Source organism: Malus sylvestris, chromosome 2 (assembly GCF_916048215.2).
Source record: "Malus sylvestris chromosome 2, drMalSylv7.2, whole genome shotgun sequence".
NCBI lineage: Eukaryota > Viridiplantae > Streptophyta > Magnoliopsida > Rosales > Rosaceae > Malus > Malus sylvestris.
The window spans coordinates 28,843,458-28,915,185 of record NC_062261.1 but is presented as its reverse complement, the minus strand read 5'-3'; the positions used below and the strand labels follow the sequence as shown (position 1 = coordinate 28,915,185).

The 71,728-nt window shown below is 38.9% G+C and overlaps 4 protein-coding genes, 1 long non-coding RNA gene and 2 pseudogenes across 8 annotated transcripts in view; 2 read left to right on the top strand and 5 right to left on the bottom strand.

The window, feature by feature from the left end:
• Window positions 1–21,214: 21,214 nt before the first annotated feature.
• Window positions 21,215–22,852, bottom strand: LOC126602801 (uncharacterized). The gene is made up of 2 exons (XM_050269663.1): window positions 22,543–22,852; window positions 21,215–22,380 (listed from the first exon to the last, which is right to left on the bottom strand). The coding sequence occupies exons 1-2, from the start codon at window positions 22,850–22,852 to the stop codon at window positions 21,215–21,217; spliced, it is 1,476 nt and encodes a 491-aa protein (XP_050125620.1).
• Window positions 22,853–36,207: 13,355 nt separating this feature from the next.
• On the top strand, window positions 36,208–41,415 carry LOC126584572 (BTB/POZ domain-containing protein At5g17580-like). Of its 2 annotated transcripts, XM_050248906.1 has the most exons (3): window positions 39,191–39,341; window positions 39,442–39,508; window positions 39,643–41,415. In XM_050248906.1, exons 1-3 carry the CDS (start codon window positions 39,307–39,309, stop codon window positions 41,245–41,247), a joined length of 1,707 nt encoding a protein of 568 aa, XP_050104863.1. In that variant the 5' UTR covers window positions 39,191–39,306; the 3' UTR covers window positions 41,248–41,415. The 2 variants fall into 2 exon arrangements, with proteins under 2 accessions (XP_050104866.1, XP_050104863.1); XM_050248909.1 differs by lacking the exons at window positions 39,191–39,341; window positions 39,442–39,508 and adding an exon at window positions 36,208–36,280.
• LOC126584583 (BTB/POZ domain-containing protein At5g17580-like) lies at window positions 36,426–38,039 on the top strand (annotated as a pseudogene).
• Window positions 37,761–45,139, bottom strand: LOC126584593 (uncharacterized). 3 transcript variants are annotated; one of them, XM_050248927.1, is made up of 2 exons: window positions 44,044–45,139; window positions 37,761–37,825 (listed from the first exon to the last, which is right to left on the bottom strand). In XM_050248927.1, exon 1 carries the CDS (start codon window positions 44,868–44,870, stop codon window positions 44,343–44,345), a length of 528 nt encoding a protein of 175 aa, XP_050104884.1. In that variant the 5' UTR covers window positions 44,871–45,139; the 3' UTR covers window positions 37,761–37,825; window positions 44,044–44,342. The 3 variants fall into 3 exon arrangements, with proteins under 3 accessions (XP_050104884.1, XP_050104890.1, XP_050104877.1); XM_050248933.1 differs by lacking the exon at window positions 37,761–37,825 and adding an exon at window positions 41,128–41,192; XM_050248920.1 differs by lacking the exon at window positions 37,761–37,825 and adding an exon at window positions 43,351–43,526.
• A 488-nt stretch (window positions 45,140–45,627) lies between these two features.
• LOC126602778 (5-oxoprolinase 1-like) lies at window positions 45,628–47,353 on the bottom strand (annotated as a pseudogene).
• A 10,530-nt stretch (window positions 47,354–57,883) lies between these two features.
• Window positions 57,884–60,168, bottom strand: LOC126584609 (uncharacterized). Its single transcript, XR_007610035.1, has 2 exons — window positions 59,730–60,168; window positions 57,884–58,155 (listed from the first exon to the last, which is right to left on the bottom strand). It is a non-coding gene; the product is annotated as an uncharacterized LOC126584609 (long non-coding RNA).
• Window positions 60,169–70,452: 10,284 nt separating this feature from the next.
• The window catches only part of LOC126602768 (fatty acyl-CoA reductase 1-like), a 9,295-nt gene continuing 8,019 nt past the window's right edge, over window positions 70,453–71,728 (bottom strand). The window contains 2 exon segments of the mRNA XM_050269645.1: window positions 70,453–70,491; window positions 71,004–71,086. Of these exon segments, the coding sequence (XP_050125602.1) occupies window positions 70,453–70,491; window positions 71,004–71,086 (122 nt within the window).

Sequence of the window (71,728 nt, the reverse complement as noted above, 5' to 3'; positions counted from 1 at the left end):
AGATCAATTTGTCCAGACGTGTCGTCACTTGTCACACGTAAATTGCTTTGCGAAATTCTCGGGCAGTTTGTCGAAGCACCAATTCAGAAATCGAAGCGGGAAATTCAACAGTCAAAGACACGCTAGCTTTCTCAAAAGCTGGGCTTCAACCCACGGGCAAATCTTCCTTTCCAGATTTATCCGCACGTGTCACATGCTACCTCTACAATCGACGTTGCTCAGAGCTCGAAGCGCCGATTCCAGATATCAATGAGGAATCTGCTTTGCGGAAATTACGGGCAGCTTTGTCAGAAAGCGCGTAATTTGTACTATTCATCCATCCACCGGCTACCGACACTAAGTGAGATAACAGTTCCGGTTGTGAAGAAAAGTCCTATAAGTATTTACCTTCGCCTTCCACAGCAAAGGCACACCCTCTCAACACTTCTTCATCTCCGAGAATGCATTCCCAAAGAACCCTCTCGAGTCACTCTGTATTCCTCATTCCCTGGGATACCCCTGCAAACAACTCATCCAGAGCAAAAGTATTTCATATCATAAAGGTTGAAAGCAAGAGTATCTCATATCATGCTTTCTCCATGTCCTTCTCCTTGTCTTTGTTTTCCGACAAGGAGAAAGAGAGCAATCAGCCAGCATTTGGTATCAATCTTCCGATCTGGAGCCAACTGCCTGGAACCCCTTCTTGATTGCTTACCTAGCCTTGCTCTCGAGTACTCATCTTCATCATTTTATGCTTTCTCTTCGTCTACCACATCTGCCTGGGGGACAGTAAGGGAAGTGAAAATGATACCTCGAAGCATGTGGAGACAATTCAGCTAGGGACAAGGAGAAAGAAAGCAAGAGGTGGGCACTTGGAAAGATTGAAGAAAGAAATAAGGACCAACACCTTTCCCTCGTGCCTGCCCGTTGTGCAGAAGAAACAAGCAGAGAAGAATGCAGCTTGCACAATCATCCCAGCGGAAGGAGTCCGAACTGAGGAACTAGAGAAGCTGCCACATCTGCTTGGAGAACAAATAAGGAACTGCAACATAACCAAAGAGCAAAGCTTCGCCGTACAATATCATAAAATCATCACTTGCAAGTGAAAAGCTAAGTGTCACCCTGTTCAAGAGGAAAGCTGTGGAAAGTCAACAAGCACGACCAATGATTACTTATTAGTTTTATTCATTATCTTTTATCGTAATTTTCAATTTTTCGTTTGCAATTTTTTTTTAATTAATTTTCTTGCGTACTTAACTGAATTATTTCTTTTCTTTGCAGGAACTTTTGGTTATTTCCACCCTTGAAGTTGATTGCAGAATTTTAGCTTGGGGGTCATCGCTTGATTTTACTGCAAATTAGGGAAGTTTTCAGTCCAATTGCGTTATTTTGTTTCTTATTATTTATTTATTTAATTTTATTTTTTTATTTGCATTATAGTGTTTTCTGACATTGGGGACAATGTCAAGTTTAAGTGTGGGGGTAGAAATCTCTAGAATTTCATTTGTTTCTGTGTTGTTAGTTTTTGTTTTCTTAAAAAAAAAAAAAAAAAAAATAATAATAATAATAATAAAAATAAAAATAAAAAAAAAATCGGAAAATTTAAAAATCCAAAAATATTGTCTTGTTTCCCTTTTTGTTCTGAATCAGATTTTTTTTGTTAGTTTCCCGACCCAATGATATAATTAGATCAAATTTGAATCATGATTATCAAGAACTTAGTTAACATGTGTTTTGTGAAATTCCTAATTCTTTTGTTAGTTTTGTACATGTTTGATCATCTTTGAAAAACCAAATGCACATAGCCTTGTTGATGTGAAACTAAAGCATAACTTAAAGCTTCATATGTGAATTTAGTGACCATCCTATGTGAGTTTTTGAGCCGATTGAAAGTGTGTGCATTTTTCATACACTCCTATTCTTTCATGTGTGATGAACTTATGTGAGATACATCTCTAGAACTTGCGTAACGATCTTTCGAAATGTTTGTCATTGATTGCATGAACTTGGAAATGATAGAGGCATTAGGTTTACCACTATGGCCCAAATAACCATGTTTCCCAAAGAAAAATGATATCATTAGTTTGCCAATTTGAGCCGTGTATGTTGAACCTTTTATTTCTTATCACCAGATATGTCTACCCTTATACCTGAAACATTTTTCATTACCCTTTCCAAGCGAGCAATGCGAGATTGTCTTATGAGAAACGTTTGTGAAGTACTTTGAAGGTGTTTGGCAAAAGAATAAGTGTGGGGGTATTTCATGTTTGTATTTAAAAAAAAAAAAAAAAAAAAAGGAAAAAAGAGAAGAAAAGAAAAAGAAAAAGAAAAATTGTACACAAAGAAAATAAAAAATTGTTCAAGTTTCAGTTTAAGGGTATGGTTGGAGGTGCTAGAAGAATTGTTGGAGAGCTTGAGTTCTTATAAATCTAAAGAGAAAAATTGCTTGCAATGTAGCTTGGAATTTGTGTTTCCTATTCTTTTGTTTCAATAACCCTATCCCTAAACCTCATTACATCCAATAAAAGTCCTCTTGATTTAAGTTTTGCAATTATGACTGTGGAGAAGTGATCTTTATGCAAGCTTATGGTAGAAATTTCACATTTGATTCTTTGAGCGAAACACATTAAAACTAAACACATATGTGATTGAGTGTATATCCCGTGAGAAGGTTACTAGTTTGCATATGATGATTTTAAAAATAAAAACTTGAAATTGCATTAGCATGGCTATCTCACACACTACACTTCAAGGATGATTTAAAGATTACTGCTAATATTTGAATTAGGAATTTGAACTTGGATTAACTTGTTTGGTGCTAGCTATGGTTCTTGATGATTTGTTTTCTCGAATGAAACTCTATGAGGGTCACATAGGGGGAAACTAATGTTTTTCATGTTAGTTCTTGTTCTTGTTTTCTTTGTTTTGCTCGAGGACTAGCAAAAGTTAAGTGTGGGGGTATTTGATCGGATCATATTTATATATATTTTTACTTTAAATTCACTCGTCTTTTCTTAGTTAGTTCCTTACATTTTTGAGCTATTTACGTTATTTTTGTGTTTATAGGATTTGTTATGCAAAGAAAATAAAAATAGCACAAATGAGTTTTAAATAATAAATTCGTCAAAAATTGCTCTAGTCGTTCTCATTCTGTCATGGATTATTGGTAGAATTATGTCACGGCATAAACAAAAGAAATGGAGAGAGTCGGTCAATGAGGGAGCAAGAGAGCATCATGATTTATATTTTTTTTACCTCGTTGACTCCCATATTCTTCACTTCTGAAAACAACAGGAAGTTGCTTTGCAGCTGGAAAGAAAGGAATCCAAGGTGGAAACGTGAGGAGTGGAAGGCAGGAGTATGCGGGAAAAGATGGAATAGAAAAACAGAAAACAAAAAGGCAGATGCTGCTTTGGCAGCAGCGGGGGCGCATAAAATAAGGAGTGAGGACGTGCAGCACAGGGCCAGCGAAGGAAAGAGAGCTGCTTTGCAGCTGGGGGAATAATTTTAGAAAGAAGAAAGAAAAAGGTTGCCTTGGCAGCTGGAAAGAAGAAGAATAAAAACAGCTGCCCTTGGCAGCTGGGAGGTGGAGACAGAGAAGACTGAAGGCGCAGAAATAAGAAGAAAAGTAGAGGGGGGAGCTGCCCTTTGGGCAGCTCGCAGAGACGCAAGAAAGGAGAGCTGCCTTTGGGCAGCGTGAAAGAGGGCGAGAGGAGAGAGGTCATCACGGGACAGGGAAGAGGACCGAAAAGAAGAAGGAAGCTGCTTGGGGCAGCGTGAGAGAAAGAAGCAGAGGGCTGCCTTTGCAGCAGAGAGCAGGAGACGGGCAGCGTGGAAAAGAAGGAGGGCACAGGGCAGTGTGCGGAAAAATAAAAAAAGGCAGAACAGAAGAAGGACAGGAGGTCAGCATGAAAATGCAGTTCAGAGTCCAAGCAGCAGATCCTTTCTTTCGGTTTTATCTCTCTAAACTTTTATTTTATTTCTGTTTTAATAATGTGTAATTAAATTTATGTTGGTTAGAGGTTAATTCGAAACCATGAATATATTTGTAATATGAATTGATTACCTTCGGTTGTGATTTCATAAGTTGTGATTTCAATTTACTTATCCGTTCGTATAAAAACTGATTTGTGTATGTTGGTTGAGAGTGCACGCTTAATTTACATGCATGAATTTGATGCTAGAATATAAGTGAATTTCACCTAATCGTTATGAACTTATTTTCACAAGTAGTAAAGGTTGCTAGTCACAATCACGTTAAGTAAATTCTTGGCAAGAGTATCATGCTTTTCATAGTTACGAATGCCTCGTCAATGCTTATAGTTTTCACAAAGTTTAATGATCTTTGATTGTATCTCTATTGTGCTTTTCACGTAGGGGACTTTTGAAGAATGTTTTGAATTGTTGTATGCGTTTTCCCGTCCAATTCAATAACTTAAGGAAAACTTGAAGATTAATTAGTGCAATTCACGGTTAATTTGGGGCGTTGAGATTTACAATTTATTAAATGAACAACTGGAAATCATTTTGTATGCAAGTATAACATGTGTGGAGAAGAACCCTCTAGCTAGTCCGTCATTTATCATTTTACCTTAATTTTATGTTTTTATCAATTCTGTAATTTAATTAAGTTTAATTTACTTTTCATCAAAACCAAACACCCATCCATTATTAAATTATATTATTTAGTTAGTTTGCTTTATTGTTAGTCTTTTAATTTAATTTCCGTCCATTTCAGTTCCTAGTGTTTAATTTAATTGTTTTCATTGTTTTGAGTCATTTTAAGTGTGTTTCGAGTTATTAGAGTTTTTAGCCTAATTTTGTGTCCTTGAGTCTTATTTAATATTTTTAAATTAATTTAGAATAGATTAGCAATCCCTCCTAATCCCCGGCCTAGAACGATACCCTACTTACATCTATACTACAATTGTCAAAAAGAGGGTTTAATTTGTGTGTCAAGAAATTCTCGCATCACACTTACCTTAGATCCAAGGTGAGCGTAAAGTGCGAGAGGTGAACATCATGTGAAGGACTGTGCCCTGGCCACGGGCGGGAGCACTAACACCGGGGTGCAGGTTTATAAGCTCTAACTACATCTATTATAACATGTACGACTCATGGGCAACCTATATGACAGTGTCAGAGTTGCCTATCATTGCAACCTTTACGACAAGGTAAGAGTTGCTTAAAGCATAAATATAGTCATACCATAACTCGATCATTTGAAGTAACACCATAAACTCATCTGAACTTACCTGTGCGTTATGCGTTCCTCTTCGCACTTCAAAGCATTCACAATAATTACTTACAGGTAGTATACATATGGATATGCCATGATGCAATCTAATACTCAACCATGTCATAGCATTTACCAATATATACATACATATATATAACATGGCGAAATATGCATAATCTGTAACGTCCCACTCCCGAACTATTTTTTTCGGGAATAAGTCCAACTAAATATTAGTTTAATTAACTATCATTAGTTACGATTCTTTATTTCAATCTTCCAATTCCTTACACATTGATTTATGACCAATATTGAACCACCAAAATCATAAGGTTAAATCTCACATTTTCACTAAATTCCTTCACATTGCTCAATTCCTCAAACAAGGCTTTTGTCTCGATTATTTAATCTCATTTATCGTATGGCTGCATCTAACGTATCGTTAGACGGCCTACGTACCCTAAACAGGGATCAAGCCAATCGTAGTTCCCATCAATTATTTGTAGGTAACATGCATATGGATATACCATGACATCATCTAAACTCAACCATGTCGTAGAACTTTAGAACATATAAATATATATAACATGACACAAATTGCTTAATTCAATTTAAGAATATTTTTGAAATTGTCAATCATGTGTGTATGTGTGTATATATATATATATATATACGATAAAAAGGAAAAGATCCACTCACCTGGAGTTCGCCTTACCATTTTCCTAGCATGTATATCGAGGCGTCCTAGACGAACGGCGCCTAGGACAATTTTCAAACTATATCTCAGAATCCTTATCAATAGATCATGTAGCTTACGTAAAAGACATCCCTAAAGACGTTTTAGAATGATTTGATACCAATTGATCAAAAGTTAACCGTCGGTCAAGGATCAACGGTAGGGTCCATAACTCTATGTAACTCGATTCGAAAGATCCGCTCTTTAGATTTTTGATCAGAAACTTCCAAAGATCCACATTATGTTTCTAAAACATTATCCTAAAATTTCACTATGATCCAATGATTGGATCTCTGTCAATTGCCAAAACAAGGTGGCGGTTAACATTTATTTTATGAATTTGCAAATCCGATTCGCGAAGATCCACAAGTTGGATTCCCGATCCGTTAACTCCTATAATCTTCAAATATTATGTGTTATCACATATTAAAGTTTAGTAACGATCCAACGGTCGGATCGTCGATTCATATAATAATCAAGTGATATACCTTAATCAAACTAGGTTCAGAATAATCCATTCATATCATATGGGTATCAACTATGAACTCAGACATCTAAAATGACTTAGAACGACATCTTCAATCCGCTGGCCACGTGCCACTGCACGCTCCGCCGCGAGTGGAGGTCGGCCGTCCCGACTCGCCAGAAAAATTCAATTATTTCTAAAAATTCTCAAACTTCATAGAAATGAAGATCTCAGTGAGTAGAGCAACTTTCATATCTGCGACCAAGTCCAATTTGGCCTGGAAAAGCCCCAATTTGGCTAAAACCCGTCGGAAGCCCTAGATTTGGGTGACTTCGATCCGTCACCTCCGGTGCTGCGTCGCCTTCAAGGTTGTTTGGGATTTGTTCTATACCTCAAGGGGAGTCTATTGGTGGTGTCAATTGGAGGGAATCGTTTCAGGTTTGGTGGATTTCGGTTTAGAGTCCTTATGGCACCCATGGTTCCCGTTGAGATTTTCCCCCCAAAATACAATCAATTTCATTTTAATTTTAGGTGGAAAAAGAAGAGGGAAGGTTGTGGAGTAATTTACAGGTATTGGACGGGTGAATTTTGCCTGAAAAATGACATAATTTGGCCGGAAATAGGACCGGGTCGAAAGGTTTAGCATAGATCGAGGGGGATCCGGCCGATCCTCTTCCTCTTTTCCTCCCTCCTTTCCTTTGTTTCCCTACTGTCTGATTGGTTCTTTCTTTCTCTCTTCTCTCCTCATTCCTCCATTTGTCTCCCGGTCCCTTCTACGCTCTCTTCTTCCCTTCTTTCTTTTTTCTCTCATTCTCTTAATTTTTCTAACCACCTTCAACAATAAAAATAACAATAACTATAAGAAATGAATAGAATAATAAATAACAACCCTTACCAACGTACTTTCGAATTTATAATTCTGTAAAACCTCTGTCGTAGTTTCGAATTCAATTTTTGCATGCATCTACGCACTCGCATCGCCAAGTACTTTTAAAATACGATAAGGTAATAGTTCATACGCGTCATGAACTAGCAATCAATGAAAACCAATACCCTCGCCTCTAGGGCATTCTCGTGAATTCACATTTTAAGATTTATAAAATCGTAAAATTAGGGATAAGTTGTCACATAGCCCACATCAACTCATATGTCCATGTTCTATGGAGTGGAATAAAAATAATATATGGGATAAAAATAAATTAGAAATTATCTTTCAGAGAGATGGCCGAGTGATTGATAGCCCCGGTCTTGAAAACCGGCATAGTTCAAAACAAAGAACTATCGAGGGTTTGAATCCCTCTCTCTCCTTTATACTCGGTGAATAGATTTGTTGCTTTTCTTTATGTTATTGGTTTTGCCCGGCTCAGTAGTATAGCATAAAAGGAAATGGCTCCTACCCCTACTGTGGGAAATTTTTAAGAATAGCCAATTTTAGAAGCATAAATTGAATTTTAGCCAAACTTCTTATATTTCTAATAAAAAAAATCCACATAAAGAGTCTTAATTACCTTTTGTAATACTAATCTTCACTATCTTCCTTTCCCCTCTCCCTTAGTTTGCAGCCAGCGATGGTCCTAGGCCGGCATAGCCCTTTTCTCATCTTTTATAGAACCATTTTTTTCCTACTTTCTTTTCATTTTTTCTTTATTTTCTTCTGGGGGCTTCATGGGTCGACGAATCCTGGGCTCCGTGGGCGCGTTTCATGGCTTTAACGGTGTGGCAGATTCTTAGGCTTCGCGAGTAGTAATGTGGATGCAGGTTGTGGTCGTGGTGCGGGTATGGCAGGGCAGCAACGGCGGTGCAGATTGGGCGCAAGCATCCTCTCAAACTAGTCTTTGTCTACTAGCGCAAAGAACGAAGGAAATCAGGGTGGCGATGGCACTGCAGAATGGTCTTAAAAAGTGAAATGTGGATTTTAACATCACCAAGTGAAAGGACGACCGACAATCATAAAGATATATGATAATCCATCTACCCATAAGCAAGTGCAAGTCATTTTATACATCATCAGCTTCAATCCGTTTTAGCAAACCATCCTCACAAAGCAAAGCACTTTTACTTTTCTTCACTCACTAACTAATGGAAAAGCTTTCGCCATCCTTCTCTTTTGGAGGTTACAGGGACAAAGACCAGGACGATCGATACGGTGGCGAGAGAAAATTTGTGGCCGAGGATCACCACGTGTCTGGAGGTTACGGGGACAAATACTAGGAAAATCAATACGGGTGGCGAGTGAAAATTTGCAACCGCAGATCACTACGAGAAGCTGGGATATGCGGCACCGAGGATGAGCGAGTTGATGTTGAGTGCAAAGAATCAAATATTGTGAATACCATATACAAGTCTAATTGTTCGTGGCTAGAATTTTTGTTAGGGATGGTTTCCTAGCCGACGAGCACACAGCTCCCCGAGAGGTTGGCGCCGGTTGATGCTTTCTGTCGGGCTTCTGCTTATTGGTGGGCTTGTTGTGCAAAACCTGTCGGGCAAGGCTGAAAGAGAAGGACAGAGTTAACTTTGAAAGGTGCTTTTGTGGGGCCTTAGGTGTAGGCCTTGAGGCTCACAATCAAGATTAACTTTTAGGTGCTCAGGCGTGCCACTGCCATCTTTAGCATGGCAGATGTAAAACAGATGTTGAGTTTTAGTTGTATATATACCCGAGATGCGGTGTTAGTTATGACAGGTGCCTTTGTGGGGCCTTAGGTGTAGGCCTTGAGGCTCTCAGTCAATAACTAACCCAGTACTCGAACATATAATGTTTGTTTCATTGATTGCAGAAGTGTTATAACCATTATACTTCTAATTACCCGAGCCCGAAGAGCAGAATGAATCCAAATAGGTGCCTTTGTAGGGCCTTAGATATAGGCCTTGAGGCTTCCCATCATAACTCATTCTATACTCAAACGTTCTATGATAATCATAATATAACAGAAATAAACATGAGTCATGGAGGCAAGGTTCTCCTTCGAAGTCTTCGATTTCTCCTTCTGCCCTGGAGGCAATTCCATCTTCTCAATTCAATCCATCCACATGAGTCATGTTGCACTTTGTGGATAAGGACAGTAATTCGGTGAGCAACTGTCCTTACATTAACTTTCTGTGCATTATTTCCATATTAACTTTTATTCATATTTCTTGCAGCCTTCTCCAATATATGAACCACCCCAACCGTCAGTGGTAACATGTGATGAACCCGTAGTCCCTGAGATTCCTGTGACCTCAAGGGCTGCAATTTTACAGGTGTTTGCTTGCTCGACAGTTACCATCGATGAACCTTCTTCTTCTTGGGGTCAAACTCAGGTATGGAGGTATTTTCTTCCTATTTTCCTCTTACAATCTTACTAACAATTGATGCTATACCTGGATACTTCTAGGGCATTGGTGAAGGTTCAGGCGCAGCTTTTTCTTCCCCTATCAGTGGTAGAGAGTCTTCCCCTCAACCATGAGTTGTTACTCTTCCTTGTGAAGCCCCAGGGTTTAGTCAGGTATATTTCTTCTTCTCAAAGCTTCCCTTTACTTCAAACTGTATTCTTGTCTTAATCTGGTCTTCTTTGGTCTTTGCAGCAAGTTCTGAAAGAAACTTCTCCTCCTTGCTTGGTTCATAAGACAAAGCTCCCCCGACCTCATTTAACTTTTGGAAGTACATGGATTCCCTATCCTGGAATTGAGAAGACCGGGAAGACAGAAATTGCCCCATCAGTGGTTACCACTTCATTAGAAGAAACTGGAGTGGGAACTCCTCCGGCTTCATCTTTATTTTCAACGACTGCCAACTTACCCAAACTTTTTGAAGAATTCGGGCAACTTGAGACGAGGTTGAAATCTTCAAAGCATTCTTCAGCACCTTCCGACTTTCCAGAGCAACAACGAGTTTTCCAAGAATGGGCAAGGAAGGACTTCTCAGCTTCGTTAAGCCTCAAGGCTCTTTGTGACCTAGAAAAGGTTACGATTGAGCTTTTCAAAGCCGGTCAGCTGTCAAAAACCCAGCATGATTCCTTTTTCTCTTTTCTTTGAGAATTTGAGGGCTCTTAGGGAGCAACATCAGAGAGCTGCTAGACAAGCCAATCGGGTAAGATGCTTTAAGGAGCAAGAATCAAGCACCTCTACTCAGGTTGAACGGTTGATGGATAAGGGCTTATTGACAAAAGAAAGGATCAGAGTGGTTACTTCTGAAATCCAAAAGCTGGAGGAACAATTGATTGCTCTTAAAGCTGAGCAAGCAACTTTCCTTGGCACCCTCAAAAACCAAATCGAAGAAGTGAAGAAGTCAAACTCGGAGTTAGAGCATACTAGGTCTCAACTTGTAAATAGCTATACTGTTTTGGCCGAACCTAGTAGGATTTTTGCAATCATGCGGACATATCATTCTCGAATAATCACCCTGAGTGAAGATGTAAAATTATTAAACTAGGATTACTTGTAACCCTTTTCTTATCAGAATGAACATGTGTTTTGCCTCTTGCTTGCTCTGCTCTTGGTACTGTCTGAATTTACTTCAAGCAACTCCCTGCCCCCTCTTTACTTTCTTTTTTCCTTCCCCTATTAATACAGATTTCAGGACCTGATCATGATCACTTTCTGGTACCACTATTATTGACATAGGGGTATTGGGTCAACAAGGAACCTGTCTCCCTTTTTTCTTGCAACAAATGATGACCTCGGCTTCCCTACCCAAATTAGATTAATCGTATTGATAGGGGCCTCCGGGAAAGGATTTGTATCAACCATCATACTAGCTTGGGGTTTGTCAAGCAACAGCTTTACCTTCACTATAAGGTCTTGTATCCAATCTCTGAACTGGACACAATTGGTTATGGAATGGTTGAAGGTATAGTGTAACTTACAATACTTCTTCCCCCTTAACTCTTCTGGCTTGGGCATCTTTTTAGTACTGTCGGGCAAAATTACTCTTGCCCGCACCAGTTCTTCATAGATCTCAAGTGCTTTGGCCAAATCGAACGAATAACTCTAGTACTTGGGAAGTTTCATAAGGGTGAATCCTCCGTCGTTCATCATAATTTTCTGATCTTTGATGGGTTGAACTAACCTTTTCACCGTTAATGGTTTGAAAGGCGTGGTCATTTCAATGGCACATACATCAACGTCCTCTCTATCATGGCCATCTTCATGCTCTGGCCCTGTTTCTTCTACCTCCACACGATGAATTACAGCTTTGTTTTTGTAAAAATGAAGAGCTTTGGAAGTGTGCTTCACTTGTTGCTCTTCTAGCAGCAGCCTTTCATACTTCGTTGCGGCGATTACCAATTCTTGCAACTCATTGAATTGCGTATCATAGAACCTCTTCCTCATAGGTAACCTCAGAGCCCTTTGGGTGATTGATATGAGTTGTGCTTGGTTGATGGGGAATTGGCATCTAATCCTTGTTTTCCTGAACCTCATCATGAAATCCTCTGTGGACTCATGTTCGTATTGTTTGACTTCAACCAGATCATTAATAGTCATTTCTGGTTCTATTCTGTAAAACTGTTCATGGAAGGCCATCTCCATCTGCCCCCAGTTGGCAATAGAGTTAGGGGGTAATAGAGAATACCACTGAGATGCAAGTACTGCCAATGAACTCCCAAACAACCTTAACTTGTAGTTGGGGTTGTCTTCATATGCCACACAATGATTGGAGAATTTGAAAAGGTGGTATCTGGAGGACACACTACCATCTTCACCAGTAAATGTTGGGAATGTAGGCATTTTGAAGTTGAGAGGAAACGGGTTTTGCTCATCAATGTACTAATGATAAGGCTTTTGATAAGTAACCCTGAATACTGGACGAGCTCGTGGTTGAGCATTATAAGCCCGTCCTCCTTAATTCAGACAACTCATCCCTCAGTTGTTGAGTAGCTGTATTATTATTCTGGAAGAGAATGGCAGACTCGTTCTTCGGGCTTCTGTCATTGCCCACGACTGCTTCTTTTTTTTACTCAGGCTTCCTCCAGTTGGATCCTCCTCCCTTATTAGCCAACGAGGGTGGCCTATAAGGAGGAGGTTTATCTGAAGTTACGAAGCTTTCCTTTCCGCTGGACTCTTCTGTTGTTATGGGCATCCCATACTTCGTTCTCTCTTGCTCGCTCTGCTTCTTATTATTAAATGATAATAATGGGAAGCTAGGAAATTCTTTCTCCAAAACTGGTTCTATCACGGGTTGACTTCTTTCAAGAACTACCTTCTTTTTTCCCCTATCATTTTCTTCTTCTAATAGTGGAAATAAGGGAATAACTGGTTCACTTCTGATGGTAACATGGCTCATCCTACTTCCCTGAGCACATTTTGGAGTGGAAAACTCCAGATCTAATCTTCTATGTAGATTCCCTGTTAAGGTACACAGTCTACTTACTTCCCCCTTAGTTTCCAAAGAGATTTTTTTCCATACTCCTTAATACTTGTATCATAGTAGCTTGTAATTCTTCATTAGTTCCTTTTCCTTCAGACTTTCCGGATAAAGTTGGGCTTTCCAGGACCACCTGTCCTAATGGGGAAGAAGGATTTCCTGATTAATCTGTCATTTGTAGCAACGGTTGAAAGGAATCGTCATTTGTATTCTTTTTGCAAGTTTTATGGCTTTTCTTCTTTGACATGTGAGATCAAAACAAATGATATCCCACTGGGGGTGCCAAAACTATGTTCGTGGCTAGAATTTCCGTTGGGGATGTTTCCTAGCCAACGAGTACACAGCTCCGTGAGAGGTTAGCACCAGTTGATGCTTTCTGTCAGGCTTCTGCTTACTGGCAGGCTTGTTGAACAAAACCTGTTGGGCAAGGCTTGTCGGGTAAGGCTGAAAGAGAAGAACATAGTTAACTTTGAAAGGTGCCTTTGTGGGGCCTTAGGTGTAGGCCTTGAGGCTCACAATCAAGATTAACTTTTAGGTGCTCAGGCATGCCACTGCCATCTTTAGCATGGCAGATGTAAAACAGATGTTGAGTTTTAGTTGTATATATACCCGAGAGGCGGTGTTAGTTATGACAGGTGCCTTTGTGGGGCCTTAGGTGTAGGCCTTGAGGCTCTCAGTCAATAACTAACCCAGTACTCGAACATATAATGTTTGTTTCATTGATTGCAGAAGTGTTAGAACCATTATACTTCTAATTACCCGAGCCCGAAGAGCAGAATGAATCCAAATAGGTGCCTTTGTAGGGCCTTAGATATAGGCCTTGAGGCTTCCCATCAGAACTCCTTCTATACTCAAACGTTCTATGATAATCATAATATAACAGAAATAAAACTAAGGGATAGGTCGATTACTTGCGCCCTAAGTAACTTCGGACTTCTTGTTTATCAAGGACTGTCGTGGATGGGTTAAGTCCACATAAGGTTCTTTTTTATGCCTTGAGACCAAGGACTTTTGAATGATCAATCTTACATGCCCAAGGACTTAGAACTTAGATCTGATTTAAATTGTGAAGACACATTTCAATCGGATTTAAGGACTGAGGAGTCTTTTTAATCACCAACTTGCTAGAAATAACTTGGATACAACTGAAAGTATACAACATATTGCTAGACTAATGAATGAAAAGACAAAAACAAAGAGGGTCGGGCAAGGCTGATCGTCTTGCAACTTCTTATCTTTGTGATTTATCAAGGGGTTTGAAAGCTTAGAATAAGGGATAGGGATATGAGTTTACAGAAGGAAATCGATACTACAGCAGGATTTAGACAAGGTAGTAGAGCTATTACAAAGGCTTTTGGTGAGGGTTGATCCCGAAAGGGATGAAGGCTTGGGCTGACTACAGCTTCGTTGAAGGCAAATCTGGTTTGAGCAGAGTTTGTGCTTGTATTTGTTTGTTTGTTTGAGTGTCCTTATCTCTGATTTCTCTTTCTTCTTTTATAGACACTTCGGCTTAGCCTTCTGTAGCATTAATCTTGCCCGAATGCAGTTTGAAGGGTAGTGACTCATCAGCTATTTACTTGAACTGCCATTGTAAAGTACTTTTGGGCTGATTAGCTAGCTGGTCTACACCACTTGGTCTCTAGACAGGTGAGCAAGTGGTTCAAATAGCCTGCACCTAGTCAGAAAATGGCCTCTCTTGCCTTCTGGGCTTTGGCTGGGCTTCATGCTTTTCCCCTTCTAGACCTCCTTTTGGGCCAACTCCTTCTTGAGCCCAAAGTTCAAGTTTTAACCCAAACACTAATTCAACCCTTGGTTTCTTTTTTATTTTATTTTAATAGTTAGAGTTATTTGCATGAATAAACCGTTGTGAGTTAATTGCAGAATGATCCCAGAAAAAAAAATTGAAAAGGGCTGCTATCGGGCTATGATCAGTATTTGCTGCTCGACTATAGTAACAATTCTAGCGACCCAAACTTGTAACAAAGGAGAGGGGAAGAGAAGATTAGTATTACTAAACGGCAAATAGGACTTTTTACATTGGTTTTTGGTTAGAATTATAAGAAATTAAAAAGTTCGGCTAAAATTCAATTCATGGTTTTAAAATTGGTTATTTTTCAAAATTTCACCTAGTGTAAAGAATATCCTCTGTTAAAAAAAAAAAAAAAAAGCCATGTATGTGGTTAGTAAGTTCACTATTTTTCAAAATTTATTTAATAAAAAAAAAATCTAAAATAAGTAAAATTAAAACAGTAAAAAAGAGTCAATTGTCACACGCGTAGATGTATGGTGATAAGATTTTTACCACTTGCAAAACTAGGGATAAAAACACTTAAAAATACTTGTAATAGAACAAGGTAGTTGTAATATAAATACTCATGTAAGGTCATTCTCCACATGGATTATTAAAACAATATTTAAAACCAATTCTTAATAATCATTTAAAACAAAAAGTTAGGAAAAGATTGATTTTGTAAGTTAAAATAATAAAAACGAATTTTATAAAAACAATTAAACAAATCGTCAAGAAAAAATAAGGAAATCTGTTAAGAGTCCAACTTCACGTCTTCACAATTGTACTGTAATTTGCATTACTAAAGGAACATTACATCTTCATCAACAACTCTCCTTATTACAGCTGCTACTATTTATAGTGATTCCTTAGCTTACTCCTTGAGCTAACCCTTTAACAACCTCAACCAACCACCCTTATCTAACAATTTCATTATCACCACCTTACATTTGTCACAATGATAAACTGCCATTTGGCATCCTAACAATACCCCCCTTGAAAACCTACTAAGATAGACAACAGAACAAGTACAAATGAATCAAAACATATCAAAAATTGACAACTTCTGGAAATTTGGTCTTCAGCTCCGTATAAGGCTCCCAAGTAGCATCCTTTTTGGAATGATTTTGCTACTGCACCAACACTTTAGTAACAGCACCGTGATCCTTTTTAACCATTCACCTTTCTAAAATTGCTACTGGAACATCCTACAGAATTCCAACTTTAGTGATGACAGGTAAAGGCATTGTGGGATGAACTGTACTACCCAAATGCTTTTTTAAGCAAGATACATGAAAGACTGGATGCAATTTAGAACTGTCAGGTAACTTCAATTTGTATGCTACCACTCCAATTTTTGCTAGAATCTCAAATGGTCCATAAAAATGAGGTTGTAGCTTGTGGAATGAGTGAGAAGCTAGAGACTTGTGCAAATAAGGTACTAATCGCAAATAAACCTAATCACCCACTTCAAAACTCATTTCCTTCCTCTTCTTATCATGTTGTACCTTCATTCTACAATGAGATGCTTATAAGTTGGATTTGAGTACTCGCATCTTGTTCATCTCCTGCAAACATTGCTTCACCGATTCCACCTTCGTAGTACCAGGTTCATAAGAAGGAATAACAGAAGGGGGTTGACCATACATAATCTCATAGGGTGTCAACTTGGTAGCAATATGATATTAAAACTCCATTCAGCCCATGATAACCACATAGCCTATTTCTTTGGTTGCAAACTGCAAAAGCATCAGAGATATGTTTCCAAACATTGATTCATCACTTCAGTTTGACCATCTATTTGAGGATGATACCCGGAGCTATAACATAATGCAGACCCTTGTAATGTGAAGAACACTTCCCAAAATTTACTCATGAAAATAGGATCTCGATCACTAATTATAGAAGTAGGCATACTATGAAGCTTGAAAATGTTGTCAACAATGAGTTGAGCAATCATTGAAGCTGTGAAGGGATGAGCCAAAGCCAAGAAATGTGCATATTTCGACAATCGATCCACTACTGCCCATATTACCGTTTTGCCTCGACAAGGAGGAATACCAACTATGAAATCCATTAAAATATCTATCCATACCTTCGAAGGAATTGGTAATGGTTGTAAAAACCCAGAAGGAGAGAGTGTTTCATATTTCTGTTGTTGACAGATTGTACAAGCAGCAACCATATCCTTCATATTTCTTTTCATGCCTTCCCAAAAGAAAGACCTAGAAATCCTTTTGTAAGTTTTGAGAAATCCTTCATAGCCTACAGTGAGGGTAGCATGTTGTTCCTCGAACACTTTAGACCTCCAAGAACTGAGAGGACTAAGAACAATTCGATGTTTGTACTTTAAAAAACCATTATCAACTGTGAATCTGAGATTGCCAATAGGAGTTAACTCTGAAGGAGTTGATAACACCTTCTGAGTCTTCTGGATAATCCAAGAATCCTTCTCGATATGTCTTCTCAAATCATCAATCCATGTAGAATAAGGATAAGATATTGCCACACATTCACTCACAGTACCTTCATCAAACAAGAAAGATTTAGTGATTAACGAACTTCGAGAAAGAACATATGCAGCTAGATTATCACAACCCTACCTATATTGAATTTCATAGTAGAATCTGTTTAGACACCCATTTCTATTGAAAAAAAGTGTGAGCTCGACCTTGCAGGAAATATTTCAAGCTACGATGGTCCGTTTGAATTATGAAATGATTGCCAACTATATAAGCTTGCCATTTGTGAACGGCATGGATAATGGCCAACATTTCTCGTTTATAGGCTGAGAGAACTTGATTTCGAGGACTTAAAGCTTTGCTTGTGAAAGCAATTGGCTTGCCTTCTTGCTACAATACTGCCCAAATTCCATGACCTGAAGCATCAGTTTCAATTATAAAGGGTTTGCTAAAATTAGGTAAAGCCAAGACTTGCGGAGACAACATAGCTTCCTTGAGAATGTGAAATGCCTTAGTAGCTTCCTCTGACCATTTGAAGTTGTCTTTCTTGGTTAAGGTAGTGAGAAGGCCAACAATCTTGCCAAAATTGGGAATTAATTTCCTATAATATCCAGTCAATCCCAAAAAACCCCTTAAGCCTTCAACAGAGGTAGGAATAGGCCATTTTGAAATAGCATCTAGTTTTGTAGGATCTGCAGCAACTCCCTCTTTAGACACGATGTGCATAAGTATTCCACCTTATCTCTCCCAAATGCACACTTTGACTTCTTCACGAAAAAAGTGGTTTTGTAGAATACCAAAGACAACTTTCAAATGCTGCATATGAGATTCCCAAGATGAACTGTATACTAAGATGTCATAAAAAAGAGAGAATAAACTTCCTTAGGAATGGTTGAAAGATCGTATTCATTAAACATTGAAAAGTGGCTGGAGCATTAGTTAAATCAAATGGCATAACTAGAAACTCATAGTGGCCGTCATGTGTTCTAAAAGTTGTCTTCTTGATATCATTAGGATGCATTTGAATCTGATCGTATCGAGCTTTAAGATCCAGTTTTGAAAAGTACTGGGCTCCAAACAACTCATCTAACAATTCATCAATAAGAGGTATAGGGAATTTGTCCTTGATGGTAATCAAATTTAAACCCCTATAATCCATACACATTCTCTAAGTTCCTTCTTTTTTATGAACCAAAATGATTGGAGATGAGTAAGGATTATTACTTACCTTTATGAACCCAGCTTACAATAACTCATGCATACATTTCTCTATTTCAGACTTTTGAACATGACCATATTTATAGGGTCGACTATTAGGAGGCTTATGTCCTTTAACTAAAGGAATTCAGTGACCATGAATTCTATGTGTGGGCAAAGTGTTAGGAGTTGAAAACAGTACCTCATATTTCTCAAGTAATGAATGCAAACTCTTTTATTGTTGCTCAGTAAGATGTTGGAACTGGTTGTCAATTGTAGAATGGCTCATAGAATGCACATAAAATAGCTCTGGTTCCATTTGATACAATACTGCTCATAATGTGCTCTCTTGCTGGAGAAGCTTTTGCATTTGCATAGCTGTAACATTCTCAATTTGATTTAATGCAGACCCTGAGCTAGTAATACAAAAGGTTTGGGAGCCTTCGAGAACTGCATATACAATTTATCAAAATCCCAAAGTATTGGACCAAGGGTTCGCAACCACTGAACTCCTAACACCACCTTACAGCCACCTAAAAGAATCACATACAAGTCTGTTGTACAACTATAATCTTGGATCTTAATGGTTGTTTGAGCCAAAGTCCCTTTAGTAGTAACTCGACCACCATCTGCAATTTTCACATTAAAAATATGACTAGTATCCAATTGCCCTCTCAAACGCTTGACTAATCCCAGATCAACAAAATTGTGTGAACTGCTTGAGTCAATAAGAATAGTGACTGAGCAATTCTTGATGAAACCCTTAAGCCTTATAGTATTGATTGATGCAGGTGCAGGGTGCCAAACAACGCACACGCAATGATTTCTGGTTCTTCATTTTCCATTCCCTCAATTAACAATTCCTTAGAATCCTGTTATTGTACATTAATGAGAATCAATTGCTTCTTCTCACAAGAATGGCCTTTTACATACTTCTCTTTACAATGCAAGCACAACCCATTCTTTCTACAATGATCTACCTCCTCAGGAGTTAACCTTCTAACAACATTAAACTTGGGTCGAGAATCAAACTGTGATTGATTAGTGACATTATTCAAAGCTGGAAATCTAAAAGTAGGCGGAACATAAGGTGATTTATGCAAGGCTTTCACCTTAAGATATGAGAGCTTGGCATCTATTTGTTGGGCTAAGGAAGAAGCTTCAAGCACATCCTTTGGCTTAAGAAGCTTCACATCGTGGCGTAATTATGCCGTAAGACCCCCAATGAAACAAGACTTAAGAAGAGTAAGGCTTATATCCCTTGTGCGATTCGATAATCTGCGAAACTCCAAGATATAATCTCTGAGGGTTCCGTCTGTCTCAATTTAACCAAATTTTCAACAGAATCTTCAAATTCAGAAGGTCCGAATTCTTGATACAGCACCTTCGTGAATTCTACCCATTTTGGGTAATTAGAGAGACACTTCGCCCACTGAAACCATTGAAGGGCTTCACCCTCCATGTGGAAAGACGCCATATTTACCCTCTTCGAGGTCGAATCGTCGATACCAAAAAAGTCAAAATAGTCTCGGCTTTGTAAATCCAACCTAGAGGGTCATCTCCCTCCATGAATCTAGGAAACTCCATCTTCAAGAATGACGGTCGAATTTGTTAGATTGAATTTTGGACGAAATTAGGGTTTGCTCCTTCTTGCAGATCCGAATTACTCAGTGTAGCTTCAGAGGATTCGCCACCGCAAGAACCACCATTACCTTTAGACCCCAATGATTGTAGCTGTATCATGATCATTTCTTGACCCTTCTTGAGATCGTCGATCATGGTTTCCAGGCTCGAGACTCAAGAGTCCATGGCTATTCTGGAGGATTGGCGAGTCATGCAATGCTGAAGGATTAAGAGGAATCATCATTGGCTGATACCAATGTTAAGAGTCCAACTTCACATCTTCACAATTGTACTGTAATTTGTATTACTAAAGGAAGAAAATACATCTTCATCAACAACTCTCATTATTACAGCTGTTGCTATTTATAGTGATTCCTTAGCTTACTCATTAAGCTAAACCTCTAACAACCTCAACCAACCGCCCTTATCTAGTAATTCCATTATCACCGCCCTACATTTGTCACAATGATATACTGCGATTTGACATCCTAGCAAAATCAAATTAAATTGCAAAGTACACAGTTTTTAAAAAATGATAAAAATGCACTAGGGTTTAGTCGTCGCGATTAACAATCATATGTAGTTCTATCAATTACTTATGAATTACCACATACATGCTTTGAAGGTTAGATTTTCCCAATGCATATTCTCCTCATTATGTTCAAGCAAGAATGTATATTTAACATGCAATCTATATATTATGTTCAGATTAAATATAATATGCAAGATTCATTAAGCTCTATGAAAAACCTTTAAAAAACCATGCAACCCTTAAGAGTATGTTCAGCTTATTATGGTTGATATCAACCTCAGAAAAATTTGTAGAGAATGGGACCAGTGTGCTCGCAGCCTCTTAATTTTCTTCGATGTTGATGGCTGAGTTCGAAGAACAACGAGAAAAAGGGCAACACAGTCATGCCCAAGAAAGACACTGCTTTAATAACATGTGGAAAAACTTAGTTTTGACTTTTGAATGTATTTTCTTACTATGAGTTTTGAGATTAAAGGACTTCAAGTAACAGCAACGGAAGATTACACGCAATCGTCCCTAAATCAACCTTAATGGAGGGTAATCAAACAGCATTCCTTAATTAAGGGAAGTATATATCAGTAAGTCAACTAAAACCTAGGGTTTAGGAATAACCGAACCCTAAAAACCCTAAAAGCAAATTCCTGGGAACAACATGCAACCTAGGGCTGCGGAACTGATCGAACTGATTGCTGCAAGATGCTGCTGTGTTGGAAACACGGAAGATGCAGCACAGGGAAAAGCTGGAAGATAAAAGGCAGAGCTGAAACCGTACTGAAGTTTTTCGTTCAACAAAAATGAAATAAATGTATGATTAATAACGATATATGATCATGACCAGTACGTTCTGATAATCATCACAGCCTTTCTTCATTGATATCGTACTTGAAGTTGAAGGCGTTGATGCAACTGTAAAAACCATCGTCCAAGTCATCAGTAACATGCACTTGACCGTTGATACCAGTGTCCCGACGAGAGTAGGAGAAGGGAACATCACATGAAACCTTGGCGGCCAGCAGCCTCACCTTCACCACACTCATTGCCGGCACACCAACCATGCAAACAGTCTCCACTTGAGTTTCGGACGTCTCGGTTTCTCCCCACTGGACCTCTCCTTTAAATTCACCCCCTGAAATCTCAAACTTCACCGCTCCGTTGTCACCTCCCGTGATCCGCGGAACGCCATCGGCTTCAACATTGGTTTTTGGTTTTATGGAATAGACTCTACTGATATCATTCCAACTGCAAATATTCGACTTCTTGTAGAACAACTTGAGTAGTACGTTTGTGGTTTCTTGGGTGAAGTTCACGGCTTCTCCGGCTGCGATTTCTGTGTCATTTTGGTAATTGTAGATCCTGGCATGGGCGAGGCGGTAATTGACATTGTAGATGGTCCTTGACTTAACAGGCTCTTCAATGTGGAGGTGTGAATAAATGGAGAGATTAGACACGTTGGCGCACATACCAGTAATCCCCCATGTGTATCTCTTGCAGTACTTGTTGTTCCCTACGTTCATGAGAGCTATGACTTTGTCAGAAAGCTTAAACGCCCGATACAACGTGTCTTTGTAGTTCTTGTCTCCGGCGGTTGGGTTAAACGCGTCCGCCCAGATCCACTCGTCTTTGGCGACTCTCCAATATCTTTCAAAGAAACTGTTTTTTATTTGTAAGGTTCCGTCAGGGTTTCTGAAGATCTCATGCGTCGCAGCCGGATCACATACGTCATGACCATCAAAATGGAGATACGGCCCATCTTCTTCGTCATCTCCGTGGTCCATATGGTTGCGGTCAGCCATATGGGCTGTGACGTAGCTACCTTCGTCTCCCTTGAACACCACGTGTTTCGGCAATATCACCAGCGATTCCCAATTCACGACTGTGCACACATCTTGCGACTCTACGTTGTTAGGATCATCTGCTGCGGCGTTTGAACCTCCATAAAGTACTAAGGCGTCCGAGCTGTTGTGTAAGGTGGTATAACGTCCGAGGTGGACATGCCGAAATTGGACCACCTGACTATCATCTTCAAGATCACCATCATTATTGTCGGCATTATTGTTACCATTATTATTATTATTATTATTATTATTATTATTATTATTATTATTATTATTATTATTATTATTATTATTATTATCATCGTCCTTGTCTATCGGATCCACGTAGACTGTTTCGAAGAGGGTACATGAGGGTTTTGATTGGTCTTCCTCGGGTTCGTCTGCCCCTGCAACAATCAAAACCTGGTTGTCAAACATATGCGTTCCCGTCACGCTTACCCAGTATTTATTGTTGTAACAACATCTAATGTGGACTAGCCCTTTATTCCCTCTATTCTTTGCCATCTCCACTTCGTACTTTGCGTAATGGCTGCTGGCCTCCTCTTCGGAGAATTTGAGAAACCCGGCTGGCGCATTCTCCTCTCCATCACCTTTCATGCAGCGCAAGAATTTTCTGTTATGGTTTGATTTCACGACCACAAACCTTGGCAATGCCATTCGATTTGATTTCTCTCTCTTTCTATGTATATCTCAATCAATGTCTAGTTAGCAACATGCTTGTGCTATAACTAACTAACTAACTAACTATATATATGTTTTTTCACGGAAACTAATCATCATGAATTTTACTTATCCCAGACCGTGAATTTTTGAAGAGATTACTGCTTCATTCGTGCGTGGCAAAGTATGTGGCAGTCGTTAATTATTTAATTTCTCACATTACTTGAATAAAACTTGTAAAGAAGATGGGATATACACCTAGCATGAACTTATTATGTAGTGGTGTCCCATATTGATCGACGCTTTTGTTGGGCTTTTCTTGTATATAAATAGAAAATTTTACATGAATAGTAAGGCTATGTCTCTTCTGAAAAAAAGGTGTGAGGAAAAAAAAAAAAAAACAAACTTTGAATAAGACTTAGTCAGCAAGGTAGTATAGTTCTTCCAGGTGGCTGTCTCGAGGGTTGGGAAGACGAAGTGAGGTGGGTATAGGGAGATTTATATATATATTTTTTAACTTTTAAAATTCTTTAAATAAAATTCCCAGAATGTCCATGTCACATTAGCAAGTTAACGATTTATATAGTTGAATTAACGAAATAGGACAAAATGAGAAACGGAGAATGAATATAGGATGTAAGTGAGCCATAGTATAGTGTATATAGGGCAAAGTATGATTTTGTGTAGAGTAAAAGTGGAATAGCGAAAACTAAGAAAATGTAATCATGCGCCCTTTTTAGCCTCTCACACACGTATGTTTAATATAGTCATTGTTTCTGTTTGATTTATTTAATGCGATGATAAAAATTAAGAGAGGTTGTCAGAGGCTATAAAGTGGTTGTGAAAACTATCTTTCTTTTATTAAATATTGATTTGTAACCACCATAGTTTCAGTTTGGATCCTGAGTCTCTATAAAAACCTATTCTTGCAAGATTTGACACATGGGGTAGCAAAAATGTGCCGTCATTAAGGTTGATGTATTTGTACCTACAAAACAAATAAACACTTTTGACCAACGGGAAAAGCCACGCTCGCTCACGGGGTAAGGGGTTTGGCCAATGGGTCTCCGATACCTAAGTCAATTTCTTTGAAAAGAGAGTGTTAAGGGCTTATTGCGTAGTAAAAGGTTATGAGAAACTGGTGTAGATAGAGTATTCATAGGGAGGTGGTTGGCTATAGAGGTAGAGTTCTCCTCTACACATGGCGGTTTCTTATTGGCCAAGGTGTGTCATCTGTAGGATGGGGAAAGAATAATTCTCCTATCTATAATCCCTTTGACTTTTTCTTCTTACCATGAGCAGGGAAGCTTGTTGATGTCGTAGTCTACTGCTCAAGCCTCTATGGATATTGGATTGTGCCTGAGAATATTTGTGGGTCATGCCCATTTAATGAAGACATTCTTGTCTTCTTTGGTAAAAAGTTCACGTGTCATCTTCATGATTTTTGAGACCATTTTTTGCTCAACAAATGCCCCCACACCTATTGTGTTGTACATAGGAGGTGCAGGAGGTGTAGAGTCCAAGTTGAGTAGGTATGCCAAAAATGGGCTCTTCAACCACATTGGATTATAAGCTCTAACTTGTAAATGTCTTTGGGAAATGAAGTCCAACTGCCTATATATTTTATTTAATTCTACCTTAAGTATAGGATTAAATAAAACAAGAGGGCAATTTTCTTTAGAACGAAAAGAGACAAAATCTTAGGATATTGTTCCCCCTTTCCAATTTTCTTCTTTGGTTGCCCTATGAAGAGTCGATCGTTGTTTATTGTACCAAAAGGTAAGAAAATAGTTTCTTTCTTCTTCTTCTTGTTGCAGGGTAGCTCGGGACTAGTAGTTTGAGTCCCAAATGGGTGACATGACAACATGGGCTGCCTAATAGTAGGCATAGATGCGGCTCGGTCAGAGTTGAGGAATAGATGGCATGGTTGAGAGTCGAGGTATAGGGTGGCGAGGGCCATAAGGCTGGAGGACTGTGTGAAGTTGGGCTGCACTAATTGTTGCAATAGGCTGAGTCCCAAGTGGGTGACATGGCAACAAGTGTTACTTGATAGTAAGCATAGATGCAGCTCGGTCAGGGTCGAGGAATGGATGGCATGGCTGGGAGTCAAGGTACAGGGTTACATAGGCCATAAGGCTGGAGGACTATGTGAAGTTGGGCTACACTAATTGCTATAATTGTTCCCTCCTAGGTCGGTACGGCGTTGAAGCCGCGAAGGTGAGCCTTGGCAGCAAAGAGCCGCAAGAAAGACATAGGGCCTTGTTGGTATGTTGGCTTGCTTGCTAGACCTTCAGTTGAGAATAATTTAAGGACGCATTCTTCTATTTGTGGGAGTTATGCTGCTTTCAGAAATATATTGAAGTCTTGGCTGAGAAAAGTGCTCAGCGCAAGAGATCCTTGCTACCCCCAATGTTTATGTTTGAAAATGAAGTGGTGATGGTGCGATCTGCTGAAGGCTAGGTAGCTGTTAGAGAGCCAGGGATCATCTAAGTTGCTAATGAGTAGTTTGCTTTGTTTTACTTATGTCAGATTTCGAGGCTTTGAGTGAGTGCAAGTTTATCAATTTGTTAGAAATTTAACCAAATGCTTTCTTCTCTTTATGCCATATTCGTTATTCAATTGACTTGAATGCTCTTCAAACTTTTCTAGCTTGAAGGCTCTGTGGCCTACAACATAGGTGAAAACCCAGGTACATAGGAAATGTTGCTCATCATGATTTCAGAGTTTTTCACCTTCATATCCTTTGTCTAGGGACTTAGTCAAAGAACTTATAAAAAAGTTCAATGACTACTACATGTGAGAAATTTTACGTGACAGAAAATTCAAAAAGTAATTGCGAGAGCGTTCTTCGAGCATTAAATCAGGCTTCAATGAAATAACCAATTTGTGGTAGCAAAAGTCTGCCGTCTTCAGTCATGATGTGTTTATACCTACAACACAAATAAACATCTTTGATCAATGACCAAAGCCACACGCGCCCATGAGGTAGGGGGTTGGTCAATGGATCTCAAATGTGTAAGTCAATTTATCTTAAAAAAGAGTGTTTAGGCTTAATTGTGTAGCAAAAGCTTACTAGAAACTAGTGTAGATGAAGTATTTATAAGGAGGTGGCTGCCCTACATATAGCAACTTCCCATTAACCAGGTGTCACCTATATGATGGATGAGGAAAGAATAATTCCAAGATATTAATCATGAGATAATATCTTGGGATATTCTTAAAAGTATCCTTGATTGGATATAATGAGGATTCCTTAGTTGTTTGAGTTGGTCTTCAATCATGAATGTATTAAATTAAAGATAGGAATCCTTTGACTTTTCCCTTTGCCATGAGCATGGGAGTTTGTTGATGTCACAGTATGCTACTCAAGCCTGTAGGGATGTTGAACTGTGCGTGAGAATATTATTAGGCCCTGCCCATTTAATGAAGACATTTTTGTTTTCTTCAACAAAGAGTCCACTTGCCATCTCGAGAATTTTTGGGATTATTATTTGCTCCACATCACACATGTTGTACACACCTTGGAAACTCATTAATTTCCTAAAAAACAAAGAAGCAGAACATTGTGGCGTGTTCTTCCACTGAAACAGAATATCGAGCCATGGCGGATACTTGTTATGAACTCAAATGGCTTCATTATATACTTAAAGGTTTAGCTGTTGAGCATCTAAGATCAGCTAAATTATATTGTGACAACCAATCACCATTACACATTGCCAAGAATTCTGTTTTTCACAAAGGAACAAAGCATATTGAGTTGGTGTCATCTTGTATGGCAACATCTTAAAATCGGGTTGGTTTCCACTGCTTTATGTCGACAAGTTCACAATTGGCAGACTTATTTACAAAGCCCTTGGGAAAGGTTACTTTTCTCAAAACTACTTGACAAGTTCAGAGTGTATGATATCCACTCTTCAACTTGATGGGGCGTGTCGAGATACTTTCTTATTTGTTTGATCATGCTATTCGTTGTAATTGATATTGTGATTGTGATTATCTCTATCAAAGATTGCAGAGCTATTGTTTAGAGACCATATTTGGTTAATGGCAGATTTCTATGATATTTGATATTGTATTCTCATTACTGAGTCCTCCTTATAAGAACATTTGTACTATTTTGTAAATCATCCAATATATTACAATTCACACCAAATTTCTCAAGAGGGGGCAAAATTTAAGAGGCTAAAAGATCCTTGCAAAATGTGGACAACCATATGAGGTCTAAGTCCATGATATGCTGAAAGATTAGACAAAACTTCATTAAATAAGTGACCTCACTTTATTAAGAACTATCCAGAATATTCGAATGAGAATTTGTACTAATTAGAATATTCAAAAGAGGATTTAGACTACTTGAAATATTCGATGAAGGTTTGGACTAACCGGAATATTTGAAGGAGGATTTCAGCACCATTTCTTATAGTATAGTTCCATATGGTTTTAAAGACGTTATACGCTAGTTGAGTGGCATGATGTGCGCTAATGCATAGCGCTTAAGCAGAGCCTAGACAGACTAGGCAAATTTTAGTAATTTATATATAAAAAATTCTTAGAAGGGATCTGATATGACCATCACTCTTTACCTAGGGGATTTCATCCCACCACCTGCACCTTCATTCTTGTCTGAAATTCTTAGATCAAGTCCACTTCTCCTAATTTCCCGTCATTGGGCGATTGAATCCCTCAAAACTCACAAAATACTCTCCACCCCAAGCCTAATCAATCGGGCTACAGTGAAAAGAAGCAGAGTTTGACTACTCAATTGAACCACAATTGTCGAACCCAACGCCTGAGTGGTCTGACATTAGCATGATGTCAGCCACATTAAAATATTAAAAAAAAATTATTACAAGAGGAGATGGATGAATTGCAGAAGGATGAGGAATCGCAAGAGGATGGGGAAGAATTGCAGGAGAAGGAGGTGAAGGAGATGATAAAGTCGGAATTTGAGGGGAGGGGTGGGATGACGAAAAAGAGGGAGGGAGAGGGAGAAAAGAGAGATTGGGAGCTGATGAAGATCTAGGGAGGGATTGGGAGGGGGAGGAGAAAAAAAGGGAGAGGTGAGGCTAGAATTGCAACGGAGAAAAATAGGAGAAAAGAAGTAGGAAGAAAGAAAGAAAAAGAAAGAACGAAGAGAAAAAGGTGAAAAGAATAATAATAATAATAATTTTTTTTTATTAATTTAAAAAAATAATTTTTTAGTAGCATTTACCCGTACAATTAATTTTATAAGTAGAGATGCACTCGAGCAATTATTATTCACTAAGGCAACAATTGTCTTTTCCCAATTGACGGGGCAATTATTGTCTTAGTGGGATGAAGTGGATGTCAAGTAGCAAAAGCATAAACCAGAATGATTGAGTCTCATGTTTGATTGTGTCATTGGCCAATAACATTGAATTATTTAGATGTTCGTTAATAAACTTATGAAATTACTTTTCTTAGCCTCTCATTACAAAACATTGTCAAACTACTTTAACTCTTCTAAGACCAACTTCAATGGTTGGGGTTTAAATTTTTAGCCTAGGAAATGTAGGTTTGACCCAAAACAGTTCTTCTCTTCTAATGATTTTGACTTAAAATTTCAACACGCGATTATTAAAGAACGAACTTAGGTTTTTTTTTATTTTTATTATTTTTTGTACTTTTTTGAAAATAAAATTTATGTAGATTATCTTAATTTATTTTTACCTAAAAATATTTAAATTCCGATAAATAATGAAAAATCACTAAATCTATCTTATTTATACACATGCACCACATGAAAGAATTTTTTTTTAATTGTTTTAGTTGTTAGATTTAATTTTCGATTGTCAAATCTTTTTGTTACCGTTAGATTTACTCATATTCAATCTCAACAGTTGAATTTAATGTACTTATAAATTTGATTTTTTTCTTTAAAAAAAAAATTGAACCTGGACAGGTGGTTGAACCAGTGGTCCAAGTATGTGGGCATCTGATTAAAAAAATAGTTGTTGGTGCTTTTGTAAGTGGTCGACAGTGTTGGCAACTCGGTCACATCCATTAACCTTAGCTCATTTTTTGGGCTTAATTTGGACCAAAAATAAGTTTTAACCCAAAACTTTTTAGTTTTATTCCAACCACTGAAGTTGATCCACTTGGAACATACTACAACCCCAAGTAGCAAAGAACCGACGTCGAGGTGCCAAACCTTCCTGTCGATGTGAACCCTTGGGAAAGATCAGCCTGTTATCTCTAAAGTAACTTTTATCCGTTGAGCGACAATCCTAAGTACTTGAAGGGTTTAACACATAAATTATTGAAGGAAACATCATGTTCTATCTTTTTACCAAAGGGCCAATGAAAACCATATATGCAATTGTTAGGTAAGAACATCTCCAGGCTTAAGGCTTAAAATTTGAGCCACTCACCCACAAAAAAACTCCTCCAACAAATGGCCCAAATTTAGGTCCAAGCAAAAAAAAAAAAAAAAAAAAGAAAGAAAACTATAGATTTGAGTCAGTATTCTTTAAACCTGATCTCTTTGAACATGATACGCTACGTAAAAACAGTCTGAGAAACTAACGCACTTCACACCGCACTCCGCAAAGGAGCTTTCATTTGGAAAGTGGTTTACTTTCCACATACCCTTTCTCTTCCACTACACACTTCATGTTTATTTCCTTTTCCATTTTACTATCCGGAAATTATATTATACATATACTAAAACCCAAACTCGGGTGGCACTGTTTTTCACTGTTCGTGAACAGTGAAATGGCGAAAATGCCCTCATATTTTTTGGCTGGCAGCACTTTGTTTCAACTTATTTACAGTGAAAGGACGGTTATGCCCTTCCACTCCACCTGTCAACCATTGATGCATCTTCTGGCATCTTCCTTTGCTTTTCTCTCTTTTTGCTTCTGTTGCTTTTGATTCTTTCTCCTCCAATTTTCGTTCAATTGTTTGGGTTTTTGTGGTTTTCATTTCCTTTGCTCTCTCTCCCTGTTACCTCTGTTGGTTTCTGTTGCTAGTGTTCTTTGTTCTCTCATGTTCTATCTTGCTCTTCTATCATCTTAAAGCTTTCTGGTGAGTTATTCAAAACTTGCAAGTGGGAGGGTTTTTTTTATTTTTTTTTTCTTTCCAAATCGATGGGTTTTATTATCTTCAATTTTAGATGTGAAGAATTGATTGTTTATTTTGGTTAGATATTTAATTAACCTTTGTTATGTGTTCTGATCAAGGATTGAATTGGGTTTGGGAGTTTTAATTTGATGATTTTTTTTTATTCAAATGTTTAGTTGCAGAAATTTTAAATTAGTTTGTGTTCTAGGTTTCAGATTTGGCGAAATATTTTATTGGCTTGTGTTATGTGTTCTGATGAAGGTTTGAATACAGAAAAACAACCACACAGGCCTTGGCCTTTTGCATTGAGTATTTTGCTTTTTTTTTTTTTTGGTGCTGTGGTTGTTTGTTTTTTAGGCCTAATCGGATAAATGGTCATTGTGGTGACAAGGTAATCGGAAGATAGCCCTCATGGTAAAAAAATTAGGATTTAAACCCTCGTGGTGCTAGTCCGTTAGCAAATTTAGTTCAAAAGTAATTTTTCCGTTCAATGTATGTTAATTAAAGGGTAAACATGTACTTTAACTTGTGCACCTGCTTCTTCCTCACCTCTCTAGTTTCTATGTTACATACGGGATCAAACATTTACATTTCTTCAAGCACCACCCAAGAGAGAGAGACATTACTGCTCAAACCAAAACCCTGAAATCTGAATTGTTTCTTCCCCAGGAGAGAGAAGTTTTGATTAGGGATCCAAATCTTGTTCTTGCCCACAAATTCTACAAAACCCAGAAGAAGTGCTTCTTCTCCAATCACTTGTGAAAGAAGCAAGAAAGCTTCATCTCTTATCTGGGTTTTCAGCATCATCTGTTTCTTGAGCTTTTTTCTGATTTTTGTTTTTCTGGAATGCGGTGGAAAGATTCAAACTTTCTCAGAAAATTGGAGTCCTTCTTGGTTTTGGAATCTAGGTTCGTTTGCTTTTCTGGTTAGGACGATGGACCAGGTGTGCAAGCTCTGCAAAAAGAGCTTCTTGAGTGGCAGAGTCTTGGGAGGTCACATGAGGTGCCATGGAGCAAAGAAATCGGCTAAAACTGAGAAAAATATCGAAATGTGCAGAGCACATTCTGAGGTTGAAGATGATGATTATGCTGGTTATGGATTACGAGTGAACCCGAAAAAGTCCTGGAAATTTTCAGGGCACTCGAAGTACATAAGGAAGAAGAAACAATGAGATGTTATTTCTACAACCACCATTATTTCAAAAATAACCCTGATATTTTAAATTCTTAACAATAAATAAAAAAGAAAATTACAATTAAAATTTTATTTTGTTTAATCTTCTCATGATTTATGAAAAAAAAATCATGAATTGGGTCTAGTGCTCCTTATCAATGGAATTTTTTTTCGGTGATATCAACAGAAAAGCTTGAGATCTCATAGTTTTTTGAAAATTTCCCTTTGGATCCTAGCTGGAGAAGGTTGTCGTGGGTTAGATTTGGACGAGAGAAGCTGTCGTGTGTGGGGTATGGAGAAGGCTCGACGTTCCAGTTAGGTTGCATATATGGAGGAATCGCGCGGGTCGCCTCTTCTCGGACCTGCAGGAGGCCGGTCTGCAAGTAACAGTTCTCTTGCCTATCAATTCCGCTGCGTTACATTCTTTTTTGTGAGATAAACATCTCCAAAGTAGTGAAGTCTTTTTAAGCCCCAACAAAGTGGTACTAGAGCTATGGCTAGCAACGCTATGGCACCCTTCCAAGTTCCAGTGCTCGACAACAACAACTTCAATAATTGGAGTATTAAAATGAAGGCCCTTTGGGAGCACATGATGTATGGGAAGTTGTGGAGAAAGGCTACATTGAGCCAGAAGATGAAGCTACTCTGTCCCAACCCCAGAATGAGAGTTTGAAAGATTCAAGAAAGAGAGACAAGAAGACTCTTTACCTCATCTACCAAGCATTAGATGACAATGGCTTTGAGAAGATCTCGAGTGCAACCTCTGCCAAACAAGCATGGGAGAAGCTTCAAACCTCTTACAAAGGAGCCGAACAAGTGAAAAAGAATCGTCTTCAAGTATTAAGAGGTGAGTTCGAATCTCTACAAATGAAAGGGTTTGAATCAATCTCTAATTATTTCTCAAAAGTCTTAGCCGTTTCCAATCAATTAAAAAGAAACGGAGAAAAGTTAGAAGATGTTAGAATTATGGAGAAGATACTACGCTCGTTGGAACCCAAGTTCGAGAACATTGTCGTGACGATTGAAGAAACTAAAAACTTGGAAGAAATTAGTATAGAGCAATTGATGGGTTCACTACAAGCATATGAAGAGAAAGAAGAAAGAAGAAAGCTTCGACAACGAGAGAAGCCAGTACAAAAGAAGTCATGGTCGAGGACGCGGACGTGGACATGGACATGGACGTGGTTGGAATTTCAACAACCATAACAACTACGAAAGAGGAGGAAGCTCAACAAAAGGTCGTGGAAGAGGGCTCTCAAACTTGAGGTATGAAAAATCTAAAGTTCAATGCTACAATTGTCAAAAGTTTGGGCATTATGCTTGGGAATGTAGAGCTCCAAGCAACAGGCCTGATGAGAAGGTCAATTATGTGAAATAAGAGAAAAAAGATAATGGCGTTGTGCTACTAGCATGCAAGAACAATGATGGAGACCAAGACTATACATGGTACCTTGACACCGACGCTAGCAACCACATGTGCGAAAGAAGAAGCATGTTCGTAGAGCTCAATGAATCGATGAGTGGCAACATTTCTTTGGGAGATGAATCCAAAATACCCGTAAAAGGAAAAGGTAACATCCTAATTCCCCTAAAAACTGGCGGTCACCAATTAATTTCAAATGTTTACTACGTGCCCAAGATGAAAAGCAACATTTTGAGCTTGGGTCAACTCTTAGAAAAAGGTTATGATATTCACATGAAAAATTATAGCCTTTTTCTTAAAGATGACAAAAGGAAGATTAATTGCCAAGGTAAAAATGTCAAAGAATAGGATGTTTCCTATGAATATTCAAAATGATGTTGCAAAGTGTCTCAAGATATGTTACAAAGACGCATCCTGGCTTTGGCATCTTCGTTTTGGGCATCTTAACTTTGGGGGACTGGAGTTATTATCCAAGAAGGAGATGGTGAGAGGCTTACCGTGCATCAGTCACTCTGATCAAGTTTGCAAAGGATGTTTACTTGGGAAACAGTTCAGGAAAAGCTTTCCAAAGCAGTCAACCACAAGAGCTCAGAAGCCACTCGAGCTCATTCACACCGATGTGTGTGGTCCAATAAAACCAAGCTCTTTGGGTAAAAATAATAATTTCCTTCTCTTCATTGATGATTTTTAAGGAAAACCTGGGTATATTTCTTGAAGCAGAAATCAGAAGTCTTTGGAGCATTCAAGAAGTTCAAAGCTGCTGTAGAGAAAGAAAGTGGTTGCAAGATCAAAGCCATGAGATCTAATCGTGGAGGAGAATTCACTTCGAAGGAATTTCAAGAGTTTTGTGAAGCAAATGGAATTCGTCGACCTTTGACAATTCTAAGATCCCCTCAACAAAATGGTGTGGCGGAAAGAAAAAATCGAACTATCCTCGACATGGCTCGAAGTATGCTCAAAAGTAAGAGATTGCCTAAAGAGTTATGGGCAGAAGCTGTAGCATGTGTTGTCTACTTATCTAATCGGTCTCTAACAAGAAGTGTGTGGGGAAAGACTTCACAAGAAGCATGGAGTGGAAGAAAGCTAGGTATCTCCCATCTAAGAGTTTTTTGAAGCATAGCCCATGTACATGTACCAGACGAGAGGAGAACCAAACTCGACGACAAAAGTGAGAAGTTCATCTTCATCAGCTATGACTCAAATTCAAAAGGCTATAAGCTGTATAATCCAAACAATGGGAAAACGGTAATCAGTTGAGACGTAATGTTCGATGAAGAAGAAGAATGGGATTTTGGCTCTCATGTAGGTGATCTTCACTTCTTTCCTCAGTTTGAAGAAGAGAATGAACAAGGGATGATGGAGCAAGCAAGAGAGGTTCAACAAGAATCTACTACTCCACCTGTTTCACCAACATCAACCAATCATGATAATTCACCAACATCAGCATCATCAAGTGGGAGTCTAAATGAAAGAGAAGTACCACGCACAAGAAGTCTACGAGATCTTTATGAAGTAGCTGAAAGACTTGATAATCCTACATTTTTTTGTCTCTTTGCTGATTGTGAACCAGTTGACTTCCAAGAAGCAATGCAAGATGCTAAGTGGAGGAAAGCAATGGATGAAGAAATTGAAGCAATATAGAAATATGATACTTGGGAACTCGCTATTCTTCCGAAAGGACACAAAGCCATCGGAGTCAAGTGGGTGTATAAGACAAAGAAGAATGCCAACAGAGAGGTCGAAAGATACAAGGCAAGATTAGTGGCGAAAGGGCTATTGTCAAAGAGCTGGAATTGACTATGATGAGGTATTTGCACCCATTGCTCTGTTGGAAACTATACGATTACTAATTTCTTTGGCAGCTCAAAACAAATGGAAGATTCAACAAATGGATGTGAAGTCCGCTTTCCTAAATGTAGTCCTTGAAAAAGAAGTCTACATTCAGCAACCATCAGGCTATGAAATCAAAAGGCATGAAGACAAAGTTCTGAAGCTGAAAAAAACCCTCTATGAGTTAAAACAAGCACCACGAGCATGGAATAGTCACATCGACAAGTACTTCCAAGAAAACAACTTCATTAAGTGCCCTCGTGAACATGCTCTCTACGTCAAAATCAAAGATGAAGATATTTTGATTGTGTGCTTATATGTGGATGATCTAGTCTTCATTGGAAGTGATCCAAGCATGTATGAAGAGTTCAAAAGAGTGATGACCAAAGAATTAGAGATGACCAACATCGGGTTGATGGCATACTACCTAGTCATTGTAGTCAAGCAGAACGAAGAAGGTATTTTCATCTCCCAAGAAAGCTACACAAAGGAGATACTAAAAAAGTTCAAAATGGACGACTGCAAGCCCATAAGCACGCCAGTGGAGTGCGGAGTCAAACTAACCAAGTATGACGAAGAAGAAAGTGTAGATCCAACATTTTTCAAAAGTCTAGTTGGAAGCTTGCGTTACTTGACTTGCACAAGACCAGATATTCTCTATGCTGTCAGATTAGTCAGTCGCTACATGGAGAACCCCACAACTACACATTTGAAGAAAGCCAAAAGAATTCTTCGATACCTTAAAGGTACTATTAACTTTGGCTTGTTCTATTCAAGTTTTGATAACTACAAACTTGCTGGATATAGTGACAGTGATTGGGCAGGAGATTCCGACAATAGAAAAAGCACTATTGGATTTGTGTTCTTCATGGGAGACACTACATTCACATGGATGTCGAAGAAGCAATCGATTGTCACTCTTTCTACTTGCGAAGTTGAATACGTAGCTGCTTCCTCGTGTGTCTGTCATGCAATCTGGCTAAGAAACTTGCTAAAAGAATTAAGCATGCCACAAGAAGAGCCAACAGAGATCTATGTCGACAACAAGTCTGCAATAGCTCTAGCAAAGAATCCAGTATTTCATGACAAGAGCAAGCACATAGATACCCGTTATCACTACATAAGAGAGGGCATTGCAAGAAAGGATGTGCAAGTGGAATACGTAAAGTCTCAAGACCAAGTCGCCGACATATTCACCAAGCCACTTAAACAAGAAGACTTTATCAGACTGAGGAACTCAATTGGCGTCACAAGACAAGATTAAGAGGGGATGTTAAAAAGTAATCTTGTCTTCGGCCCAAGACAAGTGATCCAACCCAAAGCCAATGTGCAAATGCTAGAAAAATCTAGCAATCTATGTCAGTAATAGTAGCTGGAAAATTCCAGCTATGTAAGTCGGTGGGAGTGTGTGCATGATCATGCACCGGAAAGCTTTAGAAAAACTGTGAGGACATTATGCAAGCCAATGTCGGTGTGCATGCTAGAAAGGTCTAGCTGACTGTAAACTTGTTTGGTTGAAATGCAAAAGCCCAAAGGTGGTGGGCAGTAGTAAGTCGGCAAAGTATGCCTATAAATATAGGTGTGTGTGTGTGTTGCTAAGCAAGAGAGCAAGAAGTGAGAAAAGAGTGAAGAAGTGTAAGAGTGTTTGAGTGTTTCCTCTTGTACTAAGTTTGTGAGTAAATAAAAATCTTGTGTAATACTTTGAGTATTCTTTATTTCTCTTGCCTATCAATTCCGCTGCGTTACATTCTTTTTTGTGAGATAAACATCTCCAAAGTAGTGAAGTCTTTTAAGCCCCAACAAATTCTACCGCGGTTTTTGTTTACCGCGACATATCTATGAACTCCTTTTCTACGAGAGAATGAAGGCCAGATGTGCTATAATTTTTCTTTGGTAATAATAATCGTTGTTCACAGGTTCTTCTGGCTGAAAAATCAGCCAAAGTCTGCCTTACTCATACAGAAATCGCAGGATGATCTTTCTCGCTTCCTTAGAAATATCCCTGCTGACACAGACACTCTGGAGCTTGTTGCCAGATTCTACCACGGCTTTGAAATTCAGATGCCCCCTGAGAATATTGTACCTCTCATTTGTGTAGCTCACTACTTGGAGATGACTGAAAACCACAGCAAAAATAATTTGTTAAGTAAGGCGCTTTCTTATTTTCAAGAAAGAATCCTCCCGAGCTGGAATGAAACTGTGAAGGCTTTCCGAGCCACAGAAAAGTTCCTCCAACAGTCTCTGAAGCTCGGTTTAATCGATGCCTGTACAGATTCTATCATTCAAAAGGCACTAGCTAATCCCAGCCTTCTCGGAGAGCCAATCAACAATTTGATGAAGTATGATGACGATAGTGAGGATGATGACGAAGAAGGCTATAGGCCGAGCGCAAGGAGAAGGCTCTTTGTTCTTGATTGGCAATCGGAAGACTTGACAACACTGTCCCTCCCGATCTATGAGCCTGTCATCCTTGGAATAAATAAGCATGACGTTCCATCGCGGTATGTGGCTGCATCCCTTTGTAACTATACAAAGAAATGGGTTTTCTCTAGCAGCGAAGAGGAAGATAAGATGAACTATCGAAGGGAAATCCTTGAAGCAGTGGAGAGATTGTTGCCTCATGACATTGGACTACTTCCATGCACATTATTGTTTGAAATCCTCCGTTTCGCTATTCTTTTGGAAGTGAGTTCTGACTGTAGAAATGGGATTGATTAGAATCGGAAAACAACTGGAACGGGCAACAGTCAAAGACCTCTTGATACCATCTCAAGGCTATTCCAAGGAAATGCAATACGAGATTGGGTGTTTGAGGCGGATACTGAAGGTGTTCTATGGAAGTTTTACTTCTTCAGACGTATCCGGGCTAGTTGCAGTAGCAGAACTCATTGAAGAATTCTTGGCTGAAATTGCCAGTGACATAGATCTGAAGATAGGTACATTTGTTGAAATAGCAGAGATGTCGATTGCAGCATCGTAGGGTATACAAAGAACCTCAGATGGAATATACAGGGCGGTTCATATCTACTTGGATAAGCACAGGCACTTGACGGAGATGGAACGACAGGAAGTGTGTCAGTTTTGGATTTCAAAAAGATGTCGCCCGAAGCATGTGAACATGCTACCAAAAATGAATTGTTGCCTCTGAGAGTGGTGGTGCAGGTGTTATTTGCAGGGCAGTTGCAGCTGCTTGATACGATCATCAACGGGGTGCAGGGTTCAGACGAAAGAACAACAAAGGAGGCTGCGGAGGAGAATGAAGCAAAGTTGGATGTTGGTGAGGGAGAAATGAGATCCGAGATGGAGAAAATGAGCATAAAGGTAATGGAGCTTGAAAGAAAGTGCTATAAGATGAGGAAAGAGATTGAGAATGGCTGCAACCCCAAGGTGAAGGAGAAAACTAGCTTGTGGAGAGAAATGAAGAGGAAGTTCGGGTGCATCAACAGTGTGGGCGATTCTAACTGCCAATTGAAGAAGAAGAAGGTGCATCCAAAACATGGAGTGTGACATGTAGAATGTAAAATATGTGTCAATGTGTAACCAATTTTTTTTGTCTTTGGACGATTATAATTGACGTGGCATGTTTAGAATAAAGGAATCAAATTATAGGGGAGAAAAAACCAAACATAGGATATCTGATCCACTTAATATTTGGGTCATGTCAGCGAATGACATGTAACTTGTTAAGCAAATGTAACCCCGCAAATTTTGTTTTATTAATTTAATTTTCCAAACAAAACAAAATCGGATACTCAAATATTAACAGAACCCACATGTTTAGGAGAAAAATCAGATTTCTAACGTCCATATTTCAACAAGCCGTTGACTGAACTGTGTATGTGAATTCACACGTCGATATTTACCACAAGAAGCTTCAACTCAATTTGTAACTCACTCTCTCACACCTCACTTTTTCCCAGTAAGTCTCCCTCTCTCTTCTCCTTCTTTAACCTATAGAATATGTTAAATGTTTACTGTCACAGATTTTGATATAGATTTTTTCTTTTACTTAATCTGGATCACGTTTTTACTTGCGTCCTCAGTATTTGTAAATGCATAATTCTGAGTAATTAATGTGGATTTTGCATGCCTTAATTGTTTGAATTTCTTAAATTTTACCTCCTTTTGTGTTCTTATTGAACGTGAAATTTTTTGCATATATACCATTGAGTCATATGAACAGTGAGAGAATGAGTAACAAATTGAGTTGCAATTCATATTGTCCTCACTAAGTGAGCCCCTTATTGTTAATTTATTAATTTTTTGAAAAATCTATCATCAACAGTTCATGTGTTTGTGCTGAACTATTCTCACCAGGCCAAAAACCCTTTCAATTTCTTTCTTTTCTCGGTTTATGTGTGTCATTCTTGCACATGTGTCGTGCTAACCTTCAATTACAGAACATACAGTAGTATTTGAAATTACAATATGCATATATACATTGTCATTTGAAACAACCCTATCTGTTCATGTTATACTTTATTCTGTATGGCTGGTACAAAAGAAAATACATTATTGGTGAAGAGGTCATTGCAAAGCCAGAGTCGAACGTCGTCGGAAACTTCCCTACTGTATGATAAACCATGTACTCCACGTCAACAAACCACATGTACTCCAGGTCAACAAACCACTCCAAGTCAGCCATCCACATCTCTGCAGTTCGAATCATCTAAGTCTCCCTCATCAAGTCAACCTCACAGTTTGGATAACTCAAGGACTCTTCATCAGATAGACTCTCCTATCTCTTCGTAGAATCTATCCGTTTGTAATCTGACATATGTTGATATATGTTCATATTGTAACCAACTTATCTTGTAATCTCTATATAATGAAGTCAAAACCTCACTCATCATTAACTGAGTTGAGCTTATGCAATCAGTCTCTAAAACCCTAGTTTAAACTCTTTCACTGTAAACGCTGCAGTCAAAGGAATCACCCAAAGATGGCAAAGGGACAATGCAAAGATTTATCACCCTGGTAAAATAAAGGCTGAATTTATATATATATTTTTTATTTTTTTGAAATTTATATGTATTTTTCACTCAATTTGTTCCCCTTGCCGTTTACTTCTTTTTAGGTTGTCTAAGCCTACATTGGCACCAGATTTGCAACCCAACGTACTTGGTGCGCCGTTCATTGACAAAGTAAGTGTTCTACAAACCGTAATTCTACCGCGGTTTTTGTTTACCGCGACATAATTATGAACTCATTTTCTACGAGAGAATGAAGGCCAGATGTGCTATAATTTTTCTTTGGAAATAATAATCGTTGTTCGCAGGTTCTTCTGGCTGAAAAATCAGCCAAAGTTGCTGCCTTACTCATACAGAAATCGCAGGATGATCTTTCTCGCTTCCTTAGAAATATCCCTGCTGACACAGACACTCTGGAGCTTGTTGCCAGATTCTACCACGGCTTTGAAATTCAGATGTCCTCTGAGAATATTGTACCTCTCATTTGTGTAGCTCACTACTTGGAGATGACTGAAAACCACAGCAAAAATAATTTGTTAAGTAAGGCGCTTTCTTATTTTCAAGAAAGAATCCTCCCGAGCTGGAATGAAACTGTGAAGGCTTTCCGAGCCACAGAAAAGTTCCTCCAACAGTCTCTGAAGCTCGGTTTAATCAATGCCTGTATAGATTCTATCATTCAAAAGGCACTAGCTAATCCCAGCCTTCTCGGAGAGCCAATCAACAATTTGATGAAGTATGATGACGATAGTGAGGATGATGACGAAGAAGGCTATAGGCCGAGCGCAAGGAGAAGGCTCTTTGTTCTTGATTGGCAATCGGAAGACTTGACAACACTGTCCCTCCCGATCTATGAGCCTGTCATCCTTGGAATGAATAAGCATGACGTTCCATCGCGGTATGTGGCTGCATCCCTTTGTAACTATACAAAGAAATGGGTTTTCTCTAGCAGCGAAGAGGAAGATAAGATGAACTATCGAAGGGAAATCCTTGAAGCAGTGGAGAGATTGTTGCCTCATGACATTGGACTACTTCCATGCACATTATTGTTTGAAATCCTCCGTTTCGCTATTCTTTTGGAAGTGAGTTCTGACTGTAGAAATGGGATTGAGATCAGAATCGGAAAACAACTGGAACGGGCAACAGTCAAAGACCTCTTGATACCATCTCAAGGCTATTCCAAGGAAATGCAATACGAGATTGGGTGTTTGAGGCGGATACTGAAGGTGTTCTATGGAAGTTTTACTTCTTCAGATGTATCCGGGCTAGTTGCAGTAGCTGAACTCATTGAAGAATTCTTGGCTGAAATTGCCAGTGACATAGATCTGAAGATAGGTACATTTGTTGAATTAGCAGAGATGTCGATTGCAGCATCGTTGGGTATACAAAGAACCTCAGATGGAATATACAGGGCGGTTCATATCTACTTAGATAAGCACAGGCACTTGACGGAGATGGAACGAGAGGAAGTCTGTCAGGTTTTGGATTTCAAAAAGATGTCGCCCGAAGCATGTGAACATGCTACCAAAAATGAAATGTTGCCTCTGAGAGTGGTGGTGCAGGTGTTATTTGCAGGGCAGTTGCAGCTGCGGGATACGATCATCAACGAGGTGCAGGGTTCAGACGAAAGAACAACAAAGGAGGCTGCGGAGGAGAATGAAGCAAAGTTGGATGTTGGTGAGGGAGAAATGAGATCCGAGATGGAGAAAATGAGCATAAAGGTGATGGAGCTTGAAAGAGAGTGCTATAAGATGAAAAAAGAGATTGAGAATGGCTGCAACCCCAAGGTGAAGGAGAAAACTAGCTTGTGGAGAGAAATGAAGAGGAAGTTCGGGTGCATCAACAGTGTGGGCGATTCTAACTGCCAATTGAAGAAGAAGAAGAAGAAGAAGGTGCATCCAAAACATGGAATGTGACATGTAGAACGTAAAATATGTGTCAATGTGGTACCAATTTTTTTTGTCTTTGGACGATTATAATTGACGTGGCATGTTTAGAATAAAGGAAGCAAATTATAAGGGAGAAAAAACTAAACATAGGATATCCGATCCACTTCATATTTGGGTCATGTTAGCGAACGACATGTAACTTGTTAAGCAAATGTAACCCCACAAATTTTGTTTTATTAATTTAAATTATCAAACAAAAGAAAATTTGGTACTCAAATATTAACAGAACCCACATGTTTAGGAGAAAAATCAGATTTCTAACGTCCATATTTCAACAAGCCGTTGACTGAACTGTGTATGTGAGTTCACACATCGATATTTACCACAAGAAGCTTCAACTCAATTTGTAACTCACTCTCTCACACCTCACTTTTTCCCAGTAAGTCTCCCTCTCTCTTCTCCTTCTTTAACCTATAGAATATGTTAAATGTTTACTGTACCATATTTTGATATAGATTTTTTCTTTTACTTAATCTGGATCACGTTTTTACTCGCGTCATCAGTAATAGTAAATGCATAATTTTAAGTAGTTAATGTTGATTTTGCATGCCTTAGTTTGAATTTCTTAAATTTTACCTCCTTTTGTGTTCTTATTGAACGTGAAATTTTTTGCATATATACCATTGAGTCATATGAACAGTGAGCAAAAAGTGAGAGAATGAATAACAAATTGAGTTGTAATTCATACTGTCCTCACTAAGTGAGCCCCTTATTGTTAATTTATTAATTTTTTGAAAAAGCTATCATCAATAGTTCATGTGTTTGTGCTGAACTATTCTCACCAGGCCAAAAACCCTTTCAATTTCTTTCTTTTCTTGGTTTATGTGTGTCATTATTGCACATGTGTCGTGCTAACCTTCAATTACAGAACATACAGTAGTATTTGAAATTACAATATGCATATATACATTGTCATTTGAAACAAACCTATCTGTTCATGTTATACTTTATTGTGTATGGCTGGTACGAAAGGAAATACATTGGTTGTGAAGAGGTCATTGAAAAGCCAGAGTCGAACGTCGTCGGAAACATGGAATGAGACATGTAGAATGTAAAATATGGAGTGTGACATGTAGAATGTAGAATAAGAAGGTGCATCCAAAACATGGAGTGTGACATGTAGTATGTAAAATATGTGTCAATATGTAACCAATTTTTTTGTCTTTGGACGATTATAATTGACGTGGCATGTTTAGAACAAAGGAAGCAAATTATAGTGGAGAAAAAACCAAACATAGGATATACAATCCATTTCATATTTGGGTTATGTCAGTGAACGACATGTAACTTGTTAAGCAAATGTAACCCCGCAAATTTTGTTTTATTAATTTAATTTTTCAAACTCAAGAAAATATGATACTCAAATATTAACAGAACCCACATGTTTAGGAGAAAAATCAGATTTCTAACGTCCATATTTCAACAAGTTATTGACTGAACTGTGTATGTGAGTTCACACGTCCATATTTACCACAAGAAGCTTCAACTCAATTTGTAACTCACTCTCTCACACCTCACTTTTTCACAGTAAGTCTCCCTCTCTCGTCTCCTTCTTTAACCTATAGAATATGTTAAATGTTTACTGCACCAGATTTTGATATAGATTTTTTTTTACTTTATCTGGATCACGTTTTGCCTTGCATCCTTAGTAGCAGTAAATGCATAATTCTGAGTCATTAATGTGGATTTTGCATGCCTTAGTTGTTTGAATTTCTTAAATTTTACCTCATTTTGTGTTCTTAGTGAACATGAAATTTTTTGCATATATACCATTGAGTCCTATGAACAGTGAGCAAAAAGTGAGAGAATGAGTAACAAATTGAGTTGCAATTCATATTGTCCTCACTAAGCGAGCCCCTTACTGTTAATTTATTAATTTTTTGGAAAAGCTATCATCATCATGTGCTTGTGCTGAACTATTCTCACCAGGCCAAAAACCCTTTCAATTTCTTTCTTTTCTCGATTTATTTGTGTCATTCTTGCACATGTGTCGTGCTAACCTTCAATTACAGAACATACAGTAGTATTTGAAATTGCAATATGCATATATACATTGTCATTTTAAACAACCCTATCTGTTCATGTTATACTTTATTCTGTATGGCTGGTACAAAAGGAAATACATTATTGGTGAAGAGGTCATTGCAAAGCCAGAGTCGAACGAAACTTCCCTACTGTATGAAAACTAGCTTGTGGAGAGAAATGAAGAGGAAGTTCGGGTGCTTCAACAGTGTGGGCGATTCTAACTGCCAATTGAAAAAGAAGAAGAAGAAGAAGAAGGTGCATCCAAAACATGGAGTGTGACATGTAGATTCTTCTTCCATCTAATAAGACGTCTTTTGGCAAATATCTAGTTGTTCATTGATTGATTTTTCAGCTTTCATCGTCGACTTAAAGACTAAATCCTTTTTCTGCTTTGCCCAATTTATCTAGTCTAACCCTACTTTTGCAAATAATCTGGTTATTTATTGATATGAATAATGAAAGAGTAATTAAGTGATATGTAAATCAAGAAGTTGATATTAAACTTCATTACCGAAAGAAGTTCGTGTTCTTGAAAGATAGAACTCAACTAGAATACCGAGGTTCACGAAAAACAGAAAAGAAATTGGGCAATCTGAACTACATTGTGCTAATAAGCTTGAGAAAATCAAGTTACAACAAAGAAAACTTTTGCTCTTTTGTTAGTTCGCTTTCTAGCATCAAGCTATATGCATATATATGATCATTGTTGCAAAACACTTTTACATGGTTCCAATTTACCTCAAAAATTTGTTTTCCTGCGTTCTTCAGACAACATTACAACGGCCACACCGAGAATGGACTCCAAACTCACCTCCCCATATACATAATATCGTCCTCGAGCTTTCGTTCCCCGTGGCAATAGAAGGAAGTTATACATAGTTGCATATGATTCTTTCCATGATTGAAGCCAATTAAAATCTCTCAATTCCTTTCCATTCCATTCCACGGCAATTGCAATGAGGCTAGTCTATTCGCCGGGGGACGGAGATATATATATCTATACTACTTGGCAACATCCATGCTGTTGTAAAAAGAAATCAAACCATTAATCTCAACGGCATTTCACTATCTTTAGAACCAACTGAATCATTGATCGCAGTATCATGTTCCATGTCTATGGCTTGATGATGGTTGTCTTTTCCATTCTGGCCTCCGTGTCCACCCTGATCTTCGTTCCCCATTACAACCACCCCGGCAAACTGCACCCTTCGGTCACCATTAGGTGAATGAACAGGGGAGTCTGTAGCTGATGATGCAATGCCAGCTGTCAATGCGCTGCTCGTGCTGGGGATGGTGGCAGCCCGGCTGCTGCCTGCCTTGGCATAGTGACCGCTGTCCCCAGTATGCGTGGCAGCGGCGGGCCTAAAGCATCTGTAGATACACGTCGTGATCCAAAACGCCCATGGAATAGCCACAAGCACCATTCCTGCAAAGGGGAACCATGGTTGGGATTTTTCTTCAGGTAGAAGCATGTAAAGGAAAAGAAGTACTCCGCCGGCAATAATGCAGACGAAGAAAAGGGTGGAGATGACAGAGACTCTAGCATCTCCTTTCCTTTCCTCCATTGAAGGTAAAGAAAGAGCGAACAGGATCTTTCTTCTGCGGCGTGACCGATAATGTTTTCTGAGTTTTGAGTAATTGTTGTTGTGTGTTGGATATTGTCTCTCTTCGTTTTTCGTTTGGTTAGATTGGGTCGACTTGCTGCCGGAATCCAACAAAGTGGTGGATGGGAATTATGGAGGATACATCCGGTGGTGGGAAGGTTTCAAAACAGAGCGGTGAAAGCGGGGCTGGTTTGTAACTGCAATGCATTGTTATTAACCGACTAACGAGTTTTATTTATGCACAAAGCAAGAGTTTAAAAAATATAAGGACGACGACGAAAATGACGAAAATGAATTGATGATGTACTCTAGCATGTACAGTTAATTATAGAATGCGATTTTTGTGCTCTCATTTAGTAAATTTACACTTTCTCATTACTTTTTATTTTATGCCAGGCGGTGCAAGAGGAGAGAGAGTGATTCTCTCCTACTGCTTTCAGTCTTGTTATGTTAGTTGAATTAACAGAACTAGTCTTATTTGCTTTTGACTTTCTAGGACCTTCAACACTCGCCAACTCAAACCTCCAAACTCCACTAGAGATGATGAAGAAAATCGAATTTGCCAAAAAAAATCGCTGAATGTATGGTCTAGTGACACACAATTTCGAATTTATATGATGAAAGTGGTCCTGAGCCTTTTAGATACGACATTTCATTACATGTGAAATAAAAACATTTACATCGCTTGCTAGAGCATTAAAGAGCCAACTCGGTGCAACTACATTCCAACGATGGCGGCCATGATATAGGAAACAAAAGAGGCAACTGAGTGTGTTGCTCCGTAGCATGAATGCAAATTGAAAAGGAACCAAATCCGGATGTTAAGACTCAGCATCAATGAGAGAGAGCCCCATCCACCACCCCAGGAATTAAAATCTGAAGAATTTCCCTTGACAGCACATCAACCGTGTTCTTCCCGCCAAGATAAACCCTTCGCTTATCTCTTGTGATGAGGAAGTTAGCCCCCCAAGCCCCGTCTTTCCCCACTTTCAACCCCCTTGGTGCATGAACACGCCTCTCAGAAAGAATGCTGACAACAATTGGGCGCTTGAACTCTATCTCTCTTGCAAGACCATCGCCCCCTCTATGATACCAAACTCCGCCGCTGTTCTCTCTCAGGCCAAATTTACGCAAAAGAACAGGATATCTCTGTTCGAAATTTCTGGATCAGTCATTCCGGTATTGGTCATATGACACTGCACTCTACTCGTCCCATCCCAACTTGGACTAGCTCCACTCCCACCGCCAATTGTTTCATAGTAACCAAATGTATTGTCCCCAAAAGTGAGATTATTCATACAACCCTGTGAACAAGCACAAGCCTGAAATACAGTAAGCACAACATCAGTTATTCTCTGAGAAGTGAGAACGTTACCACCCACGACAACAGCTTTATCACTTGGAGAGAGGAGAGAGCCTGGTGGAATATAGATTTTCACAGGAGCCAAACAACCTTGATTTAGAGGAATATCAACATCCACCAAGCAGCGAAGACAGTATATAACTGCTGCAGCTGTTACGGCTTCTGGAGCATTCCAATTCCCATATACTTCAGGACTAGTTCCACTGAAATCAAAATTTGCTTCCCCTTTCACAGAATCAATTGTAAGTTTTAAATGAATAACGGACCTATCATCCATGTAATCCTCTTCTTCAATAGTAACAGAACTGTGATCTCCGGAACTAGCCAACTGAGATAAAACTCTAGCAGCAACAGATATGAGCATTTCTCTCACTGCTTCTTCTGCATTTAGCTGTACATAGGTCATGTAAGCCTGAACAGTGTCTAAACCACACTGCTTGATAAGCTCTTTGATAAGGGTAATTCCCCTCTGGTTCGCAGCTACTTGAGCTCGAAGATCTGATAGATTATCTTGAATCCTGCAAGTTCCTGGGATCTTTTGAGCCAATTCATCTTCTCGAAAATTTCCCTTTTCCACAAGCTTGAACGCTTTTATGGCATCACCTTCTTCCCATATAGACTTGGAAAAAGGTGGCATACTTCCAGGAGTAATACCCCCAATCTCTGCATGATGCCCTCTGCTCGCCACAAAAAACACCAGCCTTCCATTATCAAACACAGGTGTGATAACAGTTATGTCAGGAAGATGACTACCTCCGGCACAAGGATGATTGGTGACCAAAACATCTCCTTCATTCAAGCTGTCACCCCAGTAGTTGATCTGCCACCCGACAGTACTGGACATCGCTCCTAAGTGCACAGGGACATGAGGGGCATTGGCAACGAGTCCCCCATCTAGCCGCTCCTTGATATTGGTTGATATAGAAGTCCTCTGCAGGGTCCTTCCCATCTGTTCAGCTATACCCATAAATCTATGATTGAAGATCAAGAGCTGCATAACATTAGCCGCTACTTCCACGGTGCTTGGGGTAGTGTCAAGCTGAGGAGCTTGTATTATAGTGTCTGCAACTGATAGGAGCATATTTATGCGACTTTGTTATCTTATTTCTTTGCATTTACTTAGTTAATTTCCATTTGTTGTAGTAATTTAAGCTATTTTCGTATTATTGTAGGTTCAGTTGGTAAAGATGACAATAAATAGTTAAATTGAGCAATTTGGAGCAGTTTTGGACTTGGATTAGATAGCATGCCATGGATAGCATATGGGATAAACATTTTTGGTGTTTAAATGATGTTAGACATGCGCTAAACTCTGGATAAATTTAAGTTGAGGCTTGGAAGGCAAGGAATTACACAAGAAAAAGGAATCCTAGTTGGAGAGGAACATTATCTTATCCAATCTTATCATATCCTATCTTATCTTATCTTATCTTATCTTATCCTATCTTATCCAACATTATTTTATCTTATCTCTAGCTGCAAAGAGGAATCCTAATCACATTCCGACACTTTCTACCTGATTTTTAGAGTCCTAAAATAACTCAAAAACGCCAAAACCCTTTCCTCCTTGGATTCAGCCATTTCCCCTATATATATGAATTTCCTGCAGAGATTTAGGTGTGCCATGCCTACCATTCATCCATTGAAGTTGTTGGAATTTTTAGAGTTCTTTTTATCTTTGTTTTAAATTTTAATGTTTATTTTAGATTGCTTTTCAGTAATGATAAACATGTGTAACTAAGTTTCTTTTTAGCTAGAGGTGAATTCGAAGCCATGATCATATGTTTGATATAAATTGATTGCATCCAGTTATTGTTTCATAAAACATGAATGTGATTTACTTATCTACTTTATAGAAAACTTATTCTTGTATGTTTATTAAGGATGCATACTTAATTTGTATGCAGGGATTTGATGCTAGAATATAAGAGAATTTCACCTAATTGTTATGAACTTATATTTGCCAATAGTAAAACTCACTAGTCATGATTGAGTTAAGTAAATTCTGGGCAAGAGTATCTTGCTTTTCATAGTTACAAATGTTTTGTTAATGCTTATGATTTTCACAGAACTTAATAATCTTCGAGATGTATCTCTATCATGCTTTTCATAGTTAGGGAATTTGAGAAGAATAATTTGGTTGCATCGCTGAGTCCAATTCAATGAACTAAGGAAAATCTGAGAGTTAATTAGTGTTGTTCACAGTTAATTTGGGGCATTGTCATTCATGGTTTATAGGAAGAATAACTGGAAATCAATTTCTATGCATATGTTTCATTTGTGGAGAAGAATCCTTTAGCTATCTTTTCATCCATATTTCATTCAGAACTTAATTTACTTGCTGCCCTTTACTTTTGTTTTAGTTAAATTCGTCCAAAATCCCCCTAGTCATTGTTTTGTTGTTAGTTTAACTTAGTTTTCATTTTAGAAGTTTAATTTGTGTTGATTAGCATCCCTTCTAATCCCCGGAATAGAACGATCCCTACTTACTTATACTACGATTGCATAATTTATAGGGTTTAATTTGTGTGTTAGTTTTTACCACATCACAATCTGGGTTTCCATGAGTTTTTCATAAGTCTCAGCATAACAGCTCACATCTGTAGATGTGCTACCTGTTAAGGATAAAGAAGGTCCACCAGATTAAATCTTTGCTTAGTTGTTAAGATAGGATTGTTAGCTCATAGAGTTTGTTAGTTGTTATGGTGACTCAGCCACTATTGTAATGTATTTTGTACATGTGTACTTATTCATTTTGGATATATGGAAAATACACAACTTCAATTACTTTCTCTCTCTACAAATTCCCTCTCTCTCTACCTTTAATTTTCTCTCAGAATCTTGAGTTTCTACATGGTATCTTCGCCTTTGTCCACCAACTTCAATCCACTTCCACCACCTTAAACAATTTTCTCTCTTCCCAAACAGGTTCTATCTCTCTTAAATTCTTCGATTCTTGCCCTAATTTCACCAAATTTTGTCCAAACATCTTGAATTTCTTTGGCGATTGCTTCGAATGCTGCAAATTCTTCTTCTTCAGCTACTTCGTCTGATTCTCCAGGCGATGTTTCTCATCCGTCTGTTACCTCCATCGCTTCGATCACTATTTAGAATATCACCGACATGGTACCAACCAAACTCAACCGTCAAAATTACATCACTTGGCACAGCTTATTCATCCCTGTTTTGAAGCGATTTAAGTGTATAGGGCTTGTTAATGGTATTGATCTTTGTTCGTCTCCTCTTGTGAGTGATTCATCTGGATCTCGAGTTCCTAATCCGGCATTTGATCTTTGGTGTGAGTGCGATCAAATTCTGATGATTTGGATTAACTCGACACTTTCTGAAGATCTTCTTCCTTTTACAGTTGGTATGGATGATTCCAGATCTCTCTGGCAATCTCTTGAACGTTGCTTTGCTAGTGCCTCTAGCACTTATGAACTTATAGGTAAGTGCCAGGTAAGTTCATAAATTAAAATTATGAGACTGTTGAGTTGATGTGATTGAAAGCTTATAAACCTGCACTAGGATGATTGTGATTTAGCAGAGATGTGATTCAGGCCTGTAAATATATTTAGTCACCCCCGCACTATATGTTCACATTGGATCCAATTTAGGTGCCCAGTCTTGTCGTACAGACCACTCATAGGTGGTTCCGACTCGTAGGTGACTAACGATTTATCGCAGAGCTATCAGAAGAGGATAACATGAGCATAACTATATTACACCCAGTTCTGTCGTACAGACCATTTCAGCGGTTCCGACTCGTGTGCAGTGTAGTGCCGTACATGTCACTTGTGATGACTCCGGCTAGATTGATTGATGAGATTAATTATGAGCTATAGTTTCAGCCGGGCTGATCACTCGGTTGACATGTTATTATTTATGACTTCACTAATATATTTATATGATATGATGAAATATAGTTTGACATGGCATATACTTTACATATCACTATTTCTAAGTTGGTTTTGAGATAAGTAATTATATTTTTATATTCCTGGGAAAATTACATGTTTTACGGAGAGGGGTTACCATGTTTTGAGAAATGTTTTATCTTTGAAAAGATTTGTTTTATTGACCCACTCAACTTTGTTTTTCACCCCTCCAGGTTCTAATTAGCTGAGTTTGGTGGCCACGAGGAATCCAACGGTGTCCTGACAGAATTCACCAAAGTAGGATTTACCTACGGGTGTTATATCTTAGTAATTGTCCTACTCGACTGCAATTAGACGTTCTTTTTACTCTGAATGTGTATTTATACACTGAGTTTCGCACTAGCATCATTTCTTAGCTAGTATTGCTAGTGTTTCAGCTTTTATTTATTCGTAATTCTATTTATCTTTTTAGCTTCTGCACTGTGCAAATAGTTACGTCACTCGCACGTGACTGCCAGCACGCCCTCCTTCAGGGTGGGGTGTGTCATGACATGTATACCCTGACACGCCAAAACTTTAATGCTTTGGTGAACATTTGTTTCACCGAAATTTCGATGTCTACAAATGCCCCCACTTCAAGGGGTATCGTATACATGTGCTTGTCATGTGTAGAAGATGTGTTTTTGAAGTTCCTCAATGTAGATCTCAATTCAAGGGCCATCGAGGCTTGATCTTGAAAAGGGCTGGGAAATTTCTTCAAGGGCTGTCGAGGCTTGATCTTGAATTTGGCTGGAGTTTTCTTCAAGAGCCATCGAGGCTTGATCTTGAATTTGGATAGAGTTTTCTTCAAGGGCCATCGAGGCTTGATCTTGAATGAAATTGGAACACAAGGAGCTTCACGTGGTAGATGATCTTTGGCTTTAGTAGTGGATGAATCGACACGTATTTTGTTGTGCTTGTTGACTTTTTACAGCTTTGATCTTGAACTGGGTTGGAGGATTTTCTGGTCTCCTCCAATTGTTGATTTTCCACAGGCTTCTTCTTGAACTGGGTAGGAGATTCGAGCAAGAAAGAGGGGAGTTCCCTGGTGGTGGTGGTGATTTGATGGCGTTGCATGGCGAAGCTTTGCTCTTCGGCAACCGTGCCATCAAAAGGTTATTGAAGTTTCTCAAGCTTTTTGATTAAAGGAGTAATGCTGAGCTTGGATTTGACTTAGACTCCTCCGTCTGGATCATGCGGTTCTGCAAGGAAGGGTGTCATGCTATAATGATCTGTTACAGCTCACCATGCTGTATTCTTTTCTGCTTGTTTCTTTTGCATGGCAGGAGTGGTACGTAACCTTTTACCTTTGAATGGTCCTTCAGAGCATCACTTATTAGCAACTCATCTATGCTTGGCAACTTCAGGGTAAAGAGCCAACATCATATTAACTGTTATGAAGTATTTGCTGAGGAACTCGAGATCTATCAACAATTGAAAACGAGCACTCGAGAACAATGCTAGGTAAGTAACCAGGCAAAGGTTCTGGGTAATCAGTTCCAGATCAGAAGTTTGATTTCAGGTTCTGACTGATTGCTTTCTTTCTCCTTGTCATGCAGGTAAGAGCAAGGGTAAAAGAAAAGACAGGGAAAAAGCATGCCATAAGATATCTTTGCTGTCGACCCTGATGATATGAGATACTTTTGCTTTTGAAGAAGTAGCTTTCCACAAGTTTAATCTTGAACTGGGCTGGGGTTTCTTCTGCTAGACATGCACCAAATGTTTGAATTTACTCCTTTCATCTGGAGCTGAACTTGATTCAAGGGTGGTGGGCACTTGATCTTGAATCGGACTTGTGGCTTCTTCAAGAGCTGTTGAGGCTTGTTCTTGAATGGAATGGGACTACGAGCAACTCCACGTGGCAAGTGATCTTCGATCCCATTGGGGATGAATCAGCACGTGTAGTTTTCCACACCTTAGCAAACCAACTCAAGAACTCGAGGGTCAAAAACAAGTCCATCAAATCTAGAGTACTTTCGACCCTGATGATATGAGATACTTTTTCTTTTGAAGAAGTAGCGGATGAACTGGCACGTGTTTTGTTGTGCTTGTCTTTACATGCTTCAATGTATCATTTTCACTTGCCTTATCTGTTCTCTAGGCAGATGTTGTATCTTCTCTGGAAGCACAAGATGTTGAAGATGAGTACTCGAGAACAAGGCTAAGTAAGCAATCAGGGAAGGGGTTATGGGCAGTCGATTTTAGCTCAGAAGGTTGATTCTAAGTGTCGGCTGATTGCTCTCTTTCTCCTTATCCTGTAGGGAAGAACAATGACAAAGAAAAGGACAGGGAGAAAGCATGATATGAGATACTCTTTCTTTCGACCCTGATGATATGGGATACTTTTGCTTTGGTGTGATTTGTTTGCAAAGGTATTCCCGGAGAGGAAGAAAACTGAGTATTTCGAGAGGCTTTGTTGGGAGTGCGCTCTCGGAGGTGAGGAAGAGTTAGACATTTTTTTGCAGGTCTACCTTGCCATGGAGGACGAAGGTCGACATATATAAGGATTTCCCAATAGCAAGTGGTGGTATTATTCCTTTACTCTTGTCGGCAACCGTTGGGTAATTGAAATAGTAAGATTCATGCATTTTCAACTTTGTCAGAAATCTTTGACAAAGTTGCCCGTGATTTCTGCAAAGCTGAGGTTGCGTGTGAAAGGTGCTGACAAATCCAGAAAAGCTGATCTTTTGAAATTCGGATAGCGATGCCTCTTCGATCTCTGAACAAGTGGCCTTGTTGCCTCTTTGATTTCTGAATGGCCATGTGGCCTCCTCGATTTCTGAACAGGCCTTGTTGCCTCTTCTTTTTATAGAGACATTAATCGTGTTCCAAAAACACACTTAGAGAGTTGCTGCCCGTAGGAATTTCCCCCCATTTGTATTTCTAAGAACTCGATTTACACGACCTCTTCTTCCTATATCATTCCTGTAAATGGCTTGCCCATCTGACTGTCATCTTGATTTGAATGTTGAGGAAGACGTTGACATGTCTTCTTAAAACAACATATGGCACCCATCCTTCTTATCCCCTAATGGTCATTTTACAGTGGTTGAAGAATGACATAACCGCTACGGTGGTTGCTAGAAATCTTCTCACCCCCAAGAATAACAGGAACCTTTCCAAGCGGTCTGATGAGCTGTCTGTTCAAGATTCTTTGGCTTTCAGTGTTCAGTGTACGAGCTCTGTATCAAACATGGGCCAACGCCTTTTTGCTTGAACTCGTCAAGTTGAGCCACTGATGGCTAAGGTGGCGAGTCTTAAGCAAGAGATTAGAGGGCTTAAGCATGAAAACAAAGAGTTGTACATGCTTGCCAATAATTACTTGATGAGCATGAAGAGAAAGCTTTGGATTCAGAGTAATCATTAGATGTTTGTGGCTTTACTCCAGAGGCACTTATTGCCTTCATCCTCTGGAGTTTTACCGAGTGTTGAGGCTCCAAATAATCAACCTCCGGCGCCTCTTCTTCTTGGAGTTCTTTCGAGTGATGAGGCGCCACCTGATCAACCTTTGTGAAGGCTCCTTCCTATTTGTTTTTTTTATTTTTTGACTCATGTAAAATGTAATTTTCAAAAATAAAATGTGTTTTATTTCCCTCAATGTATTATTCTTTTCTTTTTTGATGGTCTTAACAATGATTTTGATGATGATTTTGCTGTACATAGTTTATGCTTTTGCGAGCCATGAGCGTGGTGCGTTTGCTTTAAGGGTAGTAGCATTTCAAGAATCTGCCATTGATGGGGCCGATCCTCAAGCCGTCTTCCGCTATGATTAGGTAGACGCCATTGGTGTAAACTTCTTCTATTATGTAAGGTCCATCCCACTTTGATGTGAATTTGCTTTTCATTTTGTGAGTTGTGATGATAGGCCTACGCAATGCGAGGACGAGATCTCCAGTTTGGAAAGACCTTGGGCGGACCTTTTTATTTAATGCCTTGGATAGTCATGCTTGGTAGCATTCCAAGTGTTGTTGAGCTTTGAGCATTCTTTCGTCGAGTGCTTCCAACTCTTGAAGTCGTAGCTTTACATTTTCCTCTTCAGTCAAGCCTTCTTGTATAGCCATCCTTAGTGAAAGGATTTGACTTTCGAGCGGTAGAACAACTTCCACGCCATATACTAGAGAATAAAGCCTAGCTTGGGTAAGGGTCATATGTGTCGTCCTATATGCCCAAAGTGCTTTGCTTATTCTTTCGTGCCAGTCTCTCTTTGTTCAACCGATCACCTTCTTTAAGAGGTTGCACAATGTTTTGTTGAATGCTTTTGCAAGACCGTTGGCCGGAGCATGATACATGGAAGACTTATGCTGCTTGAACTTGTATTTCTCGCAGAGCTTGTCCACGAGTTGGTTAGAGAACTGTTTTTCGTTATCAGTGATAATGTAGCGAGGCACACCATATCGGTGGATGATATGCTCTTTGATGAAACGGACGACATATTCCTTCTTGACTTCCTTTAGGGGTATGACTTCAGCCCACTTGGAGAAATAATCTATTGCAGCTAGAATGTAAGCTTCTCTTGCATATGACTTTGGCATAATTGGTCCTGCAACATCCAATCCCCATGCGTTGAATGGCCATGAAGCAGCTGTAGGGTGTAATGGTTCAGGCAGTTGATGTATGAAGTTGGCATGGAATTGGCAGGCTTGGCACCTTTTGGCGTGTTCCAGGCAATCCTTCACCATGCTTGGCCTATAATAACCCATTCTTTTGAGCTGGAAATGTATCTTTGGTCAAGACTGATGTGCCCCACATACACATGAGTGTGCTTCTTCCATGGCTTGATTGACTTCTTCTTCACCTAGGCATCTTAGAAGTACCTCTTCAAAAGAGCATCGGTAGAGTGTTCCTTTGTAGTAGAGGAAACAATGTGCTCGTCGATGTATTTCAGAGCGGTGTCTAGGATCATCTGGAAGCTTTCCATGCTCCAAGTAGTCGATCAACTGCTGTTTCCACTCTTCAGCATCGACTGGCAGTACTAAGATGACATTTGCATCATTTAGTATTATTTGAGTAACGAGCGGGATCACCTATCTTTGGCAAATTGGCACATCTGTAGCTTCATCTTTTCCTAGTGTCATACTCGAGGCTAGGTTGGCGAGAGCGTCTGCCATTTGATTTTCTTTTCTTGGCACATGTTCTAGTGTCACGACTTCAAACTTTTGTAGTAATTGAGTTACCAGTTGGAAATACGGTACGAGATCATCTGTCCTCACCTCATATTTAGTTAAAAGTTGATTGATTATGAGCTTGGAGTCGTCATATACCTCAAGGGTTGTGATTTCCATGTTGATCGCCATTTGAAGCCCGATGATCAGTGCTTGGTACTCAGCAACGTTGTTGGAGCATAGTTCACTTAGTTGGAAGGAATAAGGAAGTACTTGCCTTTATGGCAACATGAATAATACTTCTGCCCCCGTTCCATCTACTTGCGCAGATCAGTCGAAGAACATCGTCTATGTCGGGAAGATGTCGATGTAGAACACCTTCTCGTCGGGCAAGTCATCTGAGATTTTCCAATCAGCTAGGATTGGATGATCGGCGAGGAAGTCTGCTAGTGTTTATCCCTTGACAGCTTTAGCTGGGACATAAATGATTTCGTATTGATTGAGAAGCAACGCCCATTTAGCTAGTCGCCCTATCAAAACTAGTTTGGACATGACGTATTTGACTGGGTCAGCCTTAGCAACCAAGTGGATGGTGTACACATGCATGTAATGTCTGAGCTTCTGGATTGCGAACACCAAGGCAAGGCACATCTTTTCTATGAGGGAATAGTTCAACTCAGCGCCGGTGAGAGTTCGACTGAGGTAGTAAAGCGCTCATTCTTTCTGGGATTCATTTTCTTATGCCAAGAGTGCTCAAACTAAACTTTCTTAAGCATCGATGTATAATATGAGCGACTTCCCGGGCACATGCACCCCTAGGACAGGTGGACTTGATAAATACTTTTTTATGCTTTCAAAAGCATTGTGGCATGCTTCGTCCCATACGAATGGAACATTCTTCTTCATGAGTTAGCTAAACAGTTAACAACGCCCTGCAAGGTTTGAGATGAAACATCTGATGAAAGCTAGCCGTCCTTGTAGACTTTTAAGCTCCTACAGGTTTCTTGGCTCAGGAATGTTTTGAATGGCCTTGATCTTTGATTGGTCCACTTCAATGCCACAGTGCTTGACAATGAAGCCGAGGAACTTTCTAGAGGTGACGTCAAATGCACACTTTAACGGGTTCATCTTGAGGTTGTATTTTCGCAACCTTTCGAACACTATTCGTAAATCCTTCAAGTGATTTGATATTTTCTTTGTCTTGACCAACACATCGTCTACGTAACATTCTACATTCTTGTGTAGCATGTCATTGAAGATTTTCTGCATTGTTCGTTGATAAGTAGCTCCAGCGTTCTTCAGACTAAAGGGCATCACCTTGTAGCAGTAGATACCTTTTGGAGTGTGGAGGGTTGTTAGTTCCTCGTCTTCAAGAGCCATGTGAATTTGATTGTATCCAGAAGAGCCGTCCATGAATGACAGTGCCTCATGGCCAGTGGTTGCATCCACCATGATTTCGATGATTGGCAAAGGGAAGTCATCCTTCAAGCAAGCATCGTTGAGGTCTCGAAAGTCTACGCAAACACATATTTGTCTAGATTTCTTGAGGACAATGACGATGGTGGAGATCCACTTGGGGTATTGCACCTCTCGAATGAAGCTTGCTTCAATTAGCTTGTCAATCTCGACCTTAATTTGTGGGATAAGCTCGAATCAATAGCGCCCTTAAGTTTGCTTTATCGGTCGAGTTCCAAGCTTGACTGCAAGATGATACACAACGATGATAGGGTCAAGGTCGGGTATTCCTTTGTATGTCCAGGCAAAGACGTCTTTGTACTATAATAGCAGTTGGGAGTACTCATCTATCTCGTTTGTACTTAGCAGCGCACTTACAAAGATAGGTTTAGGCTCATCTTTCATTCCTAAGTTGAGTTCCTTGAGCTCATCAGTCGTGGCTTGCCCTCCGTCTTTGAGCTGTAGTGGTACAGCAGTGACATCTTCCTCGAGGATTTTGTCTTCTTTATCTTCTTGGATTGTGATATGGAAGATGTCTTGAACCTCCCCTTCATTGTCGTCCTCTTGGGCTTGTGTATGCGAGGAGCTGTGTGCCGAGTATTTGAATAAGTCTTCGATGAAAAAGAGATCACATACCATGATGGGGATGGACAATCTTTATGTCAAAATTTCCTCATCTTCAACACTTTCACATTGCTTTGGAGTTTGAAGAAATCTTTTTTGCCCCCTTTCTAACTGGTGAATTTGTGGATGCAACATAGGCTTCATGTGCAATTTCTTTGGAGTAACATGTGTCCATCCTTCAACTTTGCTTGACTTAGAGCTAGGGCTGGGTTCGGTTCTTTTCGGTTCGGTTTTTGCCAAAACCGAAACCAAACCGAAATTTCGGTTCGGTTCGGTTCGGCCCAAATTTTTTTCGGTTTTTTTCGGTTCGGTTTTTTTTTCGGTTCGGTTTTTTCGGTTCGGTTTCGGTTTTTTTTCGGTTTTTTTTTTTTTTTTTTTTTCCTTAAAAAAATGCAAAACAACCACAACATAAGATAGAAATAGAAAATATGACATGTTTCCATCTCTACGTATAAAGTCTCATAAAACTTACTAATTAATCTAAAAACATAAAGTCTCATAAAACTAAAAGTCTTCAAAAAATGAAAATAAACATTTAAAGTCCAACTAGAAATAGAATCAATCATCAATCAAGTTTAAGTCTTCAAAAAGTCCAAATTAAACATCAAAGTTTAAGTCTTCAAAAAGTCCAAATTTAAACATCACACAAGTCAAATAAACCTTCAAGGTTTCATCACTTCATGTCTTGCACAAATAAAATCTTCCAAGTCTTCAAGCTCAAGCTCAACGCATAGGCGGCCTAGGAGGCAACATAGCACCTTTCTTTGAGCTTCCCCTTGCCATTTCTACATACAAAAAAAAAGAAAAAAAGAACATGATGTAAAGCAAGCGTGCAACATAGCATCTAGTTAAAAAGTTACTGTCCTTACGGATACATCATTGACTAAGAAGCAAAGGTAAGATACAAAACACAAACTATATGCACAAATGTAGTTATCAACCATCTAGATACCTCATTGATTAAGAATAAAAAGAAAACAAATTTGCCAAGTGATTATAATGAACTGTATCCTATTCACATGTTTACCAAGAAGCAAAGCAATGACTCTAATTAAGTGCAAAACCTATACACATGTTCAAATTTCAATAGGAAACCACATCAGGGCTTCCTACAGCCATAAATGAGCAAAAGGAAAGTTTCTGAGGTATGTTGGGTTCATGTTATTCCCGAACAAAAACCAAATGAAAGTAAGCCACTCCTGTTCCATTTGGAACAAAAACCAAATGAAATGTACGGGTAATGAACTTTACTTGTCCTTGTGACTGAGATTTCCCTTCTGAAACTTAGTAAATTAGATCTTACTCAATGAAAATATCTCGAAAAAGTAACCACGATCATGATGTAATCACCATTAATTCCAAACTACGCAATACCAAATAAATAAAGAGAACTAAAATACAAATACAAATATGAAAAGCAAATGAAGGATACCAAAAAATCACCTGATTCACAGAAAACAAATAAATTACAGTGGAAAGTTTTCACATTTCGATACGAAATGGATGCAAATTTACAGAAGCTGTAAAACTGAAACTATTAACTTTCTTTGTTTATTTTTCTGTACAATTGAGAAGTTCATGCGAAACAGGAGTAATTATCAAAAGCATGTATCCTATTCACATGTTTACCAAGAAGCAAAGCAATGACTCTAATTAAGTGCAAAACCTATACACATGTTCAAATTTCAATAGGAAACCACATCAGGGCTTCCTACAGCCATACATGCACTTTGAGTTAAGACTTCGTGTCCGGTTGTGGGAAGAAAGACTTCATCAAATAAAATTCATTAGAGTTAAGACCTCGTGTCCAGATGTCGGAATTAAGACTCCATCAAATAAAATTGCGTAGAGTTCAGACATCGTGTCCAGTTATGATATAGCTCAGATCATGCAGGTGAAAAATCACACAATAAATTACATATCATTAGACAAAAATTGAATACATAAACAAATTATCAGATATAGAAAACATGGGAGAGAAAGGTTTAGAGCAAAAACGCAACAGAGCAAATTATCAGATATCAAATTATCCTGTGTAGTACTAAAATCTTATACAAAACATCTGCAGAAGAACCCATCTCGTACACATCTAAGTCACTGGAGATGGAACAAGTTAAAGAAATCAAAGCATCTGCAGAACCCATCTCGTACACATCTAAGTCACTGGAGATGGAACGAGTTAAAGACCATTACGATATAGACAACAAAAATTAAAGAAATCAATCACAAACCATTTACGATATAGACAAATGATCGCAATCAATTCAACAATCCCTACAAACAAACCATATATGTTGACGGAACCAACGAAATTGAAAAAAAAAAATCTGCAAAACGCATCATGGGGTGAGAGACTAACCTTGCAAATGAGGGAATTTGTGGGTCGAGACTTGAGCCTTCAAACGGCGAGAAGGAGGAAGTCGTGGGTCGCAGGGGTGACAGATTCAGATTGAGAGTGAGACGGCGACGGCGAGTGAGAGGGATAAGAGAAAGAAAGGTCGCTGAGACGGCGATGGCGAGTGAGAGACAGGTCGCTGAGATGGTGAGAGAGATTTGGAATGACACCGTTCAAGAGAAAGGGAATAGGAAAGGAATGGGTTGCGAGTGAGAGGGATAAGAGAAAGAAAGGTCGCTGAGACGGCGATGGCGAGTGAGAGACAGGTCGCTGAGATGGTGAGAGAGATTTGGAATGACACCGTTCAAGAGAAAGGGAATAGGAAAGGAATGGGTTTTCGGTTCTATTTGGTGTTTAGGGTTTCAGAGTTCTTCAGAGACTGAAGAAGGATTGAATTGAAGGAAAGGAAGGCAGGCGCGGACGAACGAAGCGAACGACACCGTTCAAGAGAAAAACGACGTCGTTTTTCCTTACTTCGGTTTGGTTCGGTTCGGTCCGGTTTTCGAACCCCAGAAACCGAACTGAACTGAACCAGTTTCGGTTCGGTCCGGTTTTACACTTTCGGTTCGGTTTTTTTTTCGGTTCGGTTTTTTTCGGTCTCGGTTCGGTATTCGGTTCGGTTTTTTTCGGTTTTCGGTTTTTTGAACCCACCCCTACTTAGAGCATACCCCTAACAGTCGAGGTGCAAACTTTGAGTCGAAAGAGCCAGAATTGACGTCTTTCTTAGGGATTTCATCTTCAATGCCGTCCTCTTGGGCTTGTTGGCATGAAGATTTGCTAGTGTGGACGATGATGTGCCTCCTTACCTTTAGTTATCCTTTTGTGTCAACCTTCAAGGTTGCTTGGCGTTTCATCCTTGAAGGAATCGAGCTTCGAACGTCACATTTTCCTGCTAGACCGTTGAGCTTTTCTTCCTTTGGCATTGTCTTCTTTTTTCTAGAAGGTTTCTTGGTTTCTTCAAGTTTTTCCAAAGCCGATCATCGCGGTAGAGAGCTAGCCTTGCTGCTTTGTTTCTTAGGTTTTGACAACCTTTCAAAAACAGAGTTTTGAGGTGTTGGCGTGTTAAGCCGTTTGAACACGGAAGTTCAGTCTTGCCCACCAATGGGATCAAGTGCTGAAATTTTGGGTTTTGAATGATTCAGCTTATCGAAGACTAACACTCGAATGGGAGGTTTAGGCTTCTTGATTTTGTTTAATGATCACGCTGATGTGTTGAGCGCTAGCATTTTTCGCTTTGGTTGAAATCTTCATAGATGCATTTGGTGTAAAGCCAAGTCCAGCTTTGTTGTTGTCAATTCCGTAACCATGTTCTTTCAAATTTTTTTTAGTCTCGGTGAGGTCACGTTCTTTGTCACTGACAATGTTTGAAACTTTCTTTCCAGGATTCGAAGAGGAAGCTAGGTCGTACCTGGCCTTCGACATGAGCTTGTAGGAGTTTGGATCAAAACTTTCTTTGGTTCTCTTGGTTGGGAGAAGGCTTGGTTCTACCCTCTTTGGCAGAGCTTTTATGAAGCCTTGGGGTGGTCTTGCAACCTTAACATCGTTTAGTCGTGTCATAGACAAAACTGCATTTGTTTTGAGCAATTTTACATCACCCTTGTGCCGCTGTGTCTCGGCTTTGCTTGCTCCAGTTTCGAATGGGGATTGACCATTCTTTCTTCTCGACATCGAGATGTATTGGAAGAGGAGTGTGTTTGGTCCATTTGAGAGCGTCCTACTCCCTTTGGTTGTTGCAGGTTTAGCAGGCTCATCATTGTTTTTGCTTGAAGACGACATAGCTTCTCCTCCTCGCTTCTTGGCATGGCTTGCCACTCCTGCTTTTTAGGTGTTGCTTTGCCCATGGATTTGATCTTTTTTGGAAGAGCTTCAGGCACCATGTCTTCATCCATGTAGAACTTGGCATCTACGAAATGTGATTTGGCTTCGGTGAATGGCTTGGTGTCGCCTTGGATCACCTTTACTCATTCTCGGTAAAATTTTAAGCATTGGTGAAGGGTGGACGGTACTACTCCATTTGCGTGGATCCAAGGCCTTCCTAAGAGCAAGCTGTAGGAAGTTCTTGAATTAATCATGTGGAATATCGTGCTTGACTTAAGTTCGCCAATGTTCATCTCCACTTGGATCATGCTCATTGCTCTTTGTCCTCATTGGTTAAAACCTTGGATTAGTAGATGGCTTAGGGACAGTTCATCCACCTTGATGCCGATTGTGGTCATTGTTGATTTTGGCATGATGTTTATGGCCGATCAACCATCCACAAACATGCGGTTGACTTTGTGCTCCTTTACGTACCCCGAGACGAATAGAGGACGGTTGTGAGGCTTTGATCCCAGCAATAAGTCTTCGTCCGTGAAGTAGATTACGTCATGGGTGGCACAACATGTGGCAGAAGCTTTAAGCCTTCATTCTTGCATTCTTGTACCTCATGGTCGTCAGGACTTGCCAACACTGCTGATAGTGCTCTTTGCATATTCTTTGGCAATCGTAGCACTTCCTCGATGCTAAAGTGCGTTAGCAGACCTTCTTTAGGTGTGAATGTCTTTTCTTCCTTAATGGCGGTGGCTTTACCTTTTGAGGGTTCATCTATTTCCACTTCGACCAGTTGACATGCAGCGGTAGTGCACTGTTGGAAGAAGTTCTCCAGGAAGTACTCGTGCAAAGAGATGGGAATGCGTGGCTTTTGCTGTATAGGTTCCCCAACATATGTTGGCTTAGCAGCTTTTATATTTCTTTTAGGCTTCCTATTGTTGTGGCAGCGATGCTTTCTCCCTTGTTCCCCCTTTGGCCTTGTGGCTTACAGTATTGTCTTCCTCATATTTTTATAGTTCACCAATGTCCACCTTTCTTCATTGTCGGTAGGTGCATCTTAGTCGCTTGCCCCCAATGATGGTGATTCAGAAAGTGTCGTGTGGCTTGAGCATTGGCGAGAAAGGTCAGGTGTCACTAGGAGAGGCATGAGATCGAAGGATCCAAACGCAATCGTGGTAGTATGTGAAGCGACCGTGTCTTCAAGGTCGAGCTCGATTTGCCCTTGTTGTGCTAGCTTCATGATGAGTTCTTTGAGGACGACACGATGGTACTTGCAGTACCTAGGATCGTTTACACGATTCATCTCTTCGGGACGCTTGGATTTGAGTAGCTCGATCACCTTTTTTTTTCCAGTAAGTCGTCTAACATTGCAGCCATGTCAGAGTCATGAAAAGGGTATGTCTTTTGCTCTAATTCCCTCAAGGTGTTTTTATACCTATCTTGGGTGTGAGAAGGCTCATCTCTCTTTATCTCCTTCGCTTTGTTCCTGGAAAAGATTTTAACGGGTGCAGATGAGGTCTTGATAGGGGTGGTGTTGATGGTAAAAGCTTCCTTGGCGGGCTTCTTCCCATGATTGTCCCCATTCGGAGAAAACACCTTGTCATTCTTGAAGTCGGTGATTGGCTCTTTTTTTCCATGGTGAGCAATGCTCAACTTCATGTCGTGGGCGCGGGTTGCTAACTCTTCAAAGGTTTGTGGTTTGATGCCTTGAAGGATATAGTGTAACCCCCATTGCATGCCTTAGACGCACATCTCGATTGAAGAGATATCTGAGAGCCTGTCCTTGCAGTCGAGGCTTAGATTACGCTATCGGTTGATGTAGTCCACGACTGGCTCATCCCTCCATTGCTTCATGCTCGTTAGCTCTAGAATGTCATAGTGTGGCAATTGTTGTAGAAACGGTTGCGGAATTCCCTTTTCAATTGCTCTCAGCTGTTGATGGACTCAGGCTCTAGGTCCGGATACCACTCAAAGGTGTTTCCTTTTCAGCTAGCACACAAACTGCTTGGCGAGGTAATCTTATTCCGTCCCCGCGTTGTTGCAGGTTTCAATGAAATGGGTGACCTGTTGCTTTGGGTTTCCCTTTCCATCGAACTGCATGAACTTTGGCGGCTGATAACCCCTCAGCATCTTCAAAGTTTCAATCTTCTTGGAGTAGGGCTTTGAGTATAGTAGGGAGTCATGCGAGCTTCCTTCGTACTGCACCTTGATGGTTCTGGCGTTCATTTCCTGCAGCCGCTGGATAGAGAGAGATCCCATGAATGCCATTGCCTGGTCTGGCTCCGACTTCTCTTCGACTTTCTCCGCCGGAGGCTCATCTTCTTCATCGGTTTCTTTCTTTAATGGATTAACCATTGGTTCGACTTTCACGTTAGTCTTTGCATCTAGGTGGTTGACAAATGCGGTGGTTTGCAAGTCTTTTTCCTCCACAGTTCGTGTGAGTTTTACGATCACTTCATTCATTTGAGCCAGCTGTTCCTCAATTGAAGTTGCTCCAATAGCCATGACTTGCATGGCTATGCTGTCGCTCAAGTCGGCATCGGAAAGTAAGGACTCGGAGTAATTCCTCGGGCTTTCCTCACTTGGCGCCCTTAGCGAGACCAAAGTGATCACGGGCTTGTGCCTCGGGTGCTCTTGTTCCTTCAACAAAGTTGATACAGGGGTGGAAGAGGAGGCAAAAAGAGCTCTTGCCTTGCTTCGAGTTGTGATGCCCAAAGTGACAACACTTGCAGCGAGGATGTTCTTGTTCTTCACGTTGGTTGCGGGAACAACTTGAACTTTCCTTGATGCCATTTGTGCTTTCTTGTGGATTTGAAGATTGAGATGAAAGGTAGAGATTGTCCCACTAGGCGTGCCAAATTTGTGAACACGGAAATTTCTTGAAAAAAAAAACAAGAACACGTGTACAAAATAATATTTTGTGTTTAGGGGTTACGATCTCTCTTAAACTTGATCCTCTAATTCGATCTCCGTAAGATGTTGATTTGTGGATGTTGTTAATCCAAGGGTCGTCGAGGCTTGATCTTGGATGAACAGATGAACAGATCTTCAAGGGCTTTTAGGCTTGATCTTGAAGAGCGGGGATGAACAGATCTTAAAGGGCTTTTGGGCTTGATCATGAAGAATAGATGTGTGGATTTGTTAATGTTGTTGGTCCAAAGGGCCGTTGGGGCTTGATCTTAGGATGAACGGATGATGAACGATAAACACTTTCTTCAAGAGCCGTCGAGGCTTGATCTTGAATTGGTGGAAGTTCTTCAAGGGCTGTTTGGCTTGATCTTGAAGTAGGATTTGACGAAGAACGAAGAGAGCTTTCTTGATCCTTCGGGATTTGCTTGAGAGCTTTAGAATTTCAAAGCTTCAAGGACAAAATTCTTTATGAAGTGATTTCTCTTCCAATTTGGGAGTAGAGAATGTATTGTGAATTGGTTGATGCTTGATACCTTGATGGAGAAGCCTATTTATAGGCTTTGAGAATGAATCACCACCACAAAATTTTCCCACTCAAGCACCATTACCTAATTTTCCCACTTAATGCAATATTGAAATTGAAGTGGTCTAACATATGGCCTAATTTCCCACTTAATGCAATATTGAAATTGAAGTGGTCTTATTTATGACCTAATTTCCCACTTAATTCCATTTTAAACTTGAAGTGTGCTTGCTTTGTCATTGCCCAAATGAGAAAAACTTGCTTTGATCCGTAATGGATTGAAGTGTGCTTACCTTGTCATTGTCCAAAATGAGAAGAAAAACTTGTTTTGATCCATAATGGATTGAAGTGTGCTTGTCTTGTCATTGCCCAAAAATGAGAAGAAAAACTTGTTTAATCCTCCAAGAGTATTTCTTCCTATTTTGTTTAGTCACACGCCATGTGTACAATTTGTACGACACGTGGCGTATGGCATGTATACCCTGACACGCCAAAACTTTAATGCGTTGGTGAACATTTGTTTCACCGAAATTTCGATGTCTACAGTCATGTTGTTTGATACCTCCTTTAACATGATCAGTCATGCCAACCTCCAAAATAGACAATATCAATTTATTTGATCTCCACCACCTCTCATGCTCTACTTTCTCAACCTTAGAACTCTTGTCAGTCAATAGTGGGGGTTGTGGATTGTTAATTGCAATGTCGAATTCATTGAGTATCAGTAGCAACTTGATCCTGCATCTCCATTCCTTGAAATTACTTCCACCAATGAGAATCGGAACACTTGCCAAATTCAAGGTTTTTAGTGAAATTGCAGCAGATCATAATGAAATCAGTAAACATTAACCAACAGGTTCCTGATTTCTCTACTACTAGTTAAACTTTACAGAACAAATTTTGAACCAATTTGACCATATATGTAGTAATGATAAAGGGTACACATAGATCAAACAATTCAAAAATTGTCCACTTTTTAGAATATGTATCAATAGATAGTTCAATACTCATCACACATAATTCCTTTTGATTAATAGATAACACAATCTTCAAAAAACAAAATATGCAGTATGTAACATGCATACATTTTTTATATTGAACTGTAGAGTTTTTGACCCATCAAGCAAAACCAATCAATTATTGGAGATGTCTGGATACAATAATTTAAAGTCATCTTAATTAAAACTAGATAATTAAGATTTCAACTTTTAGCAAGATCTTATAAAAATAAAGAATCATAATTAACATATATGCATTTTAAATCCAATTCGCACAAGTCTATTGAGTTTGTATTGCTTCTAAATCTCATATAGTGTTTATTAGAATAAGGCACTCAAGTTCAAAATCATGAAGAAGTAAATAAAAATATTTCATTTTCTCATGAATAAGCAAAGATTGAATTAAAAAAAAAACGAAATACATACCAGTAAGAATCCATATTGACAATGAAAGAGTATAGTGGAAGCAATAAATTATTTAAAATCTAAATTGATTGCTCTTTATGAATTAAAAGGGTAAGCACAAGAACAAAACCCAGTTTTCTGAACCCCAATTCGAACAAAAGCCCCAATTCGAAACGACAACAATTATATATATATAGGAATTGCTTAAGGGGAGGGATCTCAATTTTTTTGAAAAAATGGGGACACGCTCCCCACCGTTAGAATGACTTTAATGAAATTGTGTGGTTGAGATTAAAACACAGGCCACACAATCTCAACTACACAATTTCATTAAAGTCAATCTAACGGTGGGGAACGTGTCCCCATTTTTTTGAAAAAAAATGGGGATCCCTCCCCTTAAGTGCAATCTCAACCACACAATTTCATTAAAGTCAATCTAACGGTGGGGAACGTGTCTCCATTTTCACGTTCCCCACCGTTAGATTGATTTTAATGAAATTGTGTGGTTGAGATTTTGTGGCCTGTGTTTTAATCTCAACCACACAATTTCATTAAAGTCAATCTAACGGTGAGGAGCATGTCCCCATTTTTTTGAAAAAAATGGGGATCCCTCCCCTTAAGTTCTCTGTGTGTGTGTGTGTATATATATATATATATAATATTTTAAAAACAAACATTAACTTTGTTTTTAATAAAGATAGCTCTTGGGTTCGAAACTTTTCGGGTCTTTTTTTATTAGAGTTTTTTAACTAAAATTTAGGCTTTGATACCACATGTAAAATTAATTAAAACTTCCTAGAGATTTTAGTCTATTTAAATAAGCCACAAATAACCAAACCGATAAACATACTGCAAGTATGAAATATAAACTAACCTGCAACAACAGTAGAAGATGAAGCCATGATCAAACAAGTAGCAGGCCTTCTCTTCTCTGTCAAAACCAATAATACTCAAATTAATAATAGGTCTTAATTCAATATTGAGCGTATGCTTTGTGAAAGCAGAGGCTACTATTTATACACAATCAATACATGTAATTCTCCTATTAGAATCCTTATTCAATACTGAATAAGTTACCTTATTGTATACAAAGTGTTAAAACCAATTTTCATACTTTCATTCAATCCTTCACAAATAAGGATTAAGTATATCTCTTTACATTAGGACTTTTGTATATGAATCCGAAACAAATAGCAGGCCTTTGGACTTATGGTTGTGATCATATTCTAACACTAAAAGCCCTCCTCTAGGAGGCATGGCGAAGCGGCACAGTGGACAAACCTTGCTTTTCTCCAACCACTTAACAATGCAATCCTCGTGGTGGAGATGCGAGCACAGCATGCGAACTGCTTGCGAACAAACCTCTATCTCTTCCATGCAAATCGAACACGCCGCAGATACTTCCACTCTCGCCCTCTCTAGCTTCTCTATCGATGACTTACTTGCAGGCACAAATTTAGGGTCATCTGTGTGCAGGCCCCTAATTCATCAACAACCACAGCGATGAACACTGTCACATGAACAAGCATGCCATCACTAAAGGGTCTATAATCAGTTTCAGCGACTAGGGAATCTTGTACAATTTTTTCCACCATGGAGTCACAATTCTGAGGTAGTGCAAATTGAGTATTTGTGATTTTGAAATTAGCTATGTTTTGTATCAAGAGTGTGAATTTCTAGATTCAGTACTTTGAAATGCATTGATAGATTGTTTGTGATGTAGAAAATTTTCATTGAGACTTAGTGATCGTTTTTATAATAATCTGAATTGTGGTGCGATGATTTTGGGTCATGATCAAGTGGGAGAATGTTAGAATATGATCATGACCATAAGTCCTAAGGCCTGCTATTTGTTTCAGAATCGTATAGAAAAATCCCCAATGTAAAGAGATATACTTAATCCTTATTTGTCAAGGATTGAATGAAAGTATGAAAACGGGGTTTAACACTTTTGTATACAGTAAGGTAACTTATTCAGTATTGAATAAGGATTCTAAAAGGAGAATTACATGGATTGATTATGTATAAATAGTAGCCTCTACTCTCACAAAACATACGCTCAATATTGAACTATGACCTATTGTTAGTTTGAGTATTATTGGTTTTGATAGAGAGGAGAAGGTCTGCTACTTGTTTGATCATGGCTTCATCTTCTACTGCTGTTGCAGGTTTGTTTATTCGTGGCTTATTTAACTAGACTAAAATCTCTAGAAGACTTTAATTAGTTTTACATTTAGTTCATGATTCGCTCGAAATTTCTTTTGTTTTGATGATATGTATTAATCCATTTATTAATTTGTCTGCTTAATGTGAAAGTTTGATCAGTTAGTTGTTCCTTTAATTAATTGCGGTATCTTTCTATCTGTTTTCCAAAAAATACTTACAATATCAGGAGTATTTTTCTACTGTCAATAAATCTTATGAGGTTCATGTCATTTGTTCATGAGAAATTGCTTGTCCTTGAAGCTATTCAAGCTCCTACTAAATTAGTTACTCGTCCACGTGAAATATTTCATACCATTTGTTATAAGGTGATTATGGCACATTATATTTGGATCTCAATTTGTAGTTCATGTAAGCAATTAAATTTGAAATTCAACTCAAATTAGTGTATAATATTAGCTTAATTGTTGTTAATATATTGTTAATACTATAATTGTCACATCCTAGCTCAGGCCCCACCACATTCTGGGCTCAACTCCGCTGTAACACAATATTGTTCGCTTTGGGCCCCGACCACGCCGTCACGGTTTTGTTTTTGGGAACTCACACAAAAACTTTCCGGTGGGTCACCCATCATGGGATTGCTCTTGCGCGAACTCACTTAACTTCGGAGTTCTAATGGAACCCGAAGCCAATGAGCTCCCAAAATGCCTCGTGCTAGATAGAGATGAGAATATGCATATAAGGCTTACAGGATCCTCACCCCTGGGCGATGTGGGATCTTACAATAATCAATGCTAGCACATAAGTCGGAATCACCTATAGTGATTCCGACTTGCGTGCTAGTATGTGTTATTAAGCACATGATTATTTATATTGCTAATAAGATGTTGTGTTGTGATATACTTCTGGATTTACTATTGTTATGCATTTGATTTCATACTTATACGTAGTATGATTTTCTGGAACTATACAGGTTTTGCGGCGAGGGGTTAATACCTTTGATAATTAAATGATTTTGAAAATCTTTGTGTTGCCCACTCACACTTTCTATTTTGCACCCCTTTAGGTTCTAGTGGTAAAGTTCTGTATCGACAAGGACTTGTGGTACTCCCCAGTTCAGGTGACTCCTTATGATGGTATAATTATTATCTTACCTCACTGTACTTTACTTATGCTCTGTATCACATGTGAAATGGGTGCAGACCCGCTCACCATGCACTTGTGTACTTAGGCACTTTTAGATTTTAATTTATTCACATTTTATACATTATCACACTTATGGCTTCGTCACCTTCCAGGTGTTGACCAGCACGACTCGATTCAGGGTCCTAGTGGACATTCCGGGTTGGGATGTGTCTGTAACATTCTATTGATTTTACAAAAAAAAAAAGAAAAAAAAAATCTTAAGTAAATATATCGGGTATTAATGAGAGTTTGATATAATTTCTCAACTGTTGTAGTATGAATTTAGTGAGGGAAAACAAGGGAGATAGGCCAAAGAGGAGCAGGGACAAAATGGCTTGAGAAATTCTGTGTGTGATTTTTATCATGCTTTGTGCCCTTATTTACATTAAAAAGGGAAAGAGAAATTTTTCTATACCAGTAATACAAGTTATACAAGAAAAGATCTTCTAGATCTCCTAAGATACCTAAACATGATTTATTAGGATGTACAAAATCATATTTCTAGCATAATTAGGACTGCAGCATCAACACTATTGTTGAATTATTTCATCACTAAAAATTTAGCCAACGATACAAGGATGTAAACTTCGACACATGCCTAAGAATGTACAAATTCTTAGGATACTCTATAAATAACCAACACTAGGTTGGTTATTTATAGAGTATCCTAAGAATTTGGAGGAGCTGTGGTTTAAAGATTTGTTCTTGAGTTTTGGAAGGAACCCAAAGCCTGATATGCAATCACATAAATAAATGGGAACTTTAATGAAAAGCACCCGGTACTGTTCATTTTAACGAAAAACCACATTTTTACACTAAAAAGTCAATCATGGTACTATTCACTTTACCCTTTATTTTGTCCTTATCATTAAAACTCAAAGTTTTCAAGTCATTTTCATTAGTTTTCCTAAATAGGGAACTTTAACGAAAAACACCCAGTACTGTTCACTTTAACGAAAAACCGCATTTTGATGCAATCACATTTTTTCTTTAATTAGGACATGAAGTGAGAATTTCTCAGCAATAGTATGCAGAATCCAAAAACAAAAAAAAAAGAAAAAAAAAAACTCTAATCATCAGGCAATTCATTATTTGTAAATTTTATATTTTATGCTATTCCGTGCGTGTACGAATACGTAAGTATAAGCTAACATGCATACTCTTAGGCATATATATATGCATGCATGCAGATTTACATAAGATGTAGGTGTGCGTTGGGGGATTGATTGAACTTGAACTTACCATATCAAATACTGACATAGGATCACCCAGTAAGCATGTCAGCCTTCCTTTACCATAACCAGTAATTATGGAATCAAATAGTTCTGTAGCCAACCAAAAACGTGTCTCATAACAATAAGCTTCTATATATTCGACCAAAATATAAATGAGCTGCTATATTCATCGACAAGGAAATTTTATCAGATTTCCTCGAAGGGGCTTCCCGACAAGGAATTTGAAGTTTGGTCAACTATCAATCCAGAGATTGTAACTGTATATTTTCCTAATTAAATATCGCTATAGTGCCCCTAGCATTTGTCATATAAAATTAGGTTTAGAAAACAATAAGGTAGTGATTTTCATACCAAAAATATAGTCTTATCACAAAAGGGTAATGTTTAGAAGATTAAATTTCTAAATCAAATTTTGTAAATAAAATGATGTAGATGTTGATGATTAGATTATTACTTAAGAGTTGATCAACGTATTTATTTCTTATTGGTGACACATAATTTGTTTTGCAAATTTGATCTCCCTACCATCATCCATCACAAAAATATACTCTTATCACATTTGCATCACCTCTGTAATAGAAATAGGATCTACGTATATTTGTAGGTCTTACCTCTATTACAAAAGTGACACAAATGTGGTATGAAACATGTTACTCTTTTCATTCACCTTATTTTGCCTTCCACAAAATTTTTAATTTGTTAACAAAAATGCTGCTCTTACCACATTTGTAC

Bases quoted from the DNA above. Each gene is read 5' to 3' on its own strand.
- LOC126602801 (XM_050269663.1), bottom strand. From the start codon at position 22,852: ATGGCATTGCCAAGGTTTGTGGTCGTGAAATCAAACCATAACAGAAAA. The intron at 22,381-22,542 runs GTACCCTCTTCG...GTGATCTTGAAG, and splicing joins AGACCAATCAAAACCCTCAT to ATGATAGTCAGGTGGTCCAA.
- LOC126584572 (XM_050248906.1), top strand. From the start codon at position 39,307: ATGGCAAAGGGACAATGCAAAGATTTATCACCCTG. The intron at 39,342-39,441 runs GTAAAATAAAGG...ACTTCTTTTTAG, and splicing joins TGCAAAGATTTATCACCCTG to GTTGTCTAAGCCTACATTGG. The intron at 39,509-39,642 runs GTAAGTGTTCTA...CGTTGTTCGCAG, and splicing joins GTGCGCCGTTCATTGACAAA to GTTCTTCTGGCTGAAAAATC.
- LOC126584593 (XM_050248927.1), bottom strand. From the start codon at position 44,870: ATGGAGGAAAGGAAAGGAGATGCTAGAGTCTCTGTCATCTCCACCCTT.